Source organism: Pinus tabuliformis, chromosome 1_2 (genome assembly GCF_031772625.1).
Source record: "Pinus tabuliformis cultivar Carrire ecotype Pingquan chromosome 1_2, CPIR1, whole genome shotgun sequence".
Taxonomy (NCBI): Eukaryota; Viridiplantae; Streptophyta; class Pinopsida; order Pinales; family Pinaceae; genus Pinus; species Pinus tabuliformis.
Window position 1 is genome coordinate 958,215,780 of NC_142298.1, and position 72,089 is coordinate 958,287,868.

Consider the following 72,089-nt stretch of genomic DNA (forward strand, 5'->3'; position numbering starts at 1 on the left):
CACACACCTAACAAATACATCTTGTATAAAGAAGCAAAGAAATGGTGGACCATATTTTTGTTACCCATTCTTTCTTCAGGGTAGTCTGGAATAAAGTGTTATAAATACCATATATACAAACACATGGGAACAACTAACATTGTTAAAGTGTCTTTTGTCATGGTTAACATACAAATATAAAAAAGTTTTTAAGGCTTTTCCCTACTTTCTAATATGGGGAATCTAGCTCTCAAGAAATAACATGATTTTTCAAGGCTTAGACAAAGATCTAACTCAAGTAACTCATAAAATTAGGTTAACCTTCAAAGGTAGCTATAAGGATTTAAGTAAACATGTTAAATTCATTAATGATGCTCAATGAAGTGGATGAAGAGGTAAAATCACAAATTTCAAATGTCTCCAAAGGTTTCAATTGATATGGAGGAAGCTTTCAATTGATATGGAGGAAGCTCTAAAGTATCTAAGTTTTAAATTGAAACCTAAGGATTATAAATATGGTGATTAGATGTGGTTGTATAATAAAATAGAAACAAGAATTTCAATTGGTGTAAGATATTGCTATCAAGAGGAGGTGGCTTAATTCTAACCAAGGTTGTATTAGAGAATATTCATGTGTATTGGATGTACATGGCTCATATTCCAAAAGCAATCTTAGATGGAAGTCAAGAGAAATGTTTTTTCATGGACATGGAAAAGAGAAAAAGAAGGAATTCCTTTGGTCAAATGGTCAAGAGGGGCAAATATAAAGAAATCGAATGAATGGCAGTTGAAGAATATATGTCTTCAATCTAGCTCTAGCTATGAAAGGCCTTTGGCAGATAATCCATAATGAAGGGTTATGGGGCCAAGTTATGAAGTCTAAATACCTAAAGAGAAAATTAATAAAAGAATGGCTCAAATTAAAAAGGAAAAGGTTTCATAGTGCTACAATTGTATGAAAAGGAACTGCTTAGGCCATTTCCTTCACAAGTTAAGTTAATTAATTAAGTAGCATGAAAACTAGGAAAAGCAAACAAATTAAGGGTTGGGGAAGATCCCAAGATTGGATGTAAAGGATATGTTTAGTTCTTAGAAGCTATCATTGATTAATTGCATAAATTAGGGATCGTTTTACTAAATAAATTTCAAGTTTGATTGGATCAAATGCATGGTCTCAAAGCAGGAAATCAGCAGAAGAATTGAATCTTTTGTTAGCACTATATAAATTTTATGCAGGCTCATGGGCGCTACCTAATTATTTCGTAGTGCTTGAAGTTTTGAAGTTTTGGTAGCCCTTCTAAGAGAGTTCATTTTGTAGCGCCAAAGATGTTTTCATTTTTCATAGTGCCACTTTCGCTAATGTGGGCACCAGGTTGATTAAAAGACAAAAGCTACGGATTTTGACAAGTTGTCTATGTTGGCAAATAACAAATAAAATGGTTTTAAAAGCCATTTTGGTCTTCAATTTTTGCTCTCACATTTTTATAGACTTATTATAAGTTTCAATAAAAAATCAGATCTCCAACAATTGCTAAATCTCCTAAATCCACACATGCTAGAAGCCAAGCCATATATTTCATTGCTAAATCTCCTAAATCCACATGCTACAAGCCAAGCCATATATTTCATTGCTAAATCTCCTAAATCCACATGCTACAAGCCAAGCCAAACATTAACACAGCATTTACAAAGTCCACGAGCAGATCTCCTAAATCCACAAGCTACAAGCCAAGCCAAACATTAACACAACATTTACAAAGTCCACGAGCAAATCTCCTAAATCCACAAGCTACAAGCCAAGCCAAACATTAACACGACATTTACAAAGTCCATGAGCTACAAGTCACTATTCAAGCCCCAAAGTCAAGCCACAAAGGAGGAGCCCATGAGGGCATAGTGCACTACGCGTCAAGAGCAATGAGAAGGCGTGGTGTATATAAACACCATCATATCAGTTCTCCCAACAAAAGTGGGATAAATCCCACTTATTTGCACATAAAAGGCGAGACCAGAAATGGGCAACGCAAACCCAAGTGTCACGGCATCAAGATGAGTGGTGGTTGTGTAAATATGAATTAAACTATTTCCTCGTTTTTTCCATCAACGTGAGCACCGCTATTCAAGAAATTTAACCTGGGGATTGTTTTACCTCTTTCAGTTCTACTCCACAGATATACTGGGTCAAATGCTTTGGAATTTCTCTATGGTATTCTGGAAAGGATGGATGCTATATGCACTATCGTGACACAACCAAACTCGACCAAATATACTTGCATTTGTTGTGTAAATGTCACAAGTAGTATTCGCTGCCGAGACAACCAATTGTTGAATGATGCCCTAAGCCCCCTCATTTGTGAGGTTACTTTGGACAGCTTTGGTAGAACTACAAACGGGCAATCAACTATATACCATCTGATGTTAATAACAAAATGAATAACCATTATATCTTGGGATATGGTCAGAAATGGTGCCTTTCAGATCATTTATTCAAAGGTTGACACAACAGTATGAGGAGGGTCGAGCGAGAAGAAGATTATGGTGGAAAGGATTCGAACACAAAATCAACGGAGAGTTCTCACGCTCAAATAAACAGAGCCTCCAGTTCATGGTGTTGAGTTTCTAAGAAGTTTCAATAGCCAAGCAAACAAAGACATTGGAGCACAGACTTTGTATCTATTTCCTGAATGTGATACGCTCCAGGCAATGAAAATGTCATAATTAGGTTTCCAAAGAAGTGTGAATGTGGGAAGATCGCAAAGGAGCTATAGGTCAAGGTGTTTTAATGAATTCCGGAAAATTGTTGGGAGAGAATTGTACTCTGCATTACTTGTTTACTCTATGCATGTATTTTTAGTAAGATATTCTTCAAATCCTAAAAGCTAGCTCAATGTCAACAGTTGAGAATATTCAGGCATAAATCTACAATTTCATGGACAAATCTAAGATTCTTAGCATCAGGCATAGGTGTCAAGTGGTCTCACTATTTTATCCTCAGTTATCTTCAGAGCCACTTTTCCAACAGATTTATCTTCAAGAAAATTTTGGGAAAATTGTAGCGAATATTTCCAGCTTTCAAGGCAGCAGATAGGGGGGAAATGGCAGTCAAAGGTCATCCATAGAGCTTATCAGGGCTAAAGACCAGCGTTTGAACATTTCTATAGCAAGGGGATTTGATTTTGACTTCAACAATTCAAGACATTGCAAGCAGTGCTATGTTTAGTTTATTTCTTATGGTTTTAATTGATTTTCTTTCCGGTAACCTCCAGTGATTCAAGATTTCAACAACTATTTTATTTTAGTATTTTTTATTATGATTAGTAGAATAGGAAGAGGCATGGGCCAATGTTTCTTCACTGGAATTGGAATTGGCTGCTGCAATTTGAGATCTAGGGCTTGAAAGGCAACAGTGGCAACGTATCCGGGAACATTTGTTCTCCATAAAACAAATCTACAAGCATTTCATTTTGCAGCTGAAGTGATAGTTGCATTGCAACAAAAGCAGCAGGAACAGTTGCAAAGGATGTTCAAAATTCTGGAAGATAGTGAAAACTGTGAGTTCACAAATAGAAACAATGATTTTGAGAGGATAGACTTAGCTGGTGAAAACCGACAAACATTGTATATAGGGTGTGGTGCTGAACCAGAAAGACTACCTGATATTATTAACAATGGACAATATTTGGCAAGAACAAGCCATTCTTTTGAAAAATCATTGAATTAAGATATGCAGATTCCCTTTCCTGTTGATCAACAGTGTAGAGATGAGATGGATTCTAAAACCAAGGAAATTGAACATACAGCAGAAATAATTGATTTTATTAACGCAGAGGTTGGCATGAAAATGTTGGGTGGAATTGATCATGGAATCCAAATTTAAAGGCAATGATTGATTGCATTCCATAATAAATATCGGATTCAAAAGCATAAGTCAATGCATGGGAGAAGATCCCTCAATTTCGTCAACAGTATAAAAAGCTTGCCTTTTTGGACAGGGAAACAAGGGATTCAATTCTACAGCGAGACAGTCAAGGACATATCATCATGACAAGACTCATCTTTACAGCAATCCACATCTATATGAAAGCTTAGTCAAAGGTTTTACACAGCAATTGAATGCTAGCTGGGAATTACATGTGTCCTAATTTTAAGATTTTCTTCCAAGAGATCAACAATTAGTTGTGTTGACCACTTTGCATCAACTACCTTATAGCAATACATTTTTTCGCAAAAACATGTTTGAGCATTCAGATCCTCCTGAATTCATCATCATTAGTCATCAGTTTGCCAGAGTTGTAAACCTATTCTGCAAAATGTTAATGTAAATGATCCTAGTAAAAGCGTGTAAATATGTAACAACCTAAATAAGCTTATTATCTTAGCGATGAATTTCATCCTAGGAGGTTTTTTGTATCACTGATTCATTTGTATTTCTAAACACAGATGATCGGCAAAGTTTTTCCCTCCAACCTCACCCCAAAGCTAGGTTGGAATTTATCGTCAAAGTCTTCGGTAAGTCCTAGTATTTCAGTAGAGTCTTTTGTAAAAATGATTTGGGAATAATTTAAGCTAATTGGTTAAATTATCTTATTACAAATCACTTGGTCTACTACATTATATTGAGTCGCAGAATTAGGTAATAATTTGAAGGTCAATAACGAATAGGTGTTCCCCTTTGAAAGTTGAAATGTAATTATCTTATGTAAAAAATATTTTGGTGCATGGTCCCTCATACTTAGACACCATGGCTAAAATATTAGAGGGTGGAAAAAATTATTAATCCCTTCAAGTATCAATTAATTAAATTTTCTGGAAAAATAAGTTAAAATCCTAAATTAGAAATTTAATTAGTTTGAGTCAAAATTAAAAGTCCTGGAAAAACTAAATTCTCTAAGTGGAAAAATTCATGGGTCTTAAATAAATTAATTTTCGGAGGTCCCTCACCAAGAGAATATTGGAAATTTCAAGAAAAATTGGATCCTGGGGCCTTGGTGGTTAAGTCTAAGTCAAATTTTTTAAAACATTAGCTCAAAATAATTATTTTTGAGCTAATAAAAATGGTTTTTATGAAAAATTCGAAAATTCCTCAAAAATAAAGATTTTCGGTTGTAGAGATTAAAAGATAATCAAATATTTATCAACGGTCGAGATCATTTTGACGGGGATCAAGCCAACTAACCATTATTTTTCACTTGGAAAATTTATCTATAAATTAGAAGTCATTTGCTTCTTAAGTTACCAAAAAAAAAATTTTAAAAAACTCTGTCACTGTAATATTTTTCTGGAATTAATAAAGAAGATGTTGGGGTTTATTCATCATGGTGTTCCTTTTCTGTCCACTGGTAGTATTTTCTGAATCATGTACCTAAATGTTCTATTGAATTAAATTTCAGAAGTTTTCTGTTTCATTAGCCAGCAGTTGGATTATCTATTTGCACAAGTATCTTGTATTAGGTATTGGGATTTAGAAAAACGTTCTAACTTGATTGGTCTACCAAGTATCTCTAAATATTGAGGGTTTTTACGTGTATCTAGCCCCTTTTGAAGCTAAAAACTTAATCTTAAGTGTGCAGAGATCTAATCAATATTCAGATATTGGGCGTGAGGGGAAGTCTTCGGTTGGACCAACCAACTCCCAAGTCCAGAGACCTAAGAGCCCATTGTGTTAAATTTTCAAGATCTATCTAATGATTGGTTTTGCAAAGGTTTTGACCATGGCTCAAAATTTAAAAACTCTTATTTTACTCATTTATCTCCAATTTAATTGTGCAAATAAAGATAGATCTGCTAATTAGAGCTTGAAATTTATTGTGAATATGGTATAATAAATTTTGTAAATAATTTGGGGTTTTGGTATTTTTAAAATTTTATGTGTAGGTGGATTTGAAAGTTGGATCTGAAAAGTTGTTAAAGGTTTCAATGGTTTCAGTCCTTGGAAAAATGTTAAGAGGGTTTCTAGAAGTGGATCTAGGCCTAAGAAGGCAAGATCCACCCTCTATTGTTCTCCCAAACTCAACGTCAAGCTTCAGGGGATTTTTGTGATTGTTTGAAAAGAAATTTCAAGATCTGGAAAAAATTCCCTGAATTTGGTCAGGGTTTCAGTGATTTTTTTAGGCTTCTAGCCCTGTCGTCAACCTTTTGGGTCCTCTCCTAACTGCAGGCCCAAAAGGTTGTTGCCAGCCCTAGGCATGGGATTTTCCTCCTCCCTACTACCCATTCAGACTTGTCACTACCCTTTCTTTCCCTGCGGCCCCCATCCTTCCTCCCTTTCCTCCTCAATGTTGCCTCTCTTCCTTGTAACGCAACCTCTTCATTCACTTGGCAACCCCTAAATCCACCTCCAAACCCTTCTTATCTCCTTATCCCTCCACCGCAACCTTCTACCTTGCTTCTCTTTCCCTCATTTCCCTTCCTTTTTCCCTCAAAACCCTCACAGCAACATTTGTTCACCCTTCTCTCATCCTGTCGTGGCCTTAAGGGCCTTCTTCCTTTCCACACAACCCCCAAAAGGCCTCATCTAGCTCTTTTTCCCTCATATCCTTTCCCTTCTACCTATTTTTTCCCTCTCTGGTGATCTTAATTTTCTAGGATAATTCATTGATTTTTGACAGAGGTATTGGAGTTATTTCTTGAGATTGCAAGTGGTCCAACCCTCAAAAAAATTGTGGACAAGTGTCTCCAAACCCTTGGGGCTCTTTGGTTTGATTTTCGAAACCGTCATTGATCCATGTTTGCAGCATTTAAACATTTCCTGACAGTGGGAAGACAATCATAAGGCTAATCTAAAACCATTAAACACAACATATAAAAAATAAATAAATCAATAACTCATAGCGTCAATTGGCTTGTTGTTTTGGGCTCATTGCATATCTTATTGATAGTTATACAACATTACGAAGGTCTGAAACATATTAGTTTTATTTATCCACTGTTGATTCTCTCTTTCTAGCATACTAAATTTAAAGCAAAAGGAGACAAGGGCTTTGGGACAGTTTTGGCACTAAATTGCATCATAAGAAATTCACTGAAACATAACTAACTTATTGTTGTCCTAAAGAAGCTCATTTGTGTCATTTAAAAATCTGAATATATTGCTAGCTTTAAGTGCTCTCATTTGCTCATAAGTTTGTTACCATTGAATAATAAGTATCTTGTTGAATATTTGATACAATAGCCTTAATATAACTCTATTGTCTCATTGCATTATTTACTCATGAAGTATGGTCCAGAACAAGGAACTAACAATGGAGTTTTTTGTTCTCTAGATTTTGTTTAAAGCAACAATAAAAAAGGATCTAAAACAATTGTACAATTTCAGTGACTCTACAATCCTAATGGAATAGGCTAATAAAAATATCATCATTAATAATATTATGATAGCTCCAAAAATGAATTTGGTTATGGAGGTAAAAACAACAATACAATTATATTTCATTTGTTCATATATATAAATAATTTAACACAAAACTTAATCAAATATAAAGAAATTGTCTTTATAGGAGGGGTCCCTATTTGTTTAGGAATTTAGAGGGGTGTCTATATTTTTGTCCAAGGAAGTTCTCCTTTTTAATTCTAGAAGTTGATATAAAGGATTTGACATCCATTGATTTTTTATGTTTTGTTGATTGAGAAGATCTAACAGGATTTTTTTGTTTTGTAAAATTTTCCCTTTTGTAGCCAAGGATGATTGTATTACAAGTAGATATAGGATTGACGTAATGTCTCTAGTCTTCTCAACCATTAATTCCTATGATTCTTAGTATTCGTAAGTATGAATGCAAAACTCTAAAACACAGTATCAATACTTGTAATTCATATTACACATAGCAGTACTGGAATTTAGCAGTAATTTAACTACCTCAATAGACAGTAATGTAATGTAGCACGCAACAATGTATCACAGTTTTTTATATATGTCAATACATAATCCCCAATTCTAGGATCTTGACCATGAATTTATAATTAGATAAACAGTAGTGTGTATCGTAAATAACCATGGCACATCCACACAAACAAATCAACATAACATATAACATTTATGACGAACACTTATCTCTGCAAGAGAATCCAACTCGCTACGTGTTCCCCACGATCCACACTGCGATAGACCACATGGTTCATTAATTTCAACCATAGGTCACCCCCGAGCTGGGGCTACGACTCCACACGCAATAGTAAACCAATAATAACTGAATCTTCATGACCAAGGTACCAACCCAAAAATCATGCTACTTTAGGGCTCCAGGCACCCTCCAGGCCATAAGTGCCAAGGTTCCAATGTTGGACATCGGATAAACCAGCGCTCCCCATGTGTTACGTGACATGTGCTTAACCGCCTCTCGTGGATCTGTTAACTCTAGCGATGCGTCCATTTACTAACACTTATGGGTTTTGGTGTAATGGAAATTGTGATTCCAACATGTGGTATCAGAGCCAAAGGTCTCGGGTTCGAATCAAACTTGACTCGCGCTAGAGGGAAGATTGTTGGATGTTGGATAAACCAACGCTCCCCATGTGTTTCGTGACATGTGCTTAACTGCCTCTCGTGGATCCGTTAACTCTAGCGATGCCTTTGTTTACTAACACCTATGGGTTTCGATGTAATGGAAATCGTGATTCGTGTAATAGAAATCGTGATTTAGCCAACCCTCCAAATCACAACCGGAAACAGCTCCCAGCTGGAATCAAAACCCATACTCAAGGCTCACCAACTAGTCGCTGCAAGACCAAAGTTCAGTCATCATCGTCCTCCAAGCAATGCTTGACTGGATGATGATAATATATATCATTGTTTTTAAAAACGGCCATTTTGATACCGAAACGGCCGAGTTGATCCGAGCCGATACCCTCAGCCATGACTCGGCCATTGAAACGGTACGTTTGGCCGAGTCAGCCATGACTCGGCCGAGTCATGGCTGACTCGGCCAACTCGGCCGTTTCTGTTATGACTCGGCCGAATCACAAAATGCCGGCCCAGAACACGTTAAACAACAATTTAATATTTTTTTAATGGATTTTTAAGGTGATTTCTGATTGGTTTGGACTCCAAGGTGTTATATGAATTTGCTAAATGTCATTTGGGGTCCATTCCCCCTCCCAAACCCTATTTAACACACTCAAATGCTCTCTACTATTGATATGCTATTCAAATTTCATGGTAATGTTAAATTCTTAAAGTAAAAGTGACATTCTCCTTAATCTTCATTTTCATCATTTTACTTAAATTTTTAACATTACCATGAAATGACTCGGGATGTTTGAGAGTGGTTTCGGCCTCATTGGATTTCATATGGAGAAAGTAGAATTTTAGATTTCATTCAAAATCCAGCAGACTTATCAGTTTTTCAGGATTTCAGGATTGGAGGATTGCAATGTTTCCATTGAATTTTGTCATGTATTAGGGTATGGAACTCTTATTTAATCAAGAGCACCAATCCCTCTATGTACCTTGATGTTAGTGACATTGGTTGTCGAACTCCTCTGGGATTCGCTCCCAAACCAAGAGCTTCTGAAAATGTCGCTCCCGCTCCCATTTTCGCTCCTGCTCCCAAGTAACACAAAGAAGAGAAACCGTTTGGATCAAAAACGGTTAAATGATCTAGTTTATGTCCAATACAACCTCCGGCTCAGACGAAACAATTTGCTGAACAAAAGACCTGATTCAGATCCCATTGTGTTGGAAGACATTGATCCAACATGAGATTGGGTAGTAGAGAGTCGTCCAGTAGAGTTTGATCTTGATGAGGATCTTGATTTAGATTTAGATATCGAGACATCAATTGAACTTGAACATGTTGTTCAGTTGAATGCAGATCCCAATCCACCATCCTCAGTCTCACAACCAGCAAGGACTCCAGTTGTAGGTGTGTTTGGAAACATGAATGAAAATCTCTAAAATTATGTTTAAAATCTTTAAAATTATGTTTTTTTATAAAAAAAAAATATATATTTAATGTATTTTTTACAACGACCGAGTCATTGAAATCGAGCCGGCCGAGTCATTACCGTTTCGGAGTCGGAGTCGGAGTCGATCCTCAGCCGAGTCGGAGTCTTAAAACATATATATATATATATATATATTGCCCACACTGCATAGCCTCTCCACCATGTGGCACACCGAAGCCACGTGGGCCCCAGTGTCCACCTATCACCACCCTTTGTCATTGACATTATTGCCCATGTCTGAGGAGTTGCATGCTCCCAATACACTTACCATGGAGTGACACCATCGCCAATCTATTTCACTTTATTTATCGTATACAAAATATGTACAACATTTGCAATGTATACACTCCTAGCCCTCTGGCCATATAATCAAAATCGACATATCAACCTAGGCATACTGGCCCCAAAATATATCAAACATAAATACATAGGCATGCAGGCCCACCAAAATATCTCTGACTCACCAACCTAATATGAAGGTGTTCAAATTTACATTAAAACCCAGTGGGGGAATTACAGCTAATTTTGCAATTTGGTCATAAGTACAAGCTCTAGGACCTTTTAAGAAAGTTCGATGTATATTTTGATTTCATACTTGAAATATCAAAAAACCTCGAAGAATTTTAAAGGAGTCTATGTGTGCTTGAGTGAGTGTGTTTTTCAAGGACATCTTCCTGAAAATAATGACACTTTGATACAAAGTTTTCAATGCATTGAACATTTCTTTTGTCAATTTCCTTATGATGTGAGGAATCGGTGCTTCGTCACATAACCCAAAAGAATCCTCTTCACCTTAGCAGCCCTCTTCTCATACTAAGATCAATAGAAATTGTAACTTTGCCCTGGACTATGCCCTAGAGATCAATCTCCTCTATAACCATTTGCAACTTGCACGCTTAAAGAGTGAAATTAGAAGTACCTTCTAATCGGTCACACTCTCGGCCTTATATTTAAAAGTTTGCCATTCTTGCAATCACTTGGATCACAATTCAAACAAAAACAATGCATTCAAAATCAACAACCTATCATAGGTTCAATTTGCCCCTCAAAGTATAAAAAATAGTGCAGCCCCTCATAGGTTCTTGTGCCTCTCTCAAGCATGGATCACTACAATCACTAGATCATGGAAATCACACCTAATCAAATCCACCATTTTCAATTCCCTTGCACGAGTAAGTTTCCCTCTTCATTCATTAGATGGAAGAATTTCAGCATGCATTCCAATGTAAAATTTCTAATTCATGATAGCAAATATGCAGTCAAAACTTTTACCCTACACAGCTGAAACTAAGAAAATTAAAAAATATTGGTTAAAACTTAATATTTTTTAGAAGTAAAATCATAAATCGATCAAGAGTGTAGGCTCCACATATCAAAATTGTATATCAATTCTGCAAGTGAGAGAGTGTGGCTCTAAAAAAAAAGCTACATATCAATATTGGTAAGCTAGAAACTTGTAGCAACAATGACATAATTGTTCATTAACACTGAAAGAATATTTACAATGAATACTTGTATTTGTTCACTAATGCGCCCTTCATATGTTTTATACAATAAGATATGGTTCCATGCATGCAAGAATGTCCAAGAACATATAAGTGTAACTCCCTAAATAATGCACCCCACGTGTACCAAGAATAGGTAAGCAAGTGAGAGAGTGTGACTCTAAAAAAAAAATCTACAAATCAATACTAGTAAGCTAGAAATTTACTGAAACAATATTTACAATGAATACTTGTATTTGTATGTGCCCTTCATATGTTTTTATACAATAAAAGAAGGGTCCATGCATGCAAGAATGTCCAAGAACATGTTAGTGTCACTCCCTAAGTAAAGCACCCCACATGTACCAAGAATAGGTAGACCCCTGACAACACATGGCAAATACACTCCATATGATGGCCCAAACCAACAAACTCTATCTAAGCACACACATTTAGATAACTCCTCAAGTAATGCATCCCACATGTGCCAAAAATAGATACACACACCCTTCCATTTTGTGACCACATGCCAAGCACTCACCTCAATATTTAAATGCAAATAACACACTAATGACTAATCACTAGTCAGCTAATCCACTTTAGTCATTAAACACCACTACTAAAGTTAGAAAATCCCTAAAATAAGAAATGACAAAAAAATTACGATTATGGAGAAAAGGGTAAAAGCAATAAAAAAAAAACCCACAAACCATGTGCACACGATCAATGCACAAAAAGTGCAAAATCTAACCAAAAAAAAGGTGGCCTAGAGAGATTCTAATGTTATGTGATATGAGAGATGTTAATGGATTGTAATATGATATCTAATAATGAGAATGAATATACTTTTCTTTAGCATTATGCTGTCTTATATATTGTCTTGTGTGATTGTGATTCTATTTGTTCCTTTTTGCTGCAAATTAAATTGTGGTTTTTGAAGCTAAGAAAGTAAGGATGGATTTGGGTTCACTGCCCTTCACAAATTAATCACTTCTCACTCAAAGTAGCCAACAAAACAGTCCATCGGGCTAGGCTGAATAGTGGATGTCTCGCATCGGAAGGCATTTGCAACTAATATAGGGGCCCCACCTAGGTTCGAATCTCGGTTTACCCATCTAGTGTGACTTGTGGGAAGTTGCATTAGGCTCAAGAGTATAGTGGCAGTCCCACTGACTTGATACCGGGTGATGTTCCGCATCGGAAGGTTTTTGACAACTAATATAGAGGCCCTGCCTAGGTTCGCAACTCAGTTTACCCATCTAGCATGGCTTGTGAGCGGTTGTGTTAGGCTCAAGGGTATAGTTGCAATCCCACTGACTCGATCCCAGATATCTTTAGTGACAAGCAACAGCCTAACAGGTCTACTAATTCTCCTGCTAAAAGATAGAAAAAAGTAACCAACAAAACAAGTGTCACCAATTTCCTCATACATAAATTGCATTGTATGCTAACCTCTTTTTACAAAGTTTTATCAAATATTTTGTTGCAAGGATAATGGTATCATTAATAGTTTCCCTTCACTACAACACAACCTTCAACACAAATCTACCTTGATAAAGTAACCTTTCTATTTAAAAATCCTCTATTACATGAAATCCATGAAATCCCTACTATTGCAAAAGGATATGAATTCATTAGAACCAATAAATCTCCAAAAGGGGGTTACAATAATCCTAAATTCGTAGAAAAGAAAATAAGAAAAATTGAAACCGTGAATAAGAGAGCATGTAAACTTAACCAATAAAGATAGGGCATAGGCAACATAGAAGCTTACCTACATATCTCTTAGGAGATCAACATAACAAGCTAATCCAAACGCTGACAGGTGTAGAGCCTTTATGTGTGAGAGAAACTATTTGACCTCTCAAAGTTGGTCTCCTACCATAATCAAAGGAACTTGACACATCTGATAGGAAAAATTGGCAAAATTGATCCAAGTTGACCTTAATAGAATACTATATCATTTTAAGAATATATTTGACCTGCCAAAATTGGTCTCCTACCATAATCAAAGGAACTTGACACATCTGATAGGCAAAATTGGCAAAATTGATCCAAGTTGACCTTAATACAATACTTTATCCTTTTAAGAATATTTCAACCCATTTATGGGGCACATTTTTCAAGCTAAAACATTCACTTTCCAATCTCCTACAATATCATATTTACTGCAGCCTTACCAAAAGGATCACAAACCCTTTTACATAACCTATTATGGTCTCTCTTAAGGATCCATGGACTCCAGTCATTGTTGGTATAAACACAGATAACAACCAGCCCCAAGCATTAGCTCAAGAGGTCATGAGTCAAACATGAGATCTCTCCTCCAACTTCCAAGTTGGGGAGGTCATGGTTTCGACTCTGCTTATCCCCCCTCAGGGTTGGGTACTGGGAACTTAGTCACCAGCTGTTTGTCCTAGTTTCCACCCATTGACAATGGTGAAGTCTTCAGGGATTTCATGTGCATGGTTATATGGAAAAAAGAGGAAAAAAAATACAGACAACAAGATGCTCAAGAACAATTTCACATGTAATGTAGCATGTAAAGGTGAGTAATTGCATATATGTGCTTGTCTCGTCAAAAATTTTGCAATTTTTATCAAGCTCCTCTCAGTTCAAATTGCAATACTGGCATGGGAAGCTATCGTGTTCAATTTAATTTGTGGATTGACCTTTGCTGCCATGGAAAACCAATCTAAAACTTTCAGATGCCTGTACACTCGACTGGGATGTCCTTTTCACTAGAATATAGATCACCTTGTTCATTTTAAGAATTTTTGCATCGTTCTGAGAGAGGAGCTTCTCTTGTCCCATCCAGCTGTTAAAATTTCTTTTGGTATGAAAATTTTCAAAATGTCATTCTTCCTGCCAAACTTTTAGAGACTTCTGCTGCTGAAGGAGAAGACTGCTGATCTGATTGTCTGGAATTTTTCAAGATATTTTCTATCTGCAACAACATATGCAAATTTATCACATTTACAAAATGCTACATTTATTTCCAATCTTCTAGCTCATACTTCCCTAGCAGTATGAATCAATCCTGAAAGCTTAAGGATGCATTCATGACTTTGCTCAATCACATCCAGGACTTCACCTGAACTTCAAGATGTTCTCTGAAATGCTTGGCCAAGTATGCTTTAGACTAGAATTTGCCAGTAAAGACTTTTCTATACACACTAATTTGTTCATCATGTTCAACAACAAGGATAAGGCCAAGAAAGTTAGATATCCAACCTACAGCTAAGAATGAGCTGATCTAAAGGCAAGAAGGCAATCACAAATAGTTAAATTTAAATGCAAATACTTCAGATCAGTCTGTGATTTTGAACAGAAGAATCCAGGTTGAATCATATTTGAATTTTAAATCCTCGCAGAATCCCCCTGCTGCCGTATACATGACCAAATACTCCCCTACTCTGATACTGTTTATCAGAGCAATATGGAAGCATGATTTCTTGACAGAGTGCTGTTAAGGTCTACAATAAAATTAATGACAGGGACGACATATTCATGCTAGAAAAGATTATTTGATTCCTATCAGTCAAAGAAAACCTATAGATGAAGCTGACCTCCAGGATATTCATTATTATCAGTCCTTCAGAGAATGTTTCCAGATAACATAATGTCATCCTACTACCAATCCTTTCATGAACAACACTTTAGCTTATATATTTAGTGGACCTACTAACTACATCCCAGTAAACTATGAAGGCTGAGAATAGGGTTTGCACAGAAACTAAAATAACAGCCCTTTCAGTATGATTCTACCATATTCAGATAAAAGTACGGCACAGTTACCTGGCTGCATTAACCTGGCAATCTTTAAAACTCTTTGACTGTAAAAATGTCATTATAGTTAATTGGTTAATTAAGGATGCATTAAAGCCTAACTTCTACAAAGAAAAACTTGATGCATAAAACTTCATCTTTGTCAAAGTTCAAAGTCTCCCCTCTAAAATTCAATTGTGACAAAAAGTATAATAAAAGAAATATTTTTCCTATTAGCAAATAGATAATTGAAATTCAAGTGGCCACGAGAAGCTTATTTTCTATAGTATCCAAGCATTAATTTTACGTCTATTTTTCTGAATATAGAAGTCACCCTTGTGTGTCAAACTCAAACAATGAAATATATTGAACCGGATAGCATATAAAAATATTTAAATTATGGCCAAAGCTAGACAAAAAACGAAGGAAACTATCATTGGCAATATTCAAATCTATTAATGTGAAAAGAAAATGAACTCACAGGATACGACCATTAATGATGTCAAAATAATAAACTGGAAATAGAACCAGGCATTGGGTAGATAATTCAAACAGAACATAAGAGTCACATATTGTATCAGTATTGCAAACAAAAGAGGCAGTTAAAATGATAACAAAACAAGATATTGTTGGGAAGAGTCAATTATTGCATCAGTATTGCAAAGAAAGAAGGCAGTTAAAATGAAGACAAAAAAAAGATCTTATCAGGCATGTTGTTTTATGATAAATACTAGTGTCTCTGTCCTCCTCTCAAAAGGTTTACTACATAGTTATTTCTGTGCGTACTGCAAAAGACATCAAATATCTTACTTAAACAACATACACCACAGAAATTACCAAACTTCACATGAGCTGCTAAGCTGCTAGGTTCATATAAAGATAGTTATTGACTATATACTTGACCAAGTTGCAGTTCAAACTTCAAATATGACCCATTATTTGACTTACCAGAACAACTGTCTGTATTGAAAACTGAAGGCGGCCTTCTCATATAAAGTTAAGATAGTAAGTTCATTTATACCAAGTATAGATCCATCCTAACTACAGATCTACCAAGCACCGAGAGAGATCAAATCTCTTGATATGCAAACCTCTTTCTAGAATGCAAAACTTGAAAAAAAGGTTTAGACATCAAGAGATTTAATTCCTTTTAGTGCTTGATAAATCCGTGGTTAAGATGGATCATAGTGGTTCATATAAAGATAGTTATTGACTATATACCTGACCAAGTTGCAGTTCAAACTTCAAATATAACCCATTATTTGACTTACCAGAACAATTGTCTGTATTGAAAACTGAAGGCGGCCTTCTCATATAGAGTTAAGATAGTAAGTTCATCTATACCAAGTATAGATCCATCCTAACTACAGATCTACCAAGCACCGAGAGGGATCAAATCTCTTGATATGCAAACCTTTTTCTAGAATGCAAAACTTGAAAAAAAGGTTTAGACATCAAGGGATTTAATTCCTTTTAGTGCTTGATAAATCCATGGTTAAGATGGATCTATAGTGGTTCTGAATTACACATTTCCCTCTTATTAAGAAGTGACTAAATTATTTTACTTTAATGACTTCTTCCTTTCGAGGATTGAAATATTTTACTAGGGTCAAAATATATAGTTCACATTGAAATATATTAGTTAATATCCCCACAGTGGGTGTTCAAAAATGGCACCTCCCTCTCTGCCTCATTAATATGATGCCAATAATCGTCCCAGCAAGCCAGACATATGGCAGATAAACAAGGAATGAGTCACCTCACAAGTGAGAGCTGACAGGAGCGATCATGCTAGAAAGTCGGCAAGGTACAGGTTAAGTACTCAGCAGCATGGCTCAAAGATATGTTGGTTAATGGCAGAGGGCAAATCTTACACAAGAATGATACCAGAGATTTATGATTGGAGTAATGCAACTCACTCCCACAGTGCCACCGAATGCTTGTAATCATGACAGCACCTGAACGTATGATAGAAGGATCTCCACAGCTCAGTGGCACCACCTCCAAGCATTGGACAACAACACTATTTAACATTCAGCAACCTCATATCTGCAGCATAATGGCTGCCATCGATTCTGGCAATATCACACAATCCAAGAGCCTCCAACTCCTTTATCAAGACCATGCCAAGGCTTATGAGAGTGGTCTCCTTCATAGTTGGAGAATTCGAACAGAGTCAACCCATTAATTGCGCTCAACTTGGCTATCAGTTCTACCATGTGGCGGGTAAGACTCCTGGCTTTCCATTTTGGTGGTTTCAGTGTTATATTATGTCTGTGGTTCCATCTTTGGATTGTCAGCATTGTGGTTCTCTGTATCCTTTCTTGAGAATCTCAATTTTGTCTGGAATCCTTGCCATCCCAGAGTGTTTCTAACCTCCCCCCTCGCCCAACACTCCTTAACTGCATCCATTTTCCTTCAGTCACCCCTCTCACGATGTTCCACACCAAACGTTGTCCCAATTTTTACTCTTTGGAATCCATCCCCCTGCCTCAGATCTGCATTACCTAGCCCCTTCATTGTGAAATTTTTAGTATTGTTGCAATTACTGGTTATTGTTCTGTTCAGATATTTTGTCAACTGCAAAATAATTGCGGCAAACACTAAATAAAACACAATTGCAACTTCACTAAATATAAATAATCACGGGAACTAAGAAAATTATGCGCACACACAAATAAGGAACACCAGTATTTTCGGACAAATGTCCCTAGAAAAACCCCGATGGCAAAACCAGTCTGTAGATGAGGGTTTTATTATTAAAATTATTCGGAAAAAATATTACAACTAGTTGTTGTAAGATGGCAAGCCTCCGGAAATTATTCTTATCACTTCTTCAAGTCTCCTTGACCTTCTGGAGGCAATTCGGCCCACCAAAACAAATTTAGCCTCCCTCTGAAGCTCGTTTTGGCTCACATATGGAGCCTAGCAGATAAACTTGGCCCTCCTGGCAACTCGTACTGGCTGGGAAAATCAACTCAGCCTCCACTAGAAAATCTCAACTTCCACTGGCACATAGATCCTCTTGTGCAAATCAATCTCTCCTACAAATTCTCCTTGCTCTAAAATTTGAAATTTCTCCCCCTCTAAGCAATTTGCACTGCCTGCTAGGGTAATTTGCAACCCCTGTTGGAGCAACTAACACCATTGGAAAATCAGCCTCTCACTGCAAAAAAATCGATCTACAATCTTCCCTGGAAATCACTGTGAAGAATCTCCCCCGCAAGCTCTACTAAAACCCCTGTTGTTGATGTCCCTACGTTGCCTCTACACGCTTGCTATTATTACAACTCTGTGTCTCGATGTGCTCTCCAAATGCCCATCGATTTCCTCTTATAATCTCTTGTTGATGAATCAACGGCCATGATATAATCACAATCGATGGCTAAGATCATCTTGACCCCTTCTCATGACTTTTCCGGAAGTCTCTAGAGGAAAATCGATTTACCCCAATTAATATTGATTAATTAAGCTTATTTCCCTAAGCTAAACTTAGAAAATTAATTAACTACTTAATTAAATATAATCATGGCCTTTTCTCACGATATCTTTTCTAGGTATTGGAGAAAATGTGTTCCCTGGCCTCATGGACACAATTTGCAACTACAACACCTATCCAAACTACATAAACTAACATTCCCTCTTAGCGAGGAAGGTGTTCTGCATAACACCCAACTTGTCTCTGAAAAAGATGAACCTTGCCTTCCCCAAAGCCTTCGTCAGAATATCTGCTACCTACTCATCTGTAGGTATATATTGTAGCTAGACAATCCTGCACTGCACATAATCCCTGATGAAGTGGTACCTAATGTCTATATGCTTGGACCTGTCGTGAAACACCAGATTTATGACAACTTGATGCAACTCTAATTGTCGCATTCTATTACTATAATCTCTATCCTCTTGCCAAACAAGACTACCAACGACTTTTGAAGCCAAATGGCCTCGTATGTAGCCATGTTCATTACTATGTACTTTGCCTCGACTGAACTCAGTGACACGGAACTCAGTGACACGAACTTCTGCTTCCTACTATACCAAGAAACAACTCTCGATCCCATGTTGCCCTCCAACAGACCACGAGTTACCAATCCTTCTTGCAGCATCTGCTCCTAGTTAGGGCGTCCAACCACTTAGGAAACCCTTCATCTTGGCTGCTAACAGACTTCCAAATTGTCCTCTGTTAGGACACCATCCACTAGCATCAATTCAACCTTAACATATCAATATAATACATATTGAGCCTTGCTCAGCTTCTGCGTCGCTCTGGTGCAATCTGCTACATACTAAGCCCTCACTCGCGCTCCCTGCACTCGTGCATTCCTACACTCACGCTTTCCTGTAGTCGCGTTCCTGCACTCGCATGTTCCTGCACTCTCGTTGTCTTTCTTAATGTGTAGACTATGAAAGATGCTTCTTGGATGTGTCTAAATGCCTCACACTTGACCTATATTTATAGGCATCAAGTGGCTCCAACAAATTTTTCTTTGGGCACTACTTTAACCTCAAGACAACCTACCCAACTAGACAAATTTACCCATATTAACTTCAAAAATTCATTTCTCTTCAACCACAACTCGGAATCGAATGATTTCTGATGCGTCGGATTCATATCGACAAGTACTATCATCCTCATCCATCACACATCGAAATCTCTCCATCATTTTGTCCCCAACATAGATGGGTGCAAAACCCCAAGATTGGGTTTCAAGCCCACAAGGCCATTTACGGAGCTCCTTCCTCCAAACCCTTGATCCTCAAAGCTTGAAGTACCTCCCAAGCTACAAAAATCAACAAATTTTGCAAATGCTTCTTTTTGATGATGATGAAGTGAGAAAAAATTTATCTTCCTGTTTTGCTAGATGACTTTCTCCAACCATATAAACTGCTCACTTCAGTTGTCTTTTTATGCTTCCAGTGAAGATGTTATCTCAATCTTTGCTATAATGCATCCTATCATAGTTGTGATGTTTTCTATCATAACAGCTATCTTCTACAAACTAAAAAGAACTAAGTATATGACGTTTCCTTAGTCATAGTAGAGGTCTTGCACTTCCTCCTTTCTCTTCTTTTCAAGTTCTGCTACTTCTTTGCTAACATGGGTTTCACTTCTTTCTTTTCTCTTTGTGTTGTCCTTCTTGAGTTTAGGACAATTCCTTTTGAAATGCCCATATTCATTACATTCATAGCATTGAATTTTAAGCATATCAATTTTCTTTTGAAACTTCTTTCGAGACTCAAACATCCCAAATTTTCCTTTCCTCCTTGCAATAGTAGCATATGCTTGTGTTTGCTCAGTTGCTCCAACGTCATTCTTCGCCATTAATCTTGTTTCAATCTTGCATAATGACCATAGATCATTGAATGATGTAGTTTCCTTCTTCCCATAGATGCTCGATATAAAGTTGCCCCATTCATCATGCTGTCGCCTAAAATCGCACCAGCAGCACAAGTGCTACAGGGGAGATAGAAAGCCTCCTAGAGACAGCCTCTGGGCTGATTGTAGACCAGTGCCTAAGACATCTTAAAGAGAGGAGTGCTTGATCCAAAATGGATTTTGGATAGACTCCTAAGTCTAAGTGTTCCTCACAGACGAAAATGAAAGTCCAAGGAAGTTCTTGGACATAGGCCCATTGCAGAGATCTTTTCCTTCTGAATCTACTGCAACTTGAATGCAAAATGGACTTAGGATGCAGAAGTTATCGCAGAAAGAAGATGCTCTATTTCTTTGGAAAAAAAGGCAAAATCCCCTAAAATTGGCAAAAACCCTTATAAAGGGAAATTGCATCGGAAAAAGACAAAGGATCGGACTTAAGCGGAGGCGGGAGAAACTCCGATCTGCTGATCCGATGAATCGGATCGGAGGCAGACACATGAGATATCGGGACCCTGGATCTGGCGATTGCGATCATGCGATACACCGATCGCCGATGATCGGATCGGCGAATCGGCATCGGCGATGCATAGAACCTCGGGCCGAGTGACATTGCGATAAGGTCGGACCCGATAAGTTTTCAAAGCCCGATTGTATAAAATTTCAGGTCCGGGAATTCGGATTTCCACATATTTCCCGGGTATTTGGGATTTACCCAAAACACATATGCGATGCGATAAGCGATGAAACCAGACCCGAAAGGGTTTGAAAAGGCAGTTGCATAACATTTCAAGTCCGCCATAAAGCCATTTTGCGATGTTTTCAATGTTTTCAATGTTTTAATATATTTTTCAAATACAAAGGGAAACCACGAAACGAGCGGGATTTCGGACGGGCTATAGGCGGTAAGTGGTTTTGGCCGGGCTCCGCCCGAACCCATACACTGGCTGCCACATGGCTAGGTGCCGGAGAGAGAAAAGCACCCTTTTCGAGCAGGGAATCTCCGTGCGCGTTAGCCACCCGAAATCAATAATAATCGTTGATCAACAATCACTTGCGATCACGCCAAAAGATAGACCCGAAGGGAATATAGGGCGGAAGTCTGATAAACAGTGGTTTGGGCAGATTTTCCTGTGTATTTGTGTATTTCTCTCTGTAAATAGAGAACGACCATTTTTGGGCTTTTGCCTATGAAACGGCCCCGATTCCTTCTGTAACAGCTCCTAATCATCATTCCAAGCTACAAGCAGGCGTTTTGGCAGACGATGAGGCATTTGAAAGCCACAGAGCCGCAGAGCCAGATGGCCAGTCGAACAGACAACGCAGAGAAGCCACAAAGCCACAAGGGAATGATTGAACGCAGGGAAACGGCTGGGGAAGCTGAAAAGCCGAGAAAATGCCTCAAAGGAGCCCAAAGAGCTCAATTGAGTAGCAAGCTGAATGTTGAAAGCAGTTGCAGAGCCGAGAGAGCAGAGAGAGTGAAAAGCTACTACGCAGAGCAGCCGAGGGAGCCTTTGGGGTCACTTGGAGATCAAGTGAAAAGCTAGAGAGCTGAAGGTTGCAGAAAGCCAAAGACAGAGCCAAAAAAGCCAAAGCCAAAGAGCCAAAACCAGAGCCAAAAAAGCCAAAGCCGAAGAGCGAGAGCCAAAGCCAGAGCCAGAGCCAAGAGCCAGAGCCGAGAGCCAGAGTAAGAGCTAGAGCGAGAGCTAGAGCCAGAAAGTCGAGAGCTTCAAAGCCAGGGATAAAATGGTGTCTAAACCCATTGTTTCTATGCAAAACAGTGGAGTTGAGCCAAGAGCTTGTAAAAAGAACTTAGACCATAATCCCAACGAGCCTAGTTGAGTTGACTAGAGCTCAAGGAGATGTAGCCCAGGAGTTTTGGGTGAACTCCATATTAAATTGTTGTCTTATGCGTGTTTGTTGTTGGTTGCATTGTTTCACTGTTATATGCCTTATATCAGTTTAGGCAAATCAATTCACAGCACATAAACAGTTTAAAACCAAACACAAGCATACACCTTTATTTTCAAGCATATTATCAATTCTGCATTGGACAATCAATAAGACTTGTGAACATTTAAGCTTTGGAAGTGGGCGAGGTCCTTGTAAGTTAGACAAGGAGCCTAAGTGCCCCATTTTCATATCAGGCGGTATACTTGAGATTGTTTAACCACACCTTCAAGAAGGTTATATCAGAATGCTTGATTCACAGAGCAAAGATTGCTTGTCTGAAAGGTGTTTAAACAGTCAGAGGCTGATTGTATGCTTGTTGCAGACTTACTATTGTTTAAGTTTGTAGGGGTGAAGGGAAAGCTATTGATAGCTCAATCCAGGAAGGGCAAGAAGGAAGAAGGGGTGAAGGCATTCTTCTATCCCAAAGGACCTCAAAGCAAGTCTTGGACCACAAGAGGTTTGTTGCAAAAGGTTGTTGAATAAGCTCTTTATTAATCTTGTTTGAAGATCTTTTGTTCATTGGTATAATACTATAATGACAACTTCTACAAGTGAATCCTCATATTCCTCCTTCATCACAAGATTCTATGATGGAGACTTGGAGCAAGACTTGTTCATCATGATGGACAAGGTGAGAGAAATGTATGAGGATGGAAGGAAGAGCAGCATACTTAGAGAGCAGTTGAATTCCATGAAGGAAGAGAAGCAGTTGCTTTCTGATAAATTGCAGGAAATGGAGAGGCAACTTCATATTGCAAATACGAACCTGAGAAGGATGCATGAGTTGGAGACACAACTCTTTGTTGCCCAAGAAGCCTTAGTCAAGTATCAGCTTGAAGAAGAGGTAAACCATTCCAGTTTGTCTCCAGATTCCTCTAAGAATGCTTATATTGGTTCTTTTGAAAAGCATACCAAAGGCATAGGTTCCGAGCTAATGTCCAAGATGGGGTATGAAGGAAAAGGCTTGGGTAGACATGCACAAGGTATTGTTGAGCCAATAATGATTGAGGAGAGGCCTAAGTATTTGGGTCTTGGCTATGGACAAGCTTATGGAGAAAGTTCCAAAGCTGCCATGAAGGCCATTGAAACAGCTCCAAGAAGGAGTTGCATTGCAGAGTGTGAAGATTGTATTCAGGAGGAATGCAATAGCTTGAAACATCATTTGCAAGATGCAGGTGTTCAGAAGCACACACTTGAACCAAAGAGTTGGGGAGACTCCAACAGCCTTGAAGAGATTGATGGTGTTCCAAAGGGAGCCACTTCTTCATTTGCTTCACCTCCTCATGAAGGCAATAAAGGTGAAAGAGAAAGGTATAAATCTGGTTCTAAACCTATTCCTTTTGATTTTGCAAAGCATGATAAATTTCCACATAGAGATGGGGAAATAATTGTTTGTTCCTTTTGTGGTTTGGATAACCATAATGTTTCTAGATGTTGGAAGAGAATGGCCACATATAGGAAGTAGAAGAAGGAAAAGAAGCAAGAAGCCATGGGTCCATTGGACAAGGCAAATTATGTTGTCAAGAGGATGCCCATGCAGTGCACTTACTACTATAAGCAAGGACATCTTGCCGCAAAATGTTGGACTTTGAATCCAACAATGCTTCCACCAAAGTTGAAGAAAGTGGAAAGAGAAGATGGCAGAAATGGAAAGGAAGATTCCATGAATGATGTGTCTCAGGATGATTCACATTATGATGATGATGTGCAGACAAAGGTAGTACCTTTGAAAAGGATTGGTAAAGAATGGTTAGAGTTCTTATCCGATTAAGATTGCATGTCTATTGATGCATCTACATTATAGTTCATTTCAGCTTCGAAATTACAGTGTGCTTAATTGAAAGTTGAAGTATGAAATGCATGCATGAGCAGGAGATGCATGAACACAGGGATGTTCATGAATTCCTTGTTTTTGAACATGTATGTGTAATTAACTTGCAGGGTTGATTGCTTTGACATGCATGTGATTGCATGTTGACTTGGGAGAAGTTAATTTGGTCTCCAAGATGGAGATAATGATGAAGTGTTTCATTTTTTGAAAAGAGTCTTAATGGTCTTTTTCTACATGCTTGACTTGAAGGGTCATTTGTTTTAAAGGCATGTTTTGTAAGCTTGTTATCTAGTCCATCATTTGTATGCAGATGTAAGACATGGAGGTGTTCACCAGAGGTGAAATCTGTTTCTTTTGTTGAAGCATGAGTTTAGGCCATCCAGTTGTTGTCTGTATTTTTGTTGTTGTTGACAGCTTTTCAAACAGATACAAATGAAAGTCCTGTGGAGCAAATGAACTTCACATTTGTTTGAGCCACCTTGGATCAATGATCAAGGCAAAGATGTTCAAACCACCTTCTATGACCATTTTAGCAAAAGTTCTGCGGGAAGGCAAGGAGGAAGACAGTTCTTCTAGCCCATCTAGGAAGGGAAGTGGTCAGAGACTTTGGTTCAAAGGCACTATGCAAGGCAAGTGTGTGGAAGCTGAAAGAAGAGGGTGTTGTTACTCTCAAGTACTGTTCAGATCAGTATATCAGTCTTTTGGAGACCAAAAGTTCTTTTAGTGGGAAGGCGTGATCCAAAATGGATTTTGGATAGACTCCTAAGTCTAAGTGTTCCTCACAGAGGAAAATGAAAGTCCAAGGAAATTCCTGAACATAGCCCCATTGCAGAGATCTTTTCCTTCTAAATCTACTGCAACTTGAATAGGCCAAAATGGACTTAGGATGCAAAAGTTATCGCAGAAAGAAGATGCTCTATTTCTTTGGAAAAAGAGGCAAAATCCCCTAAAATTGGCAAAAACCCTTATAAAGGGAAATCGCATCGAAAAAAGGCAAAGGGCCGAACTTAAGCGGAGGCGGGAGAAACTCCGATCCACCAATCCGATGTATCAGATCGGAGGCAAACACATATGCGATATCAGGACCCTAGATCTGGAAATTGCGATCATGCGATATGTCGATCGCCGATGATCGGATCGGCAAATCAGCATCGGCGATGCACAAAACCCCGGGCTGAGCGACATTGCGATCGCCGAAATCCACGATCGGCGATTGACGACCCCCGATGCCGATAAAAAGGCCGGACCCGATAAGTTTTCAAAGCCCGATTGTATAAAATTTCAGGTCCGAGAATTCGGATTTTCACGTATTTCCCGTGTATTTGGGATTTTACCCAAAACACATATGCGATGCGATAAGCGATGAAACCGAACCCGAAAGGGTTTGTAAATGCAGTTGCATAACATTTCAAGTCCGCCATAAAGCCATTTTGTGATGTTTTCAGTGTTTTAATATATTTTTCAAATACAAAGGGAAACCACGAAACGAGCAGAATTTCGGGCAGGCCGTAGGCAGTAAGTGGTTTTGGCCAGGCTCCGCCCGAGCCCATACATTGGCTGCCACATGGCTAGGTGCCGGAGAGAGAAAACCACCCTTTTCAGGCAAGTAATCTTCGTGCGCATTAGCCACCCGAAATCAATAATAATCGTTGATCAACAATCATTTGCAATCACGCCCAAAGACAAACCCAAAGGGAATATAGGGCGAAATTCATAATATTTGAAGTCCGATAAACAGTGGTTTGGGCGGATTTTCCTGTGTATTTGTGTATTTCTCTGTGTAAATAGAGAACCACCATTTTTGGGTTTTTGCCTATGAAACGGCCTCGATTCCTTCTATAATAGCTCCTAATCATCATTCCAAGCTACAAGCAAGTGTTTTGGCAAACGATGAGGCATTTGAAAGCCACAGAGCCGCAGAGCCAGATGGCCAGTCAAACAAACAGCGCAAAGAAGCCACAGAGCCGCAAGGGAATGATTGAACGCAGGGAAACGGCTGGGGAAGCCGAAAAGCTGGGAAAATGCCTCAAAGGAGCCCAGAGAGCTCAATTGAGCAGCAAGCTGAATGCTGAAAGCAGTTGCAGAGCCGAGAGAGCAGAGAGCGAAAAGCTACTGCACAGAGCAGCCGAGGGAGCCTTTGGGGTCACTTGGAGATCAAGTGAAAAGCCAGAGAGCTGAAGGTTGCAGAAAGCCAAAGTCAGAGCCAAAGAAGCCAAAGCCGAAGAGCCAAAGCCAAAGCCAAAACCAGAGCCAAAGAAGCCAAAGCCAAAGTCAAAGCCAGAGCAAGAGCTAGAGCCAGAAAGCCGAGAGCTTCAGACCCAGGGATAAAATGGTGTCTAAACCCATTGTTTCTGTGTAAAACAGTGGAGTTGAGCCAAAAGCTTGTAAAAAGAACTTAGACCATAATCCCAGAGAGCTTAGTTGAGTTGACTAGAGCTCAAGGAGATGTAGCCCAGGAGTTTTGGGTGAACTCCATATTAAATTGTTGTCTTATGTGTGTTTGTTGTTGGCTGCATTGTTTCACTGTTATATGCCTTATATCAGTTTAAGCAAATCAATTCACAGCACATAAACAGTTTAAAACCAAACACAAGCATACACCTTTATTTTCAAGCATATTATCAATTCCGCATTGGTTAATCAATAAGACTTGGGAACATTTAAGCTTTGGAAGTGGGAGAGGTCCTTGTAAGTTAGACAAGGAGCCTAAGTGCCCCATTTTCATATCAGTGCTTAAGAGATAATCTGTGAGGGGTTTTTCGCACTCCAATTGTCACGTCAAAAGGTAATAGGATGGGCTTGGTTCAATAAGCTTTCACTGAGATAGTTTCAAGCCAACACATGGATCTAAATGCTGGGGGTATATTGGGGCAATCTCAAAGAGAAATGGCCTCTTCTTCTGGCGGCCAACACACAACAATGAGACAACTTAAAAATGAAGTTGTAGAAATGGTGGAGAGGAGGAAAGGAAGGAGGGAAATAGATGCATAGGGCTGTAACAAACAGAATCCTAAGCAACAATGTTCCAGCAGAAATATGGAATTCGATGTATAGGGCTGTAAACAACACAGAATCCTAAGCAAAGATTTTCCAATAGAAATATGGAAGAGGGAGGAGGTGGAGTGATAGAAACAGCGAGGTGCAAAAGAAGGTTTCAGACCAAACATGACATGGGTATCATTCTCTGCCAAAAGCTAACGTAGATCCGAGCTAACCCAGGTCCTACAGGTTAATCAAATACACAAGTAAATCTGTAATTTTACAGGTACTGCAATGCTAGTGAATAACACATGTAGGTCTGTGATAACATAGGTACTCTCTTCTATTGAGCAGCTAAGATAAATCCATAGATTAGAGAGGAACCAACTGCATTCATTATACTATTTCAAATGAGGAAAAACATTTATGAGATGAGATTATCGAGGGGAGCATGCTCCACATTAATCATGCTTGGAATCAAGAGGGAAATGTCATTTATCTTAAAGGGTCCAAATAATCAGTCCATACATTCAGCACGATACCAGTGAAGCCCCCATAAAAAACAAATTGAACCAAAATGGCCTCTCAGAATTCAGACCTTGCAGATGAGAAATTTTGGAACCAACCAACCAACCCATGTTAAAGTGTTGCTTCCCTCTTTTTATAAGAAGAGGGGGAGCCAGAATTACAATTTACAAAATATCTTAGCCAGAGCTCCAGTTGTCCTGCTAGACTAGCTGTCTCAGCCTATGTAAGGTGCTATTGCCCAAAACGATTACAATTGGGATTCGATCCCTTCTTGGAAATAAATGGAAATTGCAGAACTAAAAAGAAAACTGGAGGATGATGGAGGAAGTGTCCATTCTGCTGTTCAACAAATTTCCGTCCATTCTGCCTTAACTGTGATTAGTTCTTTCTCTGAAGTCGAGTGGAGACCCATGCTAAAATATTAAGAGCTCTCGAGCCCCCCATACTGGTACACCACTGTACCATACTCTTATTCAATGTTGGAGTTGTCGACCCATCCATCTTTCAAAGCTTTGTATCATGCTCCTGGTCTGCCTTGGGATGCGTTTACGATGTAGCAAGAAGTCTTTCGGGGCGGGCCTTTATCACTGACATATCACGAAACAGGGACATTTTGATTTCCCCTTAGGCCCCTTTTGGTATAGCCCCCTTTCTACTATTTCCTTCATATGACCAGGGGCTGCAACCAAGTGTTGAGTCCTCGAGCGCTAAGGCCTTCAAGCCTGTGTCTAGGGCCATGTTTCCTTTGTAGCGCAAAATCCCGCATCCCGGCAGGTTATAGTGTTTTGCCTCTGGCGCTTCCCTTTACCCTTGCGATCATCGATCTACGGGATCGGGATCACCAAAGATATCGCAATCGCAACCACAGAGAGGGGGACCTTTTGCCTTCTTTCTCAGCGCTGGCCGACTGTTCAGACGCGGGAGCTTTATAAGCCAGATCACATAATATACAGCGTCCAGGGGGAATTTCCCACATATCGCAATCGCAGGCCACGATAGACCGAGGTGCAGGAGGGCCCTACCTGTGTGATCGCTAATCGCCAATCTGCGGGGTGACGTCGTCATTGCCACGTGTCACTCTGTAAGTGGTGACACGTGTCACCCAGAAATGCTCCTATAGGACCCCTGAAAATGCCGAAACTGAGTGACATGTGTCCCCCATATGGCCACATCACCTTCCGTACTACCACGTGGAGGAGAGAGAAAGGGTCCGCCTAGCCTTGGTTTTTTTCATGAAATCCTTTGTTAAATAGAATCGGCCCCTCCCCGGCGATTTAACATTGTATTGCAAATTGGCAATACCGCAAGGTTTTTAAAGTTAGAACCCCGTCACCACGTCGATCGCCGATATGCGGGATTTACTGTGAAGTCGTGGGACTACGGGGTCGCGGGACTACGAGATCACTAGATGGCCAATATGAAGGATGCGGGATACAGGACGGCTGATATGCAATGAGATTAGCTCCCGGACCTCCTATTTGCGATTTTCTTTAAGTCTCTTCTCCTTGTCTTCTGCCTTTCCATGGGTAACTTCAACAGGCCATATCTTATGCTCCAGAAATCCCTTTTTGGACTTCCATATATCGTTGGAAAGCTCTTCCAGAGCACTATGCAGTGGAGAGGGTCCTATTAAGCTATGATAGCTTTTGTGGCTTGGGAAATGGCTTCAACATCACTGCTCTTTTGCACTCTTTTCATAGTTGCAAGCATATTTAGCAGTGAGTGACAACACATCAGGTAGTGCATTAAGCACAATGGTAGTTGTCTCTTGATCAGACATTATTACTCCTAGCTCTTGTAGTTGATCTCTTATTTGAGATACCCTCATAAGGTATGAGGCTACCACTTCTTCCTTTGATACCTTTGTCGTATATAGTTTGGTTCTTAATGATATAATTTCTCCTGCAGTGCTTACAAAGAACAATTCTACCGCTTTTCATAGATTTCTTTTGTTGTTTTCAACTTTGCTATATAAGGAATGAGAGAATCCTTGACTAACTCAATGAGGATCCTTTGAGCCCTTATCTCTCCTTTCATGTACTTTGATAGTGCTTGAGATTGCTCTTGAGGAGGTTTGGTGATTGATCCTGTGACATATTCGCTAACTTCATTTTCTATGAGGATCAAATCGATTCTCTTCTTCCATGCAAGGTAATTTGACGACCCAACAAGTATGTTGTTCTCCTTGCAGAAAGAAGTCATTGTAGATTGAGACATAAAATATAAAATACTTACTTGTCAAGTGAAGATGCTCCTTTGATGATGATAACTTCAACTTGATGCCTTCTTGATAATGTTGATGTTGAAATTTGGTACCGGAGGACAGGTGGTTCCCTTAGGCTTTGATCTTTGGCCTAGGGAAAAGTGTCCAAAAGAATTTAATTTTTCTCCTAAAGTAACTTTATAATTTTTATAAAGTTAAATCTAATTTAAAAGTGACTTTAAGTGATAAAGTTACTAAGTCTAATTTTAAAGTGACTTTTATAAAGTCAATGAAAAATTAGAAAGGAAAAGTGACTTTGGAAATAAATGACTAAGTGGGTCTTTATTAAAGTGGGGTGAATTAAAAAATAGAAAGTGAGATTTAAATGAGCATTTAATCTCAGCCATTGATCTAAATCTATTTCAGCCATTGGATTTAGGGATCACCCAAAAGTCACTTAGGGTTGGGTTAAGGGAGGAAAAGGAGGAAAAAGATCATTCATTCTTTCATGAGCAGATTGAGAGAAGGAGAGCAAGAGAGCAAGGGAGATTTCTGGACAGCTGAAAGCGGAGTTTCAGCAGCTGAAAGCGGAGTTTCAGCAGAGTGGAGTTTCAGCAGCTGAGAGCGGAGTTTCAGCAGCTGAAAGCGGTGTAACAGCAACAGCCGCGGTGTAACAGCAACAGCCGCGGTGTAACAGCAACAGCAGCGGTGTAACAGCAACAGCCGCGGTGTAACAGCAACAGCTGCGGAGTATCAGCAGTGGTGTATCAGCAAGGCTGAGATAAGTTGTAAAAGTCTGTTTGTTGATTTTTTGCTGAACATTTCTCTCACTGTAAAAAGGCATTTTCCAGAAATAAAGAAGAGCTCTCAAACTGGTTTTCCCCAAGAGTTGTAGGGGGTTTTTCCAGGGTCAAGTTGACCAAAAATCTCAGTGTTTAAATGTGTTTTAATGGCTGTTTATTACTGCTGATTTTTATTTCTGCAATTTCCAGCATTCTGTAAAATTTCCAGAATTTGTGTTTTCAGCAAATTTATTTTTTTCGGCTTGTTAAATGTATGGTTATGGGAAAGGGCATTTAACTGTATGGGAGAAATAAGGAGAAACTGAAAACCGGGGTAGGAAATGAGAAATTTCTACATGGTATCAGAGCTTGAGTGCTGAAAGGCAATTTGGGACAGCAAAAGAAAAAAAATTACAGTTGTTGATTTTTCACTCAGAAAATTCCAGCAAGCTGATTTTTTTATAAACAGCAGTTTTATCTTTACCACAGCAGTGCTATTTTTCAGTTTTAGGACAGCAGGATGTCATTGGGATTGAGGGTGGAGGATAGGTTGGATGGGCATACAAATTACAGCGTTTGGAAGGAGAGAATGCAGAGTATCTTTGAGGAGGCAGAAGTCTGGGATATCATGGTGCATACAGCACAGCACCCTGTTGTTGTGCCTACTGATACAACTCAGTTGACAGCTTATAATAGAAAGAACAACAAGGGTAAGAGGCTGATTCTAGACGGAATCAAAGACCATTGCATTCCTCATGTGAGAGGAAAGAGCAATGCCCATGAGATGTGGACAGCATTGTCCAATCTCTACCAGAGTACCAATGAGAACCGAAAAATGGTCCTGAAGGAGAAGCTGAAGAACATTAAGATGGGTAATGATAGTGCAGCTGGATATCTCACAAAGATTACCAATGTGAGAGATGAGTTGGCAGCAATTGGAGAGGCCATTCCACCCACTGAGTTGGTGCGGATTGCAGTGAATGGCCTCCCCCGTTCATGGTTGAACTTTGTTGATGGGGTTTGTGCACGTGAGACCCTTCCCACATGGGAGAGGTTTTGGGATGATTGCATTCAGACAGAGATCAGGAAAGGACAGCTTGGGGCAGCCAAGCCAGTTGAGCAGGATGAGGACGTAGCACTGGTGGCAGGAGGCAAGAAAGGCAAAGGGAAGAAGCAGGCTTCCACAAGCGGTGGTGGGGGCAAAGGCAAAGGTAAAGGTAAACAGGGGAACACACAGAAGGACTATTCCAAGGTGAAGTGTTGGAATTGTCAGAAGATGGGACACTATGCAGTTGTGTGTCCGGAGAAGAAGAAGAAGAAGGGGAAGAACCAGGACGTGGCAGCTTCAACAGAGATTGAGGACTTTGCAGGTCGTTTTGACCTGGAGTTTGCGTTCACTACATGTGAGTCCTCTAGTGCAGGATCACCTGCCACACAGGTTCAGAGGGAGCATGCTTTTCCCTCGATTAGTGGAGCATCTTCAGGTATCTGGTATGTGGACAGTGGGGCTTCACGTCATATAACAGGAGTCCGTGAGTACTTCTCAGAGCTTTCAGAGAGTGGCACTGATATTGAGGTAGTACTCGGTGATGACAGAGTTGTTAGAGCAGTCGGGGTGGGGACAGTGACATTTCAGAGGGAGTCCAAACCTCCCTTGAAGGTGTCAGAGGTTCTTTATGTGCCAGGGATGAGGAAGAACCTCATATCCGTCTCAGCTTTGGAGGATAGGATATGAGGTACTGTTCAGGGGAGGACAGGTGTTGATGTATCCCAGGGGCACTCCAGCTGATTCAGCTAGAGTGATAGGTGTACGCCATGCAAAGGTGTACAAGTTTGCATTCCAGCCCCTTTTGGCATTGAGCAGTAGTACCAACAGCAGAGCTAGCAGTTCTGAGCTGTGTGAGATTTGGCACCGCAGGATGGGACATATGTATCATGGAGCCTTGAGGACATTGCGGGAGATCACTACAGTTGTGCCAGATTTCAGTACTGATCACTTTGACACTTGCAGAGGTTGTGCGATGGGCAAGTTTGCCAAATCCCCTTTTCCCAGCAGTGACAGCAGAGTGACGGGGATACTTGATTTGATTCATTCCGATGTGAGCGGTCGGATGTCTCATGTTTCCTTGAGTGGATATGAGTACTATGTTGTATTCATTGATGATCACTCCAGGAGGACCTGGATTTATTTCTTGAAGACCAAGAGTGAGGTCTTCAAGCGGTTTCAGGAGTTTAGAGCTCTTGTGGAGACACTGACAGATCGGAAGATCAAGTCCCTGAGGTCGGACAATGGAGGAGAGTACACCCTTGGAGAGTTTGTTGACTATTGTGCGGAGGCAGGCATTAGGAGGGAGTTCACTGTTCCTTACAACCCCCAGCAGAACGGGGTTGCGGAGAAGAAGCACAGATCCATCATAGGGGCTGCCAAAGCCATGTTACATGATCAGGGGTTGCCATTGTTCTTGTGGGCAGAGGCCTGCAACACAGTTGTTTACTTGCAGAACAGGAGTCCGCATCATGCCTTGGGGCACATGACTCCGGAGGAGGCTTTCTCTGGGAAGAAGCCTGATCTTGGTCATCTTCATATCTTTGGATGCATTACATACTCCTATATACCCAAGGAGAAGAGGACCAAACTAGAGCCCACCGCAGAGAAGGGTATCTTTGTGGGCTACAGTGAGACCTCAAAGGCCTTTCGGATTTACATTCCTGCACAGAGGAGAGTTGTTGTCAGACGGGATGTGAAGTTCGAGGAGGACAGGGCCTTTAGGAGGTCACGGGAGTTAGAGTATCTGGATCAGCCAGACCCTCAGCAGCAGTTGAGTCAGTCGCAGGGATCCAGTGGGCAGGGATCAGGAGGATCCGGAGGTACATCTATGAGGATGTCAAGTCCATCAGTGAGCAGTGGCTCGCCGAGCCAAAGGGGTGGTGCTCCGGGCAGCATGCAGAGCATTTCACAGAGCAGTTCACTAGGGAGTCCACTGATGGACAGTTCACACGGTACCTCAGCTTCTACAGGTTCAGGTGCAGGCAGGAGGACAGCAGACAAACAGTCAGGAGTTCAGGCTACTGATGGTGATGAGGAGGAGGAGTTTCATTCTCCTATGGGAGAAGCATGCTCAGGGAAGAGGAAGCCCAAGTGGCTTCAGGACACCTTGAGAGATGCCACATCTGTTGCTGAGCCGAAGAGGCCGGTTAGAGAGAGTAGACCACCTGAGAGGTTTTGTAGTTATATGGCGATGGTTACCAGCATCCTTGACTCTGAGCCTTCTAGCTATGAGGAGGCAGCTAGCCAGCAGGTCTAGAGAGAGGCCATGCAGGAGGAGTATTCTTCTATCATGAAGAATGATGTTTGGGAGGTGGTGCCGAGGCCTGAGGGCAAATCCGTGGTTACTTCCAGATGGCTTTACAAGGTAAAGCATGCTGCAGATGGCAGCATTGAGAAATTCAAAGCAAGGTTTGTGGCTAGAGGGTTCTCCCAGGTAGAGGGAGTTGATTATGAGGAGACCTTCGCTCCCGTGGCTCGATATACTTCGATCCGCTCAATTATATCGATAGCAGCAGAGATGGGTTGGAAGATCCACCAGATGGATGTGAAGACCGCATTTCTCAATGGCTTCATACAGGAGGAGGTGTACATTGAGCAGCCACAGGGCTTTGAGGTGCATGGGAATGAGTCCCATGTGTGCAGACTGAAGAAGGCCCTTTATGGCCTGAAGCAAGCTCCCAGAGCTTGGTACTCCAGGATAGATACATATTTGCAGGGGATGGGTTTCACAAAGAGTGAGGCAGATCCGAACCTTTATTTTATTGTGATTGGTGAGGAGCCTCTCATTCTGGTGCTGTATGTGGATGACTTGGTCATTACAGGTGTAGAGAGACTCATAGAGCACTGCAAGAGAGATCTTGCGGCGGAGTTTGAGATGAAGGACATCGGCTTGATGCATTACTTTTTGGGTTTGGAGGTGTGGCAGGAGGAGGGGCATTTCTTCCTGGGGCAGGGGAAGTATATTGTGGACATCCTTAGCAGATTCCACATGGAGGATTGTAGACCCATGTCGACACCGATAATCACAAACTGGAAGAAGCTTCATGCTTCGGATTCCGAGTTGGTGGATCCCACATTGTACAGGCAGCTGATTGGTTCCTTGATGTATTTGGTCAACACTAGACCAGATATCTGTTTTGCAGTCAACACGATGAGTCAGTTTATGTGTGAGCCTAGGAAGGTTCACTGGGTGGCTGCGAAACACATTTTGCGGTACTTGCAGGGGACAGTGGATTATGGTTTGGACTACAGGCAGGGAGATGGAGTGAGATTGGCAGGATACACTGATTCTGATTGGGCAGGTTGTGCTTCTGATAGGAAGAGCACTTCAGGGTGTTGTTTTGGGTTGGGTTCAGCAGTAGTGTCATGGTTCAGCCGGAAGCAGCAGTCAGTAGCACTGAGTTCACCGGAAGCAGAGTATATGGCAGCCAGTCTAGCTAGTTGTAAGGCCATCTGGCTTCGCAAGATGTTGTTTGGCTTATTTGGTCAGCCGTTGAGACCTTCAGTGATTTACTGTGATAATCAGAGTTGCATTAAACTCACGGAGAATCCAGTGTTTCATGACAGGTCAAAGCATATCGGGATCAGATATCATTTCATCAGAGACTATGTTCAGAAGGGAGCTGTGAAGCTTGAGTATATTTCCACTGATGAGCAAGTTGCAGATATTCTTACCAAAGCCTTACCACGAGGCAAGCATGTCTATTTCAGAGACAAGATGGGTGTGGTGAGGAACACCTTCCTCGGTAAGAGGGAGTGTTGAAATTTGGTACCGGAGGACAGGTGGTTCCCTTAGGCTTTGATCTTTGGCCTAGGGAAAAGTGTCCAAAAAAATTTAATTTTTCTCCTAAAGTAACTTTATAATTTTTATAAAGTTAAATCTAATTTAAAAGTGACTTTAAGTGATAAAGTTACTAAGTCTAATTTTAAAGTGACTTTTATAAAGTCAATGAAAAATTAGAAAGGAAAAGTGACTTTGGAAATAAATGACTAAGTGGGTCTTTATTAAAGTGGGATGAATTAAAAAATAGAAAGTGAGATTTAAATGAGCATTTAATCTCAGCCATTGATCTAAATCTATTTCAGCCATTGGATTTAGGGATCACCCAAAAGTCACTTAGGGTTGGGTTAAGGGAGGAAAAGGAGGAAAAAGATCATTCATTCTTTCATGAGCAGATTGAGAGAAGGAGAGCAAGAGAGCAAGGGAGATTTCTGGACAGCTGAAAGCGGAGTTTCAGCAGAGTGGAGTTTCAGCAGCTGAGAGCGGAGTTTCAGCAGCTGAAAGCGGTGTAACAGCAACATCAGCGGTGTAACAGCAACAGCAGCGGTGTAACAGCAACAGCCGCGGTGTAACAGCAACAGCAGCGGTGTAACAGCAACAGCCGCGGTGTAACAGCAACAGCTGCGGAGTATCAGCAGTGGTGTATCAGCAAGGCTGAGTTTCAGCAAGGCTGAGATAAGTTGTAAAAGTCTGTTTGTTGATTTTTTGCTGAACATTTCTCTCACTGTAAAAAGGCATTTTCCAGAAATAAAGAAGAGCTCTCAAACTGGTTTTCCCCAAGAGTTGTAGGGGGTTTTTCCAGGGTCAAGTTGACCAAAAATCTCAGTGTTTAAATGTGTTTTAATGGCTGTTTATTACTGTTGATTTTTATTTCTGCAATTTCCAGCATTCTATAAAATTTCCAGAATTTGTGTTTTCAGCAAATTTATTTTTTTCAGCTTGTTAAATGTATGGTTATGGGAAAGGGCATTTAACTATATGGGAGAAATAAGGAGAAACTGAAAACCGGGGTAGAAAATGAGAAATTTCTACAGTTGACAATTGAAGATGCCTTCTTAATGATGACTGCTTCATTGATGACCTTATTTCTTCAAGTATGCTTGAGATGTGATCCTTTCTTCAATGAGAGGGAGATCACCTTGATTTCTTTGATGATGATGGCAATGCTTCTTCTTCCTTCCTTTGGATAATAATGTATAATGTGGAAGCTTCCCAAGTTGCTTCAAATGTAGAGTCCTTTTTCGAGTGGAGGTAGGGTCCTTGAGGTCTTATTCTTCTTCAATGTGGTGTTCCTTATAGATGATGTGATCCTTGTGACGAGATGAATGGTCCTCCTTGATGCTTCTTAGTTATCCTTGATGACCTCCTTGTGTTCGGCCCTTATATATCCTTCTTCAATGGAGTGATCTTCAAGCTGCATTTTCTTGTTGTTATCACCTTAGCTTTGAAACCATGTTGAGAAATCTAGGGGCAGCTTAATTAGGTGATTTCTAATTCTTTGATAACTACTTGTGATGTTCTTTAACTTAACTTGATTTACTTGTAGTTGACTCCCTATCTTGATTACTATAGTGTTCTTTGTCATCAAACAGCTACCAAACAATGAAGATCAATGAGACGAAAGGACACAAAATGTAGGTTGCTAGCCAGGGCCAAAACATCTCCTCTTGAGAGGAAAACCCACAAGAAGTATTTTCTTCTTACAAAATCTTCAAATGACGAATTCCAAGACCTATGACCCTTGTCAAAGACCCCTCAAAGACCAAGTCAGCTTCTCCTTTTAATGAGCTTGTCCCTCACAAAGTCAACCCAAGTCAAACTCCTCCAAAAATGCTTCAATTGCACTTCCTTGACTGCAATTTCAGCCCTTCAGAATTTGGTTACTGTTAGGGCTCCAGGAAACTCTCCTAGGTTGTAGCTCGGAGATGCATGGTAACATATAATTTTCAATATGGCTCTAAGAACTTATTGGGATGGGTGATGGCTTGGTTCAAGCCAGATAACCACTTCTACTCTGTTTTCACTCCAGACATGCATGAACACCCTCAGACTACAAGGCTTTAGACCACCAATGCTCAACAGTTTGCAGATTAAGTGAATGAATGAAGAATACTGACCACACCAGCAAGATGCATACAGAATGTATGATGGCCAACTGCAACTAGTAAAGAAACTTACAAATCTACTCTATCAATGCAGAGATAAGATGACAGTTATCTTGCATCAGATACAGAAGAAACCTGAGTGACCTACTCAATGATACATTCAATTTACTAATACAGAGATAAGATGACAGTTATCTAGCATTATGCATAGAAGATATCATGAATAAAACATTCCATATACAAGTTTAGAACAAAGGAGAAATGGGCATTGAACAATTAACAGCGAAAGAAGCTTGCATTGCTGAAAATGAAGATGAGACGCTGCAAGTTACATAATATCTACAGTCTCCAGAAGTTGAACCAAAACACAATTGCCAACCCTGATTACCTCTTTCTTCTGGCTATTTATAATCTATCTTTACAATGGCTCTTAGTCGTTTAGGGATGGAGGGGTCTTGATTGACCACCAACTACCATTAACTGTCTAATAGCGTCTTTGAAAGTAGTTTCTTTCTCCACTATGAAAACCTGGTCAGTTCTGGTACTATGTGGTCCTTCAAGTGGTTCGATTGATCATGGCAATGGAGTTCCATGACTGTTTAAGTGTTGTGTCCTTTCATCCTTCGGCCATGCTCTTCCTTTAATTCAATTTCATGGTCAGACTGTCACCAAACTGACAGAGTCGGCCATCTTCTCCTTTGGGTAACAGACAGGACATGGGGTGCGGAGTGCATGGGCAGATGAACAGTGGGAGTGATCGTGAATGGTGGCCATTGGATCAATGGAGATGTGTGGCGGAGATCGCTTTGCAGAAGCTAATGGTCGTGGTGGGAGCGGGACATGTTCGGGTCGTTAGATCTTTAGGTGAACATATCGGACGGTTATCGGGCGGCGGAGATGTGCGGGCAATAACGCGCAGGGTGGTTTGATTTGGACGGGCATCAGGCGGTAAGCAGTAAGTGTCAGAACTCGCGCGATGCCATTCAATGGATGACACGTAGCGACAAAGGAGAGTGGAAAACCGCGCTCATCGCACGGGTACTTGTCGCACTTGTTGTCCGCACGATATGGGTGTTGACCGTTAGATCTGGCAGAGGCGATCTGACGGCTGGGAATGATCGGGCAGGTTGCCTTTATCGGAAGGAATGTGCGCTGTTGGATCGGTGTGAAAAGATCAACAACGTAGACACGGTGAAATGACGAGACGCCCTCGGGGGCTATGCTGAAGGCGCATATGGTGAATGGGTAAGGTTTTATGGGTATTTTGGCTTTTGCGCTTGGGGCTAAGGCCAAAGGGGAGTTTTGTCGGGATTAGAAGGTTTAGTCAAGAAACGGGGCAAGTAGGGTGTGAGCGAGGTAAGAGAAGGAGGGGAATAATGGCCCATGTGGGACCCCTTTAAGAACAGCGAAGCAGGCCGAGCCTTTCCTTTAACCTTCAAAAAGTCAACACTGCACCTCAGGGCTAACAGGTTACTGCTTCAGAACCGCACTTTTCCGACTTGCCAATACTTTCTGATTTTCGCACGTGTGGGTAGATTTATGGCTGAAATGACCTCTCTCTTTCGCTTGATGTGCTCCTTCTTTCTAGATAACTCATCTTCCAAAGTAGGTCTTCTTAGTACCAAAAACTCGACTTCTTGACAGCTCCACAATTCAGTCTTACTGCAGTCAAAGATTCCCTAATTCTTCTTCACACGTGTGGAGGATGATGGCCCAAAAACAGTCCTAAAATACTTTACTTTCTTCTTCCTTCTATTCTCCTTCTCTTTGCTAGGTATTTCTTGCCTTTCTTATGCTCATACAAACTTCTTAGGTACCATTTCAATGAGGCCGAACACCTTGTATATATAGGCTTCTTGTTGAGGTCGAATAGCCCTTATAAGGCCGACTTGTCATTGCTTGTAGGCCAACTTGTCTTGGAGGGTGTCTTTTGACATTTCTTAACTTACAATAATTTTCTTGACATGATACAAGATGCCCAATGGGGTCTTTCATATATGATAATCAATAAATTGGCTTATTGATTGTATGACAAACCCTAGAAGCACTCAATGGGTGCTTGACCTATAAATTGACCTTAAGCATGAAACCCATGCTACAAAAATAATAATAATAATTTTTCTTTCCTTTTACAATATACAAGAATTGAGAGTACATTTCATATTTATGAAGACCGAACCTACTTACATACTTCAACACAGGGCCCTCTTCAATCTGCACACATAGGTCTCTTTGTTATGTGCCACACAGCTCTCTGGTAGTTCTATATACACCTCCTCCTCTAGTTCACCATTTAGGAACGTCGTCTTGGCATCCATCTGATGGATCTACCATCCCATCTGTGTTGTGAATGTGATCACAGCTCATATAGAAGTGTACCTAGCCACAGAAGCAAAAGTCTCCTCATAATTTATTCCCTCCTTCTGAGAGATCCCCTTCGCCACAAACCTAGCTTTGAATTTCTCGATACTGCCATCTGCACCGTGCTTGATCTTGTAGATCTGGCATGATCCAAACACCACCCTGTCTATCGATCTCGGTACAACCTCCCAAACATCATTCTACATGATTGAAGAATACTCCTCAACCATTGCATCTCGCCACATCTGCTCTTGTGCAACCTCTTGATAGTTGGAAGGCTCGTTATCTACCAAATGACTAACGAATGCCATGTAGCCAATGTACTGCTTTCTCCTGCCTGTCGTAGGAGTAGTCCCCACAAACTCCTTAGCAACCCTGAGTGTAGCTTGAACCTGGTAGTTCCTTCTGCAAACATTGGAGTTAGGAATATCCACCTCCATGTCCTCCTGATGCATCTCCTGAATCTGTTGCATCTGTTGCTCCATGCTCTGTGAAGCCTCGAGAGCACTCACACTTGAACTCGTGCTTGTACTGGTCACCGTACTTGTGCTCTATTGTTGCCCTGATTTTGATACTCTACTTTGGGAGCTTCTACTCACTTTGTTCTTCAATTGTTGGCAATTCTCTGGACCTTTTATATGCCTTGTCTTCCATGAACTTTACATCCCGCCTAACAATAATCCTCCTAGCCCCTGGGATGAAGATCTTGTATGCCTTCGAGTTTTCGTTCTAGCCAACGAAGTAACCTCGCTCTGCAGTGTGATCTAATTTTAAACGTGTTTCCCCTAGATTGTGATAGTACACTAGGAAGCGAAATATCTTGAAGTGACTACCATTTGGCTTCTTCCCGGTGAATGCCTCCTCAGGAGCCATCTTGCCAAGCACTCTATGTGGGACCCTATTCTGAATATAAACCACTGCACTGTATGTCTTTGTCCATAGATAGCATGGAGATCTTGGTCATACAGCGTTACTCTCGCTGCCTCCGAAATAAACTAATTCTTCCTCTCAGCGACCCCATTTTGTTGTGGGTTGTAAGGAACCATCCATTCTCTCCTGATTCCTACCCTATTACAGAAATCCTAGAACTCCTTGCTAGTGTACTCACCTCCATTGTCTGACCGAAGAGGCTAGATCTTCCTACCTGTCGCATTCTCAACTAGAGCTTTAAACTCCTGAAAGCAACTGAAGACCTCATCCTTGGTCTTCAAGAAATAGATCCAAGTCTTCAAGAAATAGATCCAGGTCTAAATATGACATCATAACCTTTGTCCTGAAGGACTGATACGAAGATCAAATTCATCCGCAAGCCTAGCACATGCGACATGTCATGGATAAGTATTTGCTTGTTGTTCTCCCTCTGAAATAGAACAGTCCCTCTTGCAACTGGGTTGCACCTAGACTTGTTCCCAAATCCCCATCTGAATCTAGAACCTAATGTCCTCCTCCTTGTAACTAGAGAAGTACTCTCTAACTCCTGTCATATGAAATGACACTCCATTGTCTATATACCAAACACCCTGTGAAGTTGAGCTAGTCGAGCAAGCGATCAATGTGAACTCCCGATCCATCCTACTGGAGGACAAGCTTCTTCTTTTTGAGAGGACAATCACTAACATAACGACCATACTCGTGACAGCCACAGCGCTTTACCTTCGTTAGGTCCTTCATATTCTTCTCTCCTTTTGAGTTTGGTTCCTTTACTAGAACCCATCTTCACTTTCCCCTTTCCTACTAGGGCAACATTTTCCTACTCCCTCTCAACCTTCGGTGTCTTGCCACTACTGTTGCTCCCACTAACCAAGCTAAGCCTAAGCTCTTTTTGAGTGAAATCGCTCTTCACCCTTCTGCATTTTGATGGTCCTCGGCCTCTCTTTGAGAATCAATTTCCTATTTTTTTGTAGGATTATGGTACATTTTTATGATGACATCCCACATTTCCTTTGTTGTCCCTTTCTCTGCGATATGTGGAACAATATGATCCTTGACTCCATCAAGAATCATTCTCTTCGCTTTGGCATTCTCCTTCTTGTAGGTGGCCAGTTGTTGTGGATCTGTCAGTACAGCAACAACATTCTCTACAAACTCCTTCAAACTATATTTGTCCAATAAGAACAACATACTAGCCTTCCAAACACCAAAGTTGGAGGCTCCATTCCAACCTATCTTGATCTCTCAATTCTGTCGCGGCCATCTCTGGAAATTCTGCAAACTCAAATAAGCTGGAGAAATAACTAAAGAATTCAAACTGGGTTAAAACCCTTGGCTTTTCTCCTCTTGTGCCTGCGCAGATCCTCCTTCTGCCCTCAGATTCGCTCATATACCATGTGAAATTTTAAATACTATTGCAATTATTGGTTATTATTCTCCTATATGTTCAGATTATTTTTCAACTTCAAAATACTTGCGGAAAATACTAAATAAAACACAACTACAACTTCACAGAAAATAAATAATCACAAGAACTGAGAAAATTATGGACACACACAAATAATGAACACCAGTATTTTTAGACAAATGTCCCTGGAAAAACCCTGAAGGGAAAACCAGTCTACAAATGAGGGTTTTATTATTAAAATTCTTCAGCAAAAATATTACAACTGGTTGTCGTAAGATGGCAAACCTCCGGAAAATTATTCTCATCACTTCTGCAAGTCTCCTTGACCTCCTGGAAGCAATTTGTCCCACTAGAACAAATTTGGCCTCCCTATGAAGCTCGTTCTGGCTCACATGTGCAGCCTAGCAAATAAACGCAACCCTCCTTAGCAACTCGCACTGGCTAGGAAAATCTCGACTTCTACTGGCAAATTGATCCTCTTGTGCAAATCGATCTCCCCTACAAATTCTCCTTACTCCAGAATTTCTCCCTCTTTGAGCAATTCGCACTGCCTATTAGGGTAATTCACACCCCATGCTGGAGCAACTTGCACCACTAGAAAATCGGCCTCACTGCAGAAAAATCGATCTCCAATCTTCCTTAGAAATCGTTGTGAAGAATCTCTCCAGAAATCTATGTTGAAACCCCTGTTGTTGATGTCCCTACGCTACCTCTACGCCCTTGCTAATATTACAACTACGTGTCTCGATGTGTTCTCCAAATGCCCATCAATTTCCTCTTATCATCTCTCGTTGACGAATCAACAACCATGATCTAATCACAATTGATGGCTAAGATCATCTTCACCCCTTTCTAATGACTTTTTCGAAAGTCTCTAGAGGAAAATCAATTTACCCCAATTAACACTGATTGATTAAGCTTATTTCCCTAAGTTGGACTTAGAAAAATTAATTAACTACATTATTAAATCTAATCAAGTCATTTTCTCACGAAATCTTTTCTGGGTATTGGAGAAAATGTGTTCCCTATGTTCATTTATGGTAGCATCGAATGTGCTCTAAGTCTCAAAATCAGCAGGGAGGCTTAGACACATGCATTCTCCAATATCGAGGAATTGTTTTGGGAAATTCCACCCGGAGACCGTTTTATTAAAATAATTAATCATTTTTAATGGGACCCTAAGTCTAAACTTAGGAAATTAAAATAATTAAAGGTTATTAATATAAACTGTGGGTGAAACTTCTAGAAGAAGGTGGAGATCAAGTCAATATGATCCTAGCCATTGATTAGGATCTAATTTGGGTCGTTGATTGATCAACGAGAGGATTATAAGAGGAAGCTTGATGGGCACTTGGAGAACACACCAAATGAGTTCAGAAGATCAAATTTCTAAAGCAGAGCAGCTGCCAGAGAGAGATTCGAAGTGAGCTTCTGTAGTGAGGGGCAGTGAGTATCTGAAACAAGGAAGCTTCCCTGGGCCGGAGACTACGAGGGAGAGAGAGGGCATAACGACGTCTAGAGAGAGGCAGATGCTGGCCCACGCAAAGCTGACGCAGTGGCAGTGCAGGCCTTAGAGGGAGATCGAATTTTTGCTAAGGAAATCGAGTTTCAGTAGCCGAGAGTCGGGGTGTGCGATCGAGAGGCAGAGATTTGGATTTTCCAGCCAACCAAGGGTCCGGAGAAGGAGCAACATGATACCCAGCAGAAATGACGCGGGAACTACGTGGGAGTAACGTAATTTTGTACAAAGGCTCCAGTTCAGCGAGATCAGACTCAGATTCTCCCAGTGACAGGGTGAGAACCCTTCACCATTCGTTTTTTCCAGTTTCTCTCTATATCGGATTACTAGTTGAGCATCCAAGAATTGTACTCAGATTTACCACTGCATAGTAATAAAACCATTAGATCTACTGCACTGATTTTCCCACATTTGGTTTTTCTGGGGACATTTGTCCAAAAATAACGGTGTTATTGTGTTGTATTTTCTTTCTTGCTCAGTCTCTTGTTTCCACATATAAATTGATTATGTGAAGGCTACAGTGTATGTATTTCAATATTTGTCGTAGGAAACTGCAAATAACTTGTTCATATAAATCTAACAAGTAGAAGAAATATCATTAGTTGCTGCAGTAGGGATTTCGGTTTAGGAATTTTCACATGGTATCAAAGTTGCAGGTGGAACAAGAAGAGCAGTGCCAAAGAACCCAGCGCTGAGCAGAAGAGGGAGATCGAAAAGCTGCAAGAGGTAGCAGTTCGAAACCCTAAAGGGTTTCCACAGTTCTAGCTAGAAGGCTGAAATTTGGAGGCAGTCTCTCTCCAAGTGAGTCGACGGAGAGAAGGGCTTCCGGATCGAGTTTTTGTTTGGGCAGAGGGAGCAACGTTGAAGCCTCAACGTGAGGAGACGCTGGTGGGACACAGATTTTTCTGCAGGCAGTTTGTTGGGCAGAAAATCGTCAAAAGAGAGGAGAAGCACAGCTGAGGGAATTTCTTCCTCAAAGAATACCTAGCCAAGGAATTCAAGTTCTCTAGAGCTGAGCAACAGCAAGGGGCAGCAGTTTTACTAGCAAGAAGTGTGTAGGCTAGCCCAACAGAAACGCAGAGGAGAGAGGAGATTTTCGACATTTGTGGCAGAAATGGCAACCAGTGGCTTGAGGGATCAGGATAGGTTGGACAGGGCATCCAACTACATCATCTGGAAGGCAAGAATGTCATTCCTTATAGATGAACATGCCCTCAAGACATACGTCAACAACGTGGTGGTTGTCCTTGCAGATGCAGATCCGTTGAAGAAATACAAGGTTGAGAAGGCGAAGGCGAAAAGAATGATCCTCAACGAAGTGAAGGATTATGTGGTCTGTCACATCACTAGCAGAGGGACTGCTTAGGAGATGTAGGACACTTTGTCTATGTTATATCAGGGAATCTTCCGAGCAGCGGAAGATGTACCTTGAGCAGAAACTCAGATTTGCTTAGATGCAGAAAGGGGAGCGTGTGAATCCATTCCTCACAAAGCTTCAAGAGACCTGCGATGAATTGTCTATTGTGGGGCATACACCTCAAGATTCAGAGTTGGTTAGACTAGCCCTCAATTCTGTCTCAAATGAGTGGCAAGTCTTTGTCTAGATTATCCTGGGCAGAGCAACTTTGCCAAATTGGGATGAGATGTGGGCAGCTCTAAAACAAGAGGAGCTGAGGAGAGAATTAGTCAAGGTTAAACTTGATGGAAGCAGCAGCAGTGGGTCGAAGCCCAAGGAGGAGGAGGAGGAGGAGTATGCAAACTTTGCATCGAAGGGGCAGCAGGAGCAGCAGAGGCGGAAGAAGGACGTCTCTAAGATAAAGCGATTTAGGTGTGGTGAGATGGGTCACTACGCAACTCAATGTCCTCTCAGGAAGAAGGACAAAGATGAGAAGCACGACCTGAAGGCTGCACCCGCGAAGGTCGAGGAAGAGGAGTTCGCCATGACAGCCGAGATACCTCCAGGAGGGAGGTACGCTGACTTAGAGTTGTAATTCAAAAGAGGTACAAATGGGCAGGGTCCTTGAGGAGCCCACATCTCGAATCAATTCCTTGCTATAGGATCCTAGATCATAAGTAGCAAGATGGACTAGTGTCGGATGGTGTCGAGGAGTGTCGAGGAGACAGTTGCAGTGGCTAGGAGCGTCAAAGACTGAACAACGCAGAGCAAAGTTGGCAGCAGTGCAGATGGCACAGAGCAGAGGTCAACAGCAGTGCAATAGATTTAGAGGGTCAGCGCAGAGACTAGCAGTAGTCAGGCTTCAACATTCACGTGGTATCATACTAAACACAGTTAGTTCAGTAATTTGGGATGTTTTTTCGTTGCTGATGTAGCAGCAACAATTTGCAGTGCAGTGGTAGCTGGCAGTGGCAGTGCTAGCAACAGCACAGATGTAGCACTTGAGAGGGAGCTGTAGTACGGATGTAGTGTTAACAGTGGCAATGTTAGCAACAGAACAATTATAGTAGCAGCACAGTAGTTGGTGGACAACATGTCAGACATCAGCAACGCAGAGGACGATGTTATGAAGTCAGAGTGATGCTTCAATAGATTGCATTGTTAGAGCACATTCCTCGCTAAGAGGGAGTGTTGATTTTTGGTAGCATCGGATGTGCTCTAAGTCTCAAAATTTGTAAGGAGGCTTAGACACATGCATTCTCCAATACCCAGAAATCATTTTGGGAAATTCCACCCGGAGACAGTTTTATTAAAATAATTAATTATTTTTAATGGGACCCTAAGTCTAAACTTAGGAAATTAAAATAATTAAAGGGTATTAATATAAATTGTGGATGAAACTTCTAGAAGAAGGCAGATATCAAGTCAATATGATCCTAGCCATTGTTTAGGATCTAATCTGGATCGTTGATTGCTTTTGCAGTGAGGGGCAGTGAGTATCCACAGAAGAAGGAAGTTTTCCTAGGTCGAAGAGTATGAGGCAAAGAGAGAGCAGAACGACGTCAAGAGAGAGGCAGACGCTGGCCCACGCCAAGCTCACGCAGTGGCAACGCAAGCCTTAAATGGAGATCGAATTCCTACTGAGGAAATTGACTTTCAGTAGACAGGAGCCGGGGTGTGAGATCTGGAGGCAGAGATTCGGATTTTCCAGCAAGCAAAGGGTCTAAAGAAGGAGCAGCGTGATACCCAACAGGGGTGACGTAGGAACTGCGTGGGAGTGACGCAATTATGCGTAGAGGCTATGCAGAAGCTCCAATTCAACGTGGTCAAACTTAGATTCTCCCAATGACAGGGTGAGAACCCTTCACCACTCGTTTTGTCTAGTTTCTCTCTGTATTGGATTGCTAGTTGAGCATCCAAGAATTGTACTCAGATTTATTATTGCATAATAATAAAACCCTCAGATCTGCTGCACCGGTTTTCCCACATTGGGTTTTTTCCGGGACATTTGTCCAAAAATAACAGTGTTATTGTGTTGTATTTTCTTTCTCGCTCAATCTCTTGTTTCTGCATATAAATTAATTAAGTGAAGGCTGCAGTGTATGTATTTCAATATTTGTTGTAGGAAACTACAAATAACTTGTTCATATAAATCTAACAAGTAGAAGAAATATCATCAATTGCTACAGTAGGGATTCTGGTTTAGAAATTTTCACACCCTAGCCTCATAGACACAATTTGAGACTAGAACACATGTCTAAGCTACATAAACTAACATTCACCCCCTATCCATTATCCTTGATCTGCGCTTCGCTCTCAATCCCCTCTCACCATGACTAGATCTCACTCTAACGCCCCTAGCAAAGGAAGAGGCAAAGGCTGCCCCTCTACCTTTTCTCCAAGGATTGAGCCCTCAGCGGTGGGCTCACGCTCAAGCTAGAAACTCTATGGCCTGCTACGAGCAACTCATTCCTGAACTTGTAAGGCAAGAAATTGAACAGATTGAAGTTGCAATCAGACAAGAATGATGTCCCACCCCTGATCATCACATTCTAGTCCAAAATATGGGTTGGATCCCCAATCTGGGTACCTCTTCTCGTTCCCGCTACTCAGGTTACATGAAAGCCATAAACGTTTATTGGCATACCAAAATCTTGTTGGGCCTCATCCTCGTCAACAACCATCAGACTCAGCAGGATCACAAGCAGAAGTTGATAGAGCTGGAAGGGAAACTTGGAAAGCATCAAACATAAACTCAACATCCTCCTTAGTATCTGCCACAGCAGCTCTCCTCCGGGCAATGTTCCATCGAGCCAGCAAGTCCCCAACCAGGAGATTTCTAATCTCTAGCTCTCATGAAGTCACAAATCCTTTTGTTTCATGTTTTTATCAGTTAAGTAATAGCCAGACTATGTACTACAGCAGTCAGCCTCAGTGCTGTACCTTTTGGCTTTCAGATGCAAGTGTCAAAAACATTTTTCACAATCTTGAGATTTTGCAACTCAATCTCTAGTTTGGTTTCCTATTGGGCAAGCCAGAGACTAACAATTTTGGACTATGTACCCTTTTACTAAGTTAATAAAGTGTCTTACTTAAAAAAAGGAAATGTATTAGTTAGCATGGATATTCAAACACTTTATTAGAGTTCTATATTGAAATATTTATAAGATAAATAGAATCTTTTTTGTTTACTTTTGATTCTTTTATCTCTATAAAATTGATATGAAATTATATTAATTAACATGGACATTCAAATATTTTATTTATTACTCCAAAGGTGAAAGTGAAGTATTTTTACCACATCTCTTTTATACTAGATTGTAATATTAACAATTAACCGAGTGAGCACAATGAGAATGAGATTATTGATGTTTTATAATGCTTTTAGCAAAGACTAACCAAATATGTATAATCATTTATGTTTTTATTATAGCCAACATTTTTTTTGGAATAGTTTTTTTTTGAAATGATGTCTGAGCACAGAAAAAAACCACAAATTTGCCTCTTACTGAGCTGTAGAATGCGCCTCTCAGCGAAATAACTTATTCTGAGTGATCAAACAGCAAGGCATGTGCCAATGATAGGAAAAAACGGTACTGATAAATATGACTCTCCCCACACTGAAGTCCTTGTTTTAATTGTAGGCTTCATCAAGCTTGGTCAAATATGTTTTCCTTATCAGTAATGGCTGCTTCCGATGTCTTATTTCTATGTGGGACATTTTTGAAATTTTATCGGAAGGGAGCCAAGCCAACCAGGGCTCCCCAAATTTTGTACTCAGTAAGTTTTGTTAACAGAAGATTCTGTTTTACATACAATAAACAAAACTCTCCCTATGTTGACGATGTGAGGAAAAAGACTAATGGAATCCAATTGTAAAGTGAAGCTGGGAATTATATGCTTAATACTTTCAATACAGAGAGCGAAAGGCATTGTTCTAAAGCTTAAAACTAATTAACGTGATTCATATAGCCAATTTTCAAAATGTCTTTTGGCAATAACAAAATTAGAAGTGCTTCTGTATAAATGGAAGGCAATTGCTTTGCTTCAGAAATATACTTCCAAATAATAAGAAGAATGATAGTAATAGTGATAGTGATAGTAATAATGCACATAATACAGTCATTGCTCCCAGTATATTTATTTCCTAACAAGTGTTGCTGCTGATTTGAGAAATGCTAAGCAACTCCCATTCAATAGAAACCAATAACAGTAATCAAAAAGGGAAAAAAATGTTGATCTACGCATATCAAGAGCACCTGTATAGCCACTTCAGAGCCTGATTCAATCTGTTCTTGCCTGTTTTCCACGTTTTGCATCCATCTTCGTCTTCCTAGCTGCTATGGCATTCTGGTACTCAAAACGCAGCACATCGGGAATATGTGAACTGTCCTTGATGCAAAGGTATTCACATAATGGGGTGCTTTCAAGCATTGGGAATGTATGAATAAGCACAGAGTTTACAAACCAAAACCAAAGAGAACCCAAAAGTAACCCTAAAAGCCCTCCTGCATAAACCTGCCCTACAGTGTGGTACCCCAAATACACTCTGGAATACATGGTGAGCACTGCGAAGGGCCAAGGAAAGGCAGCAGTGATGATTTTAGTCCACTTGTTTGAAAAGCCGACCCCTTTACAGGCAAGCAGGGAGAGATACACAGCAAAAAAGGCCATGTACTGTGAGTGGCTTGAGGGCCAACCATGTGAATCACACATCTCTAATGCTAGGCAAGTGTCAGGGCGGGCTTGTTGGACAGATTTCTTTACTAGTTCGTTTATAAACTCTGATATGAGAATACCCAATGCGAAAAAAATGGCTTGAAGCTCTCTTTTGAACATGAAATGTGTCAGAAACCCACCTAGGCTAATGAAAATAGGAAGAAGGGAAATCCATGCGAGGAAATGGCCTAGTTTGTCACCTGTCTCATACCTTACATGAGTCAAACTTACGGCTTTTAGGGCCATAATTGTGCATCCAATTCACAGATCTCGATCTTGAAAATGCCCAATAATGGAGATCTGACAAGAGATCGGGGACTTCTTTTCTCAGTCTCAGACCCACATCCAAAAATAGTTAAGCGTTAAAACTGAATCCCAAAAGCCAAATTATATAATGGGTATTGAGGAATATCAAGTGGGTGTTCAGACGATACTATGAACCGCACTTGCCCAGATTTATCTTGCAGAAGAAAAATTGGCTAGCGAAGAAAAATCTATTATAAAACACATAAACTCTTCAGACTAGCCATCGGATTGGTCGAGGAAATGGCAGAGTCAAACTAATTGCGAATGGAATACGGACTCCTGGCGTAAGTAAAGGCCAGTAGCCGTGGGTGGGGATTCGCATCAAATGAGCTGGAGACTTGTCGAAAGTATAAATTGTGGACGTCAACTAATGGAATTTGCAGATGATATAGATGATGTTTTTTTCCCATGATCTGGAGGAACCACGAGGGCAACGGTATGAACTAGGTTCTAGGCTCTTGTAGAAACTTCCGGCGTGTCGTCGATTCAACATTCAAGTAGCGTAAGTAGCCCACCATTTCTTCTTTTTTTGGTGACTTCTTTCACCGGAATTCGTCAAACATTGATAACAGATTTATCGATGGAATTCTTCGAACTGTGATTTTGTTTTGGTAGAATGTGGGTTGAGATTACACACTGGTCTTGCTGGAGGATTTTATTTTTCTTGTGTAACATTTGACCTGAATTTAACAAACTTTTCTAAGTTAATTGTGATTAATTTCTACAGGTTTTAGGTTAGGGATTTAGGTTTAGTTTGTCAACCTTTTGAAGCTCTGAAAATCATTGACTAATTCTCCAGCTTTTTAAACATTTTGTTGATATGGATTGTTTTGTTGTTGCCAATGGCCATACTCACAACTAATTAACTGACTTCTTAAATATTTTGTTCATATGAATGGTTTTTGTGGGCATTACACTTTCTAAGTTTTCTCAAAGGAAAGATTGAGATATAATTCAAAATGACACACACTTTGATCGTTGTTGGTACCAATAAGGTTAGGTCAACTAGCGGGTATATTGTGTTTACCATTTTTTAATGGAATGGAATATGATTGGAAAGTACAAGAAATCATGTGAACGGTTAATAATATCATAAATAAAGGATGAAAATTAATATTTTATTGATATGGGTAGAAATATGAATGGTTTAATTTAAATTGGTAATATTATGATTTTTTTATATTTAATAAAGTGTTTTATGGAAAGTTTAAAGGGGTTGGATTTAATGGTGGAAAGTGGGGAGTTTTTCACCTTTGCAAAATTTAGTTCTTGTGAATGTGGGTCTAGTCCTCAAGCCATGTGGACACTTTGAGGTAGTGATTGAACATGTGGTTGCGCCTTTAAAAACAATATTAAAAATGGACATGCGACTTGTGCACATGCAAGTGGATCAAAATCCACCCCATGTCCTTTTCAAATATAGCTCATGAGATATAGAATAGCTAATGATTGGGTGTACTATAAAGGCACTCATTGTGTGACTGTTGTCAATTCAAAACTTTGTGGGTCTAACTGATAATATATATATATGTGTGTGTGTGTGTGTGTGTGTGTGTTGGGGGGGGTGATTATATTAATTGGGTGAAGTTTTAATTCAATTTAAACAGTTGTATAAACTAAGTGGAGTAGAGGCAATCAAAAAGTATATGTGTGTGTGTGTGGAAAGATGTAAAATGATTATATTAATTGGGTGGAGTTTCAATTCAATCTAAACAGTGTATAAACTAAGTGGAGTAGAGGCAATCAAAAAGTATAAAAATCTACATGGTAGTAAGCATTACATTCATAGAAATTAATATAGGTCAATTTATAGGTTATGGAAGTTGCATGGTTCGTGTTAGCTGTCAAATTGATCAGGCAACATAAACAATCCTAAAGGAATTCAATGAGGATCAATGATCCTCCTGCTTTAGGTTGGAGGATTGGCCTTCCTCAACCACAGGGGGCATTCCCTATAAGTTTAAAAATGTTTTTCTATGATAACTTTAAAATACCAGCATAGATCCATCTTAAATATGGATCTAACATGAGCCGAGAGGGACCCAATTTCTTCACGTGCAAAAATTTTTATGGGTCGACATTATTTAAATGTTTTGTATGGTTATTTAATTTTTTTTTAATTTTTATTTTGGCCGACATAGCAAAATTTCAACTTTGATGACGAACAGACACCCTAACACATCATAATGGGTTGTAGAATGAGCCTCTCAACTCAATTAGCCATATTATAAATAGGGGGATTTGAAAATAATATATGGTTAGTCTTTAAAATGAGTGAAACTCATATAGAACAAATCATCAATGACTTAAATTGTAAATCTTAAATATGTAATCAAGATCGATAAGTTTTCCAAATAACTAGCAAGGAAAATACATAACAGAGTTAACATAAGACAAAAATAAAGAGGGAACAAACAAAAAATAAACCAAAAGGTAAAAACATATATCATTGGTATGTTTTATAATTCAAATGAAAAATACAACGAAACCATACAACATTGTGTATCGATCTAATTCCAATCTACAGTAAATCATTCAAAATTCTTGACTTAAAGCTCCAAATAATGTATATCTAAGGAGGAATAAATCAAGTAATATATCTTAAATAAGTTATCAGTTTGATGGTGTTAACTAATAATCATTCGTGTGTACCAAGATATACCAACACAAAATTAACAAAGCATGAAGCACTGAAAGAAACACCATATAAATCGAAATTGCATATAATGAAATTGCATTGTCACCATGAGCAGGTTAACACAATGTGTGCATTATGCCTATTCAAAAAAAAAGTTTCACCGCCAAAAAGTTGACCTCTTCAAAATAAAATTGAGGTTATTATAAACAAATTTTCTAGCAATTGTCTTTTAATAAAATAAAAAATATATATTGCATATTCCCAAAAATATAAATTATTTGCAAGGTATATTTTTACGCTTTGAATATTGTTTAGTAGTTTTGGTTTTTTCTCTCGTTATGGTGTCAGCTGTCGAGCCTTTTATATTGTGGACTTTTTCTTCTTAGGCCTTTGGAAACTACGAAAGTCTATATTTTCTGTTGCTCTATAACTTTTTCTATCACGGACCACAAGGGTTGGACTGATTCAGTACCCTATATGACAAAAGCAAGAATGGACTATAGAGTACAATATATTTCCAGCTTCAGAAATTTATCCCATTCAACTAGGGATAGCAACTATTGTTTTTTGAACTTTAATTAGGCTACACCAAGCTCGAAGTGGAGTTGATAAGGAGTAGAAGGAAATCATTGAATCATCTTATCCTGAAGAGCTAGCACATTGAAATCCCTGCAAAGAGAATTTAGCTATTCAAAAATAGTTTCTTCACTACTAGTAGGGGAATAGCCTTGATCTTCTTGAGCCTTCTTGAGCACAGCTTGAAATTTCTCTTTTGATACAAGCTGGGCAAAATCAATCCAAAAGGATGGGATCCCCAACCTCTAAATATATCCCCAATCTGCGTTAAATTTTGTGATGATTATTCTAGCTTTGAGAATCTCAACATTCATTTTGTACATGGCTTTCTTCCTTTATTTAATTGATAAAACTAATAGAATACATTCATCCCTGCTTGGTAGATCAAAGACTTTAATAGCTTCTTCATCCACTAAATTCAAACAATTAATAATTTAATATATTTCCTTTGACATTTCATCTACTACATGAGTTATGTTCTTCATGTCTATATGAGTGTTCACAATGATAATTATCTCACAGTGTAGCAGAATATTCACATAGGATCTAATTTTAATGATCCTTTCATTTATCATTTCCTAGCTTTTATTCTTGGCCTCAGTTAGTGTGGCTCTTCTCAGTGTAGTATTTTCTATATATTTTTGCAAGGACTGTAGTTCCATTTTATTTGCCTTTAATACTCACTGAACTCCTTCAATAACTTCATTTTTCTACTTGAATTCATTGGCCCAATTCTACATAAGTTGTTCATTCTCTTGTTGTTGATTTTTTATTTGCTCCTTTAGTTCAACAATTTTTATATCAAAGAACTTAAGTCAATATTTCCCGATGTGTCTTGTTGAAGAACATTATCAACACTAGCTTTATATTCATTTATTTTATTTTGACACTTCTTCTCATTTTCCTCAAATTCTTTAGTTTTCTTAGCAACTCGTTCTTTTAAATCCTTAAATTGTGTTTCCTTTATATTAAGCATTCATTGCAAATCTTGTACTTTTTTTTCTTCTTCATCTTTGCATTGATATGTTGCAACTAAATCTGACGCCTCATATTCAGGATACTTTAAAGTTGCTTTCAATTCTTTGATTTATTTATCCATTGACTCTAATAGTTTCTTGGTAGCAGTCCCATCTTTAGTAAAGCTTGATAAATTGACTATCATATTTTCCAAATATTTAATCTTATTTCCCTTGCTTTTGATAGCTACCCTGGAATTATTAAATTGCACTTCAACCCTAGTTAAAATAGTCAGAAAATTTTTGTTGCTATCAGTGGATTCTATTAAAATCTTTTAGCAACCACTTCTCCTGTTTGCTTATGCCACTCCACCATATTGGTGTCAAGTACCTGACTTGAATCAAAATTAATAGAAGTGGTTCTAAAACCAATGAACTTTGTTCCAACCTTGACCTTTGGCTAAATGGCAGTTAAGCTAAAAATATTATGATCGAAATTAGTGGAGGATAAGAACATGGGGCTTATAGTAGAAGTCATTGTTTCATCGATTGTTTCTTTTGTAACCTCTAATCCTTTTGCAACAATCATCATCTCTTTGTCTTTAGTCCTCGTAAGCTTCTTAATATTTACATTTGTGGTGATGAGCACGGCGAGACCTACAAGCTCTTTAGGTTGCATTTCCTTCAATACGCCTTGGACCTGCGCTGATAGTTCTTCACTAGCCTTTTGGAAGATGGTAAATTCATCATCTTCATTATTTCCTTTAACCACATGACCTAGTTCATCAAGGTCTATTTATGTTGCCATTCTTTTTAGTGTAAATTGTTGAAGGTTGTTGTCCACTTAAGATGTTTTTCCATAGTATCTGACATTTGTTCAATAGTTGGCCTTTTTGTTTATGCTTCATGGGTAGGATTCCTTTTAACTTAGTCTATCTCCATCCATGATACCCTAGTTGTAACTTCTTCATACACTTGGATACTTACTTGTTTATCATTGTTTTTAGGCCACAAGTCAGTGTTAGCCAACTTCTCAATTTCAAGATTGGAAACATGAATAAGCAGATAAACCTACATTTTTCCTTAATTCAAATATAATATGCAATGGATCATATTTCAAAGAAGAAACTTTTTCCAAACCATATGAAATTAAATCTTTTTCAATGATTTCCAAAGCAGATCTATTTCTAATCATCAAAGATAAAATTTCAAAAGGAATTACAAGTATTGAATTTTTACTTTTAGAAAGAAAATGGACTTCATCAACATGTAACCTTTGTCTAGCAACTTCTAAAGCAAAAAGTTATGGCATAATGAATTTGGGTAGACAGTAGGGTTGACCTTCAAAACTGTAAATTCTTATGAAAATGTAATTCTCAAAAAGATACCAATCCCCTATACTAGTTTCCTTCATTAATTACAGAACGAAGTCCTTGTGCATTGTTTCAAGTATTTTATTAAGAAATTTTGCTTGGAGGTGAGATATGAAACAATTTGCATATTTAAGAAACTTCTTTTTCTTTATCCTGAATATCTTCAATTCCTAACAATAGTCCTTCACTGATGAAATATTTTGGGTAGCAAAACATGACTAGATATACAAGATACATAACATGTATGAACAAATCAAAAGCTCAAACAATACTGAGGTGTAGATGTATACTCTGAGCTAGATATCCTAAGAAATTAATTCTAATTTCCTTGGGATTTTTCATTATTTATCTTAAGCACATAAGGATAAATTCATCCAACATCAAATCATTGGAATATCTTAAAACAACAATTAACAATGACACCATGACCTGAAAATTGTGATTTTAGTAAACTACTAGACAATGGTAATTCAGGCTTCAATACTTTACTAGGATATCCAACCAGACTTTGTAGAAAGGCCATTTTTTCATCTTCTATCCAAGTTATAAATTCATCACTTAGTTCTTTATCGCTAATATTCTTTCCTTTCACAGGTAACGTCAATATTTTTTCCATAGTTTCCTCGAATACCTCTAAGAAGGTACATCCATCTATGGGATGGACAATACTTCAGCTTAATGAGTCATAATGGCTATCTAAAAGGAGAATTTCATCAAGGTCGAAATGCATGGGTGGTAATGCAACTCTGATTAAATCAGTGTTTAACAAGTAACTCTTTGAGTTGTTTGGTTTACTACTTAACTCTAGCTTAGCTCTAAGAGCACATATGTCAACAGATTGCGCCTGGGTATCATGAATTTGAGCAAAGGTATTGATAAAAACTTCGTTATATTGTTCAATGAGCATCCTAGACATTGTAACTTCGATTGATTTCTATTAATATATAACGATGAGGCTTGAGAGCTTACCTACTTCTTAGAGGTTAAAATGGTAGGTTCCATTGCTTGTTTCGAGCCTACACGAGAACAAAAATGCAATTACTTAATATAAAAATTGGATGAAGAACTCAAAATGAGGGTAAAAGAGTTAAAATTAGTCTAATAAAATGTAGTGTACTGTGAAATACTTCAACAATATGTTGCATTAACTTGTTGTTATTAGGTTTGATGTGTAACCAATGTAAAAGATTGTTTTTTGAATATGGATTGTTTGATCAAAATAATGTTAACCATTCAACACGTCAAATTGATTTTATAGATTAACCTCCATCTATTTTCATACGCAATGTAATGCTAAAATCATTGATCTCCTTAAGGTTGGACCGTTGGATCACATGGGTTAAGAATAGGTTCGTTAACTTGGGCACATGTTCCTATTGAGAAACCAAATGTAATAGGATTAAGCTTGATTTCTCTATCTTGATAATTACTTGTGAATGCTAAATATTTTCTTATTACTTCTTATGTGTTCCTCATCAAGCAACTATACAAATGTTTAGCCTTTCAAGAAAATCAAAGAGACAAGAGACAACAAAATTAGACTCCGAGCTAGGGAAAAACCCCACAAGGGGAAAACCCAACAAAAATCCATCTCTTATAGAATCATATCAAAATGAGATATCCAAGGCCAAGACCAAGACCAAAGTTGCCACAAAAAATCCAAGTCCAGCTGTCCTCCCTGTCACCTCCAAAGTTAAAGTCAACATAGGTCGAACTGGTCAACTCCCTAAAATTTTAGCCCTACAATAGCACATAAAATTTAGCCTATACATAATTTTGTCCGCATCAGAAATTTTGGTCAACAAAAGAATTTATCTCTCCTTTGACTTCTTCTTCTTGTTCTCCCTAGTATGGTTCAGATGTATTCTTGTCGTGTGATTGATTGATGTCCCAAGTAAATTGAACTTTGCTCTTATATATAGTTGTCCAAGAGGGTCGAATAGGTGGCTCTTGGAGGTCTAGGCCAGCTTGACATTTTGTGGACTTATTGACTCAACATCGAATTCAAAATTAATTTCTTACAAATGCCAAAATGGGACATGACTCAAGTACATTTTTCTTTGACTTGTAATAAATTATTTTTGACTATTTTTGACTTTATAAGCATGAAGAACATGCTTTTAATAAAAAATAAATATAATAAATACATCATGATAGTTTTACTGAATTATGAAGACCAACACTAGTTACAACTTCAACACTCCCTCTTAACTAGGGAGGTATTCATAATGACTCAATAAGATATTTTCAGGTTGAAATATTCATATAAGAAAGGATCTCGATTGATAAGCATCAATGATGATTACACTTTCATAACCAACATTGTCAAACTACCAAGGCCTTGACAAGTAAGCTCTATCTTTCCACTAGATCAGAGCACAATACTAGGAGGCATAAATTTGGTCACACCACCTCTCAAGGCACATACCCCACCCGGGTGTTCACTAAGGCATGTCCTCACAAGATCATTTCCTAATCCATTGTCACAATACTTGACACCAGTAAATATCGTTCCTTTGGACCATTCTCATCTTAGAACAATGTACTTGACTTACAGTTGTTATTATTATTCATAGTATATATCTTCAAAGAATGTTGATCCCTAATGCTTATCCAATCCACCAGTCTCCCTATCACTGTTCATGCACTAGGCTTACGGTTGTTAGTCCTAGCCATAGTACGTGGCACATGAAGAACACAATGTCCACCCTCACTCCCTCTCAATTAAGGAGGAGATCCTCACTCCCTCTCAAACAGGGAGGAGATAACTACAAGCCCAATTTTGTGTCAGAAGTACTCATACTTCCCTTGCATCAACTACCTATTCTTCCATAGAGATTTGTTGTATCTTCTCGACTCAAATCTGCATCATACTCTTGAATCATAAAGTTCTTCGACCTTCTTGGATCTCTAACAATCTTCATGCAACTTTGATCAGTATCATAATCGGATCTAGCATATCATCAAGTAGTTCATCAAACACTTTATGGAGCCAAACTTCTTCATATTTTGTTGTACAAGCCTTCACACCTTCTTCCTTTGTATTGCAACAAAGTTTTGCTTCATGCTCTTCTAAGAAATCATACAAGTTCCCAACCATCAGTAGTATCTTTATCAGCATCAGTATCGTTAAGTCAATTGATGTGTCCTTGAATTGAATCCAATCAATTGTCGGTACAATGATAAAACTCTTAAACTTCTTACAAAATTGTATTGCCATAGATCTGTCATTTATTGTTTTGATCAAAAGCTTCTTTGTCAAACTTCAAGTAGTATTGTATCCATCCAAGGTCTTGCAACTCCTTCTTTCCAGCTGAGGTAGGTGAACTTCTTGATTTCATGTTGTCATCTAATCGGCTTCTTTGATGCATATGTTAAATTTCTTTCTCCTTCTTCAGTTACATCTATTAGGATTCAGAGAAGTCTTCGTGCTTTGTTGTGTTCTTCCAATTCCTCCATTTGCTAGTAAAGCTTAGGCAGTTCTTCTTTTGACCTCCAAACTTTATTAGAAGACTATGAAAGAACAAAAAGGAAAAGTAAAAAGATAGTAGCAGAAGTAGTAATCAAGGAGATGTAGAGTACTTATCTTTTGTAGAAGGTCAACTCCCTCTTAATCTTGGACTTTTTCATCAACCTTGTCCTCACATCAACATGATGTCATTCGTGTCATTCTTAAGAGCTAAGTTTGTCTTTTTACAATGGAAATGATTAGTTAGGGTTTTGTTTCTAGGGTTTTTCTAATTTAAACCTTTTGTTGGGGTTTACAAACCCTAGATGCTTCAAAATATTCAAGACCTGCCATTCTTTAAAATTTGTCATTTCTACAAGTACATTGTTAGTTTCAAACCTTAAAGAAGTTATTGTCAAGCTTTCTAAAAGCATTTTTGTTTCTTAATCACAAAAACCTAATATTCATATGCAAATAAAGGATTCAAATGTTAACATATCAACGATCTTTAATATGTCTAAATAGACTAACTATCAAGAGAACATAAGAGCGTTTCATTTCATCATGACCTAGAAAACTTAGCATAGGTTACTGATTGCAAATAAACAAAGATTTTACATACCTTCTTTAACCTTACCTTATCCATCCTTGCAAATATCTAGTCCTTTTAGACATTTCTTTAGTTGGCATGTATTATTTTTCTTTAATAAAGGTACTTCTACCCTTCAACCATTGAACTAGGATGCAAACCATAAAGATTTCTTTAAACTACTCACAATGTTCTTTGTCTAGGTTTACATACATCATTTGTAGAGGAGGCTTCATTTCTCCATAATATCTAGTACCTCTTGATAATATCTATCACACTTTATATATCTTCATATTACAATTCACCCTTAGTAGTTTAGTCCTTTTCCATAAAGCCTACATAGAATCTTGGTCTTTTAAAAGAGATTTATAGATTTTCAGTCCCTTCCAGGTTCCATATAAATTTGGTTTCTTATTGCAGAAAGGTATAAAAGAACATGTACCTTTCCAAGGGATATGTCATAGACAACTTAATCCTCAAATTTTGATGTGCAATGCTTTTGTACTTTACTCCACACTTATAATTTTGATTAGCCTCCCAAGTTCCTTGAGTGAATAACATTATCAATATGTTTTGGTGTCTGCCTTAGATCTGTCACATAGATTATGAGCTTTATATTTTCATACTTATGACCTTCGCATATAAGTTATGTCTTTCACATGTAACACATAATTAATGTTCCTTAGGTCCTCAAAACAATGTATCTCAAAGTTCACATAAAATCACATAAGACATTGCCTCATAAATGCATATATATTGCCACATAATTTGCATAATACTTCACACATGTTGCCACAAACTCAAATTTTTCCATGGAGAAATTCATCATTTATATTACTAATCAAAAAAATCTCAGATGTTTTGTATCGCTCAGATCTTAGTGTCATCATGAATGCTTTGGATTTCAAAGGTATGGTGCTACAGTAAGCTTGGATGTCATAGAGGAATGTTTCCATAGAACCTTTACATTGATCACATGGATAATGTCTCAGAGTTGCATTGATTATAGAGATTATGGTCTTTCCTGTAGCTCGCATAATCCTCCCACAGCTTCCATTTCCAGAAGTATAGTGCCTTAAAGAAATTCAAATTTCTAAAAGAAGTTGTTACATGAACTCAAGTTCTTCTTTTATTTGCTATAGTGAAGCCATACAAATCTGATTCAGGTGGATATCGGTGGCCACCTGCCTATTCCACCTAGACCTCGATTTGGTTTCATCATTTTCCTTGTTTATAGCACAATTTACTATTTTTAGAAGTTTTTTCGGGTCTTGAACTTCTGAAGCTATTTTGACCCCTTAAACGATGTTTTTTTAGGTTCGTAGCAGAGATATTTCTAACGAGGTATCATACGCACCAAACGAAGATCATATGACCAAGTTACGACCCTCAGAAGTTGGCTACCCCACAAACTCTTGTTGTTCCATCTCCTAGGGTTAGCTTTTTGGTTGTTCAAGGTTTCCCTTTGATGTTCAATAATAAAAAGGCCCTTTAGCCTCTTTGTAGCACAATTAAGAGGTATGTAGCTGCCACATCTCTTCTCAGAGATAAGCTACCATCGCCCGAGCTAGTTTATTTCCATTATGTAGGTAAGCATATTATAGTTCTTTGATATTAATGAAACGAGAATTTATTTATGATGCATCTTTGTGTTTATGTTGATCTATATTATGTTGTGTTTCTACATAAGTCTGGATCAAAATCTCCTTTTGACATTTTGAACTTCATAAAAATATTTCATTGTATTTTCTAAACTTTGGCCTTCAGAGATAAATTATATGATAAGTGTACTCCAAATAAGGGATGTGAATAGGATTTGACCATAGTACTTGGATGTCACAAAGAAATTTGAATTTCTTACAGAGGTGTCATTTCGTATGAAATTTAGATTTGAAATTTAATTTGATTTCGATCTGATATAACACAATTATTGCTTATTTCCTTCAGATTCCATTCATAGATCAATGCAACAAATTTTCACCGCATAACTTGGATAAGTACCTCAAAATTTGTTCAAGTCACCACATATTTCAGACAGGAGTCACAAGCCACCACAAAGATTTTGTTGGACATTGTATAAAGCAACGTTCCCCATGTGTTTCGTGACATGGACTAATCGCCTCTCGTGGATCCTTATCTCTAGCGATGCGATCATTGACTAATACCTGCGGGTTTTGGTCTAATGACGATCGTGATTCCCAACAAGTGGTATCAAATTGAAGGTCACGAGTTCGATACACACTAACTCACATTGGGGGGGAGATTATTGGACATTGGATAAACCAACGATCCCCGTGTGTTTCGCGACATGGACTAACCGCCTCTCGTGGATCCTTATCTTTGGCGATGCAATTGTTGACTAATACCTGCGGGTTTTGGTTTAACGACAATCATGATTCCCAATAGATTTGGATATATGCTACAAACTCTCTTGCTTCTTCGATCTTCCTTAGTTTGATACCATGTTGAGAAACCAAGTGTAATATGATTAAGCTTGATTTCCCTATCCTGATAATTACTTGTGAATGTTATATATTTTCTTATTACTTATTATGTGTTCTTCATCAAGCAAGTATACAAATGTTTAGTCTTTCAAGAAAAAAGAAAGAGACAAGAGACAACAAAATTAGGCTCTAAGCTAGGGCGAAACCCCACAAGGGGGAAAGCCAACAACAATCCATCTCTTAAATAATAAGATCAAAATGAGATATCCAAGACCAAGACCAGAATTGCCACAAAAACTCCAAGTCCATCCCTCCTCCAAGTCACCTCCAAAGTCAAAGTCAACATATGTCAAACTGGTCAACTCCTTGAAATTTCAGCCCCTGTAATTTCGACATGTATAAAATTATGTCCACATCAAGAATTTCAGTCAACAAAAGACTTTCTCTCTCCTTTGACTTATGCTCCTTGTTCTATTTCATATGGTTCAAATGTACTTCTTGTTGTGTCATTGATTGATGTCCTAAGTAGGTTGAAATGTCCTCTTATATATAGTAGTCCAGGAGGGTCGAATAGGTGGATCTTGGAGGCCCAGACCGACTTGTCCCAAGGAGGCTTGACTTGACATTTTGTGGGCTTCTTTACCCAACATAAAATTCAAAATTCTTTTCTTACAAATGTCCAAATGGGACATGACTCAAGTACATTTTTCTTTGACTCATAATAATTTTTTTTTGACTCTATAAGCATGAAGAACATCCTTTGACCAAAAAATAAATATAATAAATACATAGATGATAGTTTACATTACATTATGCAGACCAACACTAGTTACAACTTCAACAATTCCCACTCGATGCAGATGATAATCGTTGGATCGAGTGAATTGTGATCGTCGGATCCCATCAAGTTATGACATCACCTTTAAATAACACACATGTTGTGGCCCAATACAACTAAAAATCATTGGATCATGGTGAAATGAGTCGTCAGATGTCATTGGGTTGAAATGTCACATCTAACATGCATGTTGTTAGCCTCCTGCTGCGGCAGGTTAATCATCTTTCATGATCGACATTTTTACATGCCAAATATGTCGTACTATGCATGCTGCAATGCTCCATATTTGCTACAGATGACCAGAGAAGTATCCATGAAAGTGTGCCAGTTTTAATGCTACTGCTTTGTTCCAGTTTTGATAAGTGATCCATTTTGATCAGTTTTCAGTTAAGGGTAGGCCAAACAACTTAATCTTGGCCTCCCTAGGTTTCAATTTCATGTTGTAGAATATAGAGAATGAACATTTGTCCAAACAGCTTAATCTTGGCAGATTTGTAGTTAGGTAGAGAAACAAGGGTGCTCAACAGCTTAATCTGAGCCCTTGGCTGAAATAAGTGTAGAAGTAGATAGGAGCACAAGCAACAAGAAAGAATGAAAAGCTGGGTATGCTAGTTCAAGTGCACCCAAACCAAAAGAAGAGAAAATGCTAGGTGAGTAGGTCGGGTAGGTAGCTTTGTGGTTGCAGAATCATGGCTTGTGATCCATTTCATATTGTCAAGTGTTATATCTATCATATCACAAGTTGAAGGCAGTTGTTCAGTTGAAGGACTTCAAGAAATGCATGTCTAACTCCCCCTTCTTCCCCTTTCCCCAAATCACTCACTAACTTCCCCTAAAGAGGTCAAGATCTGCTTGATACCTCTTAATTTCATCATTCTCCATATCATCTGCCTTGGTGAAGATCTGCTTCACTAAAGGAATGTTCACACTTCTTCTATCAGTCATTTTCCCCCATTGATAGCCTAAGACATCATTCTTAGCGCTTTTTCTCATCATTATCATATTAACTACTAACTTTATTATGTAACTCCCTATATCTGTACCCTTCCCCTACTAAAACTATCTATATAACTCCCCTATATACTTATCCCTTCCCTCGGTTGAAAAATAACCATATATATCCTCGGGAATTGCTAAGTTTATCTGAAACTTAACAAGAACCCTCATTGACCCCTCTAACCATCTTCCAAATGCAAAAGGACTCATTCCTTTGTATAGTTTACCTTCATATGTATAAAAATCGTCCCTTTGGCCTTGGTTTGCCTTTATAAGGCATGAAACCCTCTTTGGCCACTAAACCCTCTCAAAACACATCACATTCCTCCTAAATGCCTTTGGACTCCTTCCAAGGCATGAAAGTTACCAAAAACCATGCAAAAATCATCAAAAACCTTCTACAAATGAAAAAATCCTCCCTTTTTTGGCTATCGGACCCCTTCCGATGCCTTAGAATCCATCCAAAACACCAAAGGCTACCCCTCCGAATTCATTTTTCCTTTGCATTTTAATAAAATGCGTGCTCCGATGAGAAAGAGGTCTTTTTGGTCCCCCTCCGATGCGATATCGCTATCGGGAGGGGGCAGTGGCATGTTACAAGCCATATGTGCAGCTTTCCGAAGGCAGGTGCCCTCCCTCCGACGCGATATCACTGTCGGAGGTCGGGCGATTTTATGTGTTAGCATTATTTTGTATTGCCGACGAGCTCCGAGCCGATGGCCCATCGCCGATCGCAAGTCGGCGATCGGGTTTCGCAGTGTTTTATTGCATATATATATATATATATATATATATATATATATATATATATATATATATATATATATATATATATATATATATATATATATATATATGGCCCTCCGCTCCGTCGATTAGCAAAATGCTGATTGGATCGCAGCCGCCCATTTTGGGACCCCAGATCAACGGCTAATGTTTTATCACAGCGCCCCCATATGGCTCCAACTGGCGGAGCCGAAATAACAAAAAGAAGGGGCCAATAAAGCATTTCGGGTCCGGTGGCGTTTCGGCGATTTTATGTGGCAACCCCATGACCCCGCCGATAGCGAATTGCCGAGTTAATCTTAGCCGCCCATTCAGGCCCAGAGATCAATGGCCCATATTTAATCGGCGATCACCCCTTGTGTTTGGCTCCGACCAGCGGAGCCGAAATATTATAAAGGCGCAGCTTATGAGGTTTTCGGGTCCGTAAGGGCCCCTTGTGCAGCGAAAGGAAGGCTCCTGACGAGCCGGAGCCAAAATGGTATGTAAATGTAGTGTTAAGGGTTTCGGGTCCGCTAACTAAATTTTTGCAAATCCGCCGATTGGGTTCCGCCGATGGGCCGGACCCGATTTCAAATGAAAAGGGCCTCAATGCATTTTCGGGTCCGCTTGGTTCATCGCTCGTCGGAGATGTTATGTGTTGGGACCGCTGGTCCGCCGATTTGCGATTTAGCGCCAGCCGTTGGATCGGCCCACGCCGGATCCAACGGCCAGCATTTAATGTTATGAACAGTGATTCGCTAAGCGCCATTTTTCATCAAAATTTGCAGTTTTAAAGGTATTTTGCCTGTTTCAAAGGGAGGGTTGGTTTATGCAGGTTTCTATGTGGCGCCTCCGCCCGCTCAAATCTAAGGCAAGCACGGATTTGCTCGGCCCATTGTACATTGCTTGTGGCTCTATTTGTGCCAAAATTCATGATTTTGCCTCGGCAAATCTGTGGGCGATCCTTTTTTCATCCTATTGCAGCATTTTATCATTTAAGCGGTATTCTTGGATCGGCAAGGGCCGACAAGCTCCCAAAAGCGGGAGAAGGCCGAGCGTCGGCCATAAATGGGTGATTGGACAGTTCAAAGGCATTCGAAGGTCAAGAAGGGACCAGGTGCATGCCAAAGAGTATCAGGAAAGCAGCAGAGAGTATCAGTATTGCGGTTCAAAGCAGATGAATTCAAAATGGCCCCAGCAGATCTGGCAAAGCATCATTGAGCTGTAATGGCTCACCAACTCACAGATTTGGCCATTTAAGGCAACAAGACCACTTGAAGGCAGATTAAAGGATTTTCAATGCAGATTTATGACAAGTGCAATGGTCCCAGTCACATTTTGGAGCAGCGCTGCTTCCTTAATTGTGCAGTTATCACACAGAGGACAGCGCATGGCTCAAGGCACTCTTTCAATCCATTTTTGAAGCTGCAGGACCCTGTGCAACCCTAAAGAGCCATTTTGATGAGGCTGCTCCCTCATGCGCAGCCGTTTTAAGTTATTTCATGCATTTATTTCTAGCATAGATTAGGATCAATGACATTGATTGCACAAATCTCTTTGATCTGTTTTCAGAGATATTTTTGAGATATTTTTCCCCCTTGACAGCTGTTCAAGGGAAGTCTGTAGCTATTTTTCTTTATATACCACCCTCTGCACTGTTTTAAGGGTCGGTTGGTTGTATGACTCCTCTAGAGACTCGCTCTGTATCTGATATGATTTCTTTAATCAAAGACTGCTTAAAGCTTGGAGGATGGACTGTTTGAAGTGTTTTTAATGGTTGAAGAGTGAATGATGGAATTCATGTGCTGCTATATGGATCAATAAGTGTTTCTCACCTCTGTTATTTCAATTTCATACATGCTCAAGTCACAGAACAAAAGATTGGTCTAGAATTTGCTTAGCTGCACTCTATGCTCAGTTTTTGTGGCTGCTTAATGTTTTCCTCTTGAATTAGGCATAAATATGAATTCCTTTATGGCTCATGTTTGATCTATTTCACATATGAATGACTGTTGTCTAAGAATTCTTAGCTGCTCCTAGATAGACATCATTCATCTTCCCTCTGTTAGGCTGAGTGAGAGATTCTTTGTTGCCTCTCATTCCTTAGCCCTCATTCTATCCTTTTAAACTTAAGTGTTGTTTCACGAGCAGCTACCTTGCTCCTCATTCCTCTTGTGACCAAGAAAACTCACCAGCAGTCCTACTCCATGACTCCATGCCCAATGGTTTGAAACTTACCACACTATGCATTGCCTCTCTACTTGAAAACATCCTCCTTCCCACCAAACATAAACAAAACCCCTTGAACTCAATAACTAGCCTAATATCATCTTCAACAAAGCTAAATCATAAAGAGGGAGCCCTCTCTGACTGCAGGTAGGCTAGGACCTACAGTCCAATGATTGGTTTGTGGTTACCTCGGTCGTATCCTTTAAGGAGCTTTAAGGACAACCTGAGTGATAACATAATGGCGACTTCGCTGGGGAACATCCTCAGATAATTTCACAAATCAAGTTCAAAAGCTCCGTTGGGAAAGAACCAGAGTTATTTTTCATGTTCAGTTCTGATCTGTGATGGTGGACAGAGATCAGATGTACCTGAGGTTATATCTTCCACCTGGCGACTCCACATCATCTTCACAATCTAGACTCCACTGGAAGAACGAACCTAAGAGAGAGAGCTTCAAGTTTCAGAGCACTCCTACAGCCCAACAATCCATATTCCAAAGCATTGATAATAAGACAGGATGACCGGATTTGTGGAAGATCTTTCATTTGAACAAGTTTTAGATGAAGCCAGGGAGAGTTTATCAGAATTTGAGCTCGATGAAGAATTTTTTAGATTGGTGTTGTTAAAAGTCAAAGCAGCAGGACTCCCGCATAAGACCAATATCAATTTTCTTGAATTAGTCATTGAAAGATATGAAAGGGAAATTGAACTCTTGCATTCTCAAATTCAGTCATATGATTTTCATGATCCTAAAGATTTCTTGCAAAATCTTCCTTCTCCAAGTCATGAGGAAATTGTACTACCTTCTGATTTACAGATTGAGGATAATCATGTTTTCAATGCAAAGTCTGAAGAATTGGTTGCAGGGTTGATTGCTGAGGATTTCACTGTTTCAAGTCCTGAAACACTTCCACATATATATATATCCCTACCCCTTCTAAAGTTTCATTCCATCCTCACGCTGTTATTTCTCCTAATTCCTCATCCATTTCTCAAAGCACCTTTTTTACACCTTCATCCACTACACGTACTCCTACTATTATCTCCACTCCTCCAGTCATCCCATCTCTTCCTGCTATTTCATTTATCCCCGTAAATATGAACCAAGAAGGCCCAAAAGAAGCTATCCCACATGATGCTTTTGTTGATCCTATAGCAAATTACATTGAGGATCTTCTCAACTCAAAATCTGTAACATGCTTTCTCTGTGAGGACCAAATACATCAGCAGTGGCCTTTCTATGTCACAATTTTGATTATGGGGGCACATGACCGAATAATGCTTCCGATTTTATTAACAATCAGTCAGCCAGTTCATTTCTTTCTACAGTTGCTTAAGTGGTTGCACTGGCTGTTTCATTTTACCTAACCAGCAAAAAGAAGGTGCTGATTAGAGTAGGTAGGTAGGATTTCAGTTTTTTGTTTGGATAGCAACTTGCTACAGTTGAAGCCCGAAGTGAAGGCCCTAAGCTCCTCAAGTATGTTGTCATGTTCATAAATAAAGTAGGCGATGCTATGTTTTTCATAGTAATTCAGTTGAAGAAGAGTGCTGCATTCAGATGCCAAAATCCCATTCATTTGACAGCCAGCACTAAGAAGTTTCCAGTGTTATAGCAACTACAGAGGATCAAGGCATTCTGACCTGCTGTTCTTGGCTTGTCACAAGGAAAAGCCATCGCCAAGTGGAGCCACTGTTAGCCTCCTGCTGCGGCAGGTTAATCATCTTTCATGATCGACATTTTTACATGCCAAATATGTCGTACTATGCATGCTGCAATGCTCCATATTTGCTACAGATGACCAGAGAAGTATCCATGAAAGTGTGCCAGTTTTAATGCTACTGCTTTGTTCCAGTTTTGATAAGTGATCCATTTTGATCAGTTTTCAGTTAAGGGTAGGCCAAACAGCTTAATCTTGGCCTCCCTAGGTTTCAATTTCATGTTGTAGAATATAGAGAATAAACATCTGTCCAAACAGCTTAATCTTGGCAGATTTGTAGTTGGGTAGAGAAAAAAGGGTGCTCAACAGCTTAATCTGAGCCCCTGGCTGAAATAAGTGTAGAAGTAGATAGGAGCACAAGCAACAAGAAAGGATGAAAAGCTGGGTATGCTAGTTCAAGTGCACCCAAACCAAAAGAAGAGAAAATGCTAGGTGAGTAGGTCGGGTAGGTAGCTTTGTGGTTGCATAATCATGGCTTGTGATCCATTTCATATTGTCAAGTGTTATATCTATCATATCACAAGTTGAAGGCAGTTGTTCAGTTGAAGGACTTCAAGAAATGCATGTCTAACTCCCCCTTCTTCCCCTTTCCCCAAATCACTCACTAACTTCCCCTAAAGAGGTCAAGATCTGCTTGATACCTCTTAATTTCATCATTCTCCATATCATCTGCCTTGGTGAAGATCTGCTTCACTAAAGGAATGTTCACACTTCTTCTATCAGTCATTTTCCCCCATTGATAGCCTAAGACATCATTCTTAGTGCTTTTTCTCATCATTATCATATTAACTACTAACTTTATTATGTAACTCCCTATCTCTGTACCCTTCCCCTACTAAAACTATCTATATAACTCCCCTATATACTTATCCCTTCCCCTGGTTGAAAAATAACCATATATATCCTCGGGAATTGCTAAGTTTATCTGAAACTCAGCAAGAACCCTCATTGACCCCTCTAACCATCTTCCAAATGCAAAAGGACTCATTCCTTTGCATAGTTTACCTTCATATGTATAAAAATCATCCCTTTGGCCTTGGTTTGCCTTTATAAGGCATGAAACCCTCTTTGGCCACTAAACCCTCTCAAAACACATCACATTCCTCCTAAATGCCTTTGGACTCCTTCCAAGGCATGAAAGTTGCCAAAACCCATGCAAAAATCATCAAAAACCTTTTACAAATGAAAAAATCCTCCCTTTTTTGGCTATCGGACCCCTTCCGATGCCTTAGAATCCATCCAAAACACCAAAGGCTACCCCTCCGAATTCATTTTTCCTTTGCATTTTAATAAAATGTGTGCTTCGATGAGAAAGAGGTCTTTTTGGTCCCCCTCCGATGCGATATCGCTATTGGGAGGGGGCAGTGGCATGTTACAAGCCATATGTGCAGCTTTCCGAAGGCAGGTGCCCTCCCTCCGATGCGATATCACTGTCGGAGGTCGGACGATTTTACGTGTTAGCATTATTTTGTATTGCCGACGAGCTCTGAGCTGATGGCCCATCGCCGATCGCAAGTCCGCGATCGGGTTTCGCAGTGTTTTATTGCATATATATATATATATGGCCCTTCGCCCTGCCGATTAGTGAAATGTCGATTGGATCGCAGCCGCCCATTTTGGGCCCCCAGATCAACGGCTAATGTTTTATCGCAGTGCCCCCATATGGCCCCAACTGACGGAGTCGAAATAACAAAAAGAAGGGGCCAATAAAGCATTTCGGGTCCGGTGGCGTTTCGGCGATTTTATGTGGCAACCCCATGACCCCGCCGATAGCGAATTGCCGAGTTAATCTCAGCCGCCCATTCAGGCCCAGAGATCAACGGCCCATATTTAATCGGCGATCACCCCTTGTGTTTGGCTCCGACCAGCGGAGCCGAAATATTATAAAGGCGCAGCTTATGAGGTTTTCGGGTCCGTAAGGGCCCCTTGTGCAGCGAAAGGAAGGCTCCCGACGAGCCGGAGCCGAAATGGTATGTAAATGCAGTGTTAAGGGTTTCGGGTCCGCTAACCAAATTTTTGCAAATCCGCCAATTGGGTTCCGCCGATGGGCTGGACCCGATTTCAAATGAAAAGGGCCTCAATGTGTTTTCGGGTCCGCTTGGTTCATCGCTCGTCAGAGATGTTATGTGTTGGGACCGCTGGTCCGCCGATTTGCGATTTAGCGCCAGTCGTTGGATCGGCCCGCGCCGGATCCAACGGCCAGCATTTAATGTTATGAACAGTGATTCGCTAAGCGCCATTTTTCATCAAAATTTGTAGTTTTAAAGGTATTTTGCCTGTTTCAAAGGGAGGGTTGGTTTATGCAGGTTTCTATGTGGCGCCTCTGCCCGCTCAAATCTAAGGCAAGCACGGATTTTCTCGGCCCATTGTACATTGCTTGTGGCTCTATTTGTGCCAAAATTCATGATTTTGCCTCGACAAATCTGTGGGCGATCCTTTTTTCATCCTATTGCAGCATTTTATCATTTAAGCGGTATTCTTGGATCGGCAAGGGCCGACAAGCTCCCAAAAGTGGGAGAAGGCCGAGCGTCGGCCATAAATGGGTGATTGGACAGTTCAAAGGCATTCGGAGGTCAAGAAGGGACTAGGTGCATGCCAAAGAGTATCAGGAAAGCGGCAAAGAGTATCAGTATTGCGGTTCAAAGCAGATGAATTCAAAATGGCCCCAGCAGATCTGGCAAAGCATCATTGAGCTGTAATGGCTCACCAACTCACAGATTTGGCCATTTAAGGCAACAGGACCACTTGAAGGCAGATTAAAGGATTTTCAATGCAGATTTATGACGTGCAATGGTCCCAGTCACATTTTGGAGCAGCGCTGCTTCCTTAATTGTGCAGTTATCACACAGAGGACAGCGCGTGGCTCAAGGCACTCTTTCAATGCATTTTTGAAGCTGTAGGACCCTGTGCAGCCCTAAAGAGCCATTTTGATGAGGCTGCTCCCTCATGCGCAACCATTTTAAGTTATTTCATGCATTTATTTCCAGCATAGATTAGGATCAATGACATTGACTGCACAGATCTTTTTGATCTGTTTTCAGAGATATTTTTGAGATATTTTTCCCCCTTGACGGCTGTTCAAGGGAAGTTTGTAGCTATTTTTCTTTATATACCACCCTCTGC

The 72,089-nt window shown here is 39.6% G+C and overlaps 1 pseudogene across 1 annotated transcript; it reads right to left on the reverse strand.

Annotated features, from left to right (window-relative positions):
- Positions 1–13,540: 13,540 nt before the first annotated feature.
- On the reverse strand, positions 13,541–50,867 carry LOC149209142 (lipid phosphate phosphatase gamma pseudogene; annotated as a pseudogene). The gene is made up of 2 exons (XR_016252833.1): positions 49,631–50,867; positions 13,541–14,352 (listed from the first exon to the last, which is right to left on the reverse strand). The product of XR_016252833.1 is annotated as a lipid phosphate phosphatase gamma pseudogene (transcript).
- Between the last annotated feature and the right edge of the window lie 21,222 nt (positions 50,868–72,089).